The following is a 72,089-nucleotide window of genomic DNA, read 5'->3' on the forward strand; positions in this document are numbered from 1 at the left end:
TCGCCCGTTAAATATGGCTGTTGTCACCTACAATGGCATCAAATCGTTGAACCAACAACTCATTATTGACCCTCCAGAGGTAATTCAATCACACAGGAGGAGATTGTCCATCTTTCTCCCATGGAACAACTGTTCAAATTGCATGCTTTTGGGCTGGTAATGCAACTTCTTACCACTAAGCCACTGGAGCTAAAGGTTAAGATCATTATTGGACCACCTAGAAAGAAAAAGTAGCACCAAGTAAAATATGACTCAACTTCAATTTAAAGATGTATGCTAACAGGAAACCCGTTTGCTCTATAAACTTGCACTCAAATCGTAATAAAAATAAAATTATTTTAAAACTAAAGATGCATACTAATTTGTTGTTGTTGTTGTTGTTGTTGTTGTTATATGCCATCGAGTTGCTTCTAAAGGGCCCTAAGCCCTGCTCTATCCTGTGCCAACCTCACTGTTTCTGACACACCATTTCCCATTACCCCAATCACTTGAATTGATCCATCTCATCAAGGGTCTTCCTCTCTTGCGCTGTCTCTCCACACTCTCAAACATGATGTCCCTCTCCGAGGACTGGTCCCTCCTTGCAACATGTCCAAAGTGTGTCAGATGAGGCTTCAGAATCCTTGCCACCAAGGAGCAGCCCCGTTTCACCCTTTCCAGGACAAACCTGTTTGTTCTCCTAGCAGTCCGTGGTATATTCAACACTCTTCTCCAGCACCACAGCTTAAAGGCATAAATTATCTTTCATTGTTGTCCTACATTACTCTGAAGAAGTCTCTGACAGCTGCCTTTCCCAGTGCAATTTGTCTCTTGATTTCCTGGCTGCTGGTAGCAAGAGTGTTGATTGTGGAGCCAAGCAAACTAAAATTTTTAACAATCTCAATCTCTCCACCATCCATCATTATGCTACCAATTAGCCCAGTGGTGAGAATCTTTGTTTTCTTGATGTTAAGCTTCAATCAATATTGAAGGCTGCAGTCCTTGACCTTCTGCAGCAAATGCCTCAGTTTTGGCAAGCAAGATGTGTCATTTGCATAATGCACATTGTTGATGAATCCTCCTCCAATCCTGATGCCACATTTCTCCTCATAGAGCACAGCCTCCCGGATGGTCGATACAGTATATAGATTGAAAAGATATGGAAATAGGACAGATCCCGGGCATACACCCTTCCCAATTTTGAACCATGCAGTATTTCCTTGCTCTATACTGCTCTATACGGCTGCTTCCTGGTCCACGTATAGATTTCGCATAAGCACAATCAAGTGTTCTGGGATTCCCATTCTTCTCAGAGTTAGCCACAGTGTGTTGTGATCCGCACAGTCAAATGCTTTTGCATAGTCAATGAAACACAGATAGATATTCTTCCGATACTCTCTGTTTTCAGTCAAGATCCATCTAACATTAACTATACTATCCCTAGTACCACAGCCTCTTCTAAATCCAGCCTGCACTTCTGGCAGTTCTCTCTCTGCTGATGTGCTGCTCCAGTCACTTTTGGATAATCTTCAGCAGAATCTTGCGTGCATGTGATATTAATGATATTGTTCAATAATTTCTGCGCTCTGTTGAGCCCTCTTTCTTTGGAATAGGAACAAATGTGGATCTCTTCCAGTCACGTTTGCCAGGTGGTTTTCTTCCAGATTTCTTGGCACAATTTACTGAGCACATCAAGGCAGCGTCTGTTTGATGAAATATGTCAATTGTTATACCATCAATTCCTGGGGTCTTATTTTTTGACAATTCTTTCAGAGCAGCTTGAACTTCTTCATCACCACAGGCTTTTGTTTATATGTTGTTTCATGAAATTCTTCTGTGTCCACCAATTCCTTTTGGTACAATGACTGTGTATACTCTTTCCATCTTCTTTTAATGCTTCCTGCATCATTTAATATTCTTCCCAAAGCATCCTTCAGTACTACAACAAAAGGCTTGAATTTGTTCTTCAGTTCCTTCCACTTAAGATATGCCAAGCTAGTTGGGCCCTTTTTATTTTCCAATTCCAGCTCTTTGCACATTTTGTTGTAATACTTTGCATTGTCTTCCCACGTTGCTCTTTGAAATCTATTCAGCTCCTTAATTTCTTGATTTCTTCCCTTTGCTTTGGCTTCTCGATGTTCTAGTGCAATATTCTGAGTCTCTTCTGACCACTGTCTTGGTCTTTTCTTCCTCTTCTGTCTTTGTAATAATATTTTTCAGTCTTCCTGCATGATTTTCTTGATATCTTCCCACAGCTCATCTGGTCTTCATTTATTAGTGTTCAAGGTCTCAAAACTGTTCCTGAGAGTGTTTTGAAATTCAGGTGGCATAGACTCAAGGTCAAATTTTGGTTCCCCATGAACTTGATTTAATTTTCCTCAGCTTCAGCTTGAACTTGTGTATTAGTAGGTGGTGGCCTGTTCTGCAATCAACACCTGGCCTAGTTTTCACAGCTCATATTGAGCTTCTCTAGCGATTCTTTCCACAGATGTAATTGATGTTATTCCTGTGCTTACCATCAAGTGAAATCCATGTGTACAGCCTGCGTTTATGTTTCTTATAAAATGCATTTACTTTCACGCCATATTCTTACAATTTCTCTTGCCTCCCCCATCAAATTGTCTAGTATAATAATATAAAAATTATTTGCAATGAATATGTCTGTATAAGTAAAGATAATTTTTTATTCACTTCATGTTCATAAGAAAATACTTTTATCTTCTCTTTTTTACAAAAGCAAATTTCTTTCTAGCTCTTATTTATAGGGACTTTCAACTAATTCTGATCATGAACTATAAATGAACAATAATTAAGAGTAAAAAAAAATTTAAAAAATTGGAAAATGCAATTACAATTCTTAATTTCCTTTTTTTCCCCCCTTATTGTCTTTGAAATGGGAAAATGTTTTCCTATTTACTATTTCTTAATATATATACTTTGTTAGGCTAACCCAAACAAAAATCTTACCAAGTTTAAATTAAAAATATCAGCCACATCTAATTAAATTAATATTTACCCATTTAGTAAGAGAAAAATAAGCAGCTTACATTTCGTCACGCATCCTATTTTATCTGAATATTCTAGGATAAGTACAATAGTATACAAATTTTTTTAAAAAAAATAGTTTCCTTGAAATTGTTTTTTCTAATTCAAATTATAGTCTCTAATGTCTTATCATGCTAATGCGAAACCTATACTTGAACCAAGAAGGAGCCGTCAGAACAGAGCATGGTTCAAAATTAGGAAGGGTGTATGCTAGGCAGGTGTCCTATCTCCATACCTTTTCAACCTGTATGCAGAGCAGATTATCCAAGAGGCTGGGCTCTATGAGGAGAAGTGTGGCGTCAGGATTGGTGGAAGATCTATTAACAATCTGTGTTATGCAGATGACACAACCATGCTTGCCGAAACTGAGGAGGACCTCATGCACTTGCTCCAGAGGGTCAAGAACTGCAGCCTTCAGTATGGACTGAGGCTCAATGTCGAGAAGACAAAGATTCTCACCACTGGACCAATTGGTAGCATCAGGATGGATGTGGTGAAGAGATTGAGATTGTTCACAGCTTCATTTTGCTCGGCTGCATGCTCAACACTCTTGGCACCAGCAACCAGGAAATAAAAAAACGTATTGCGATGGGAAAGTCTGCTCTTAGAGACCTCTCTAAAGTACTCAAGAGCAACGGTGTATCTCTGGAGACTAAGGTGCGCCTGATACAGGCCATGGTCTTTGCAATCACTTGTTATGCATCAGAGGGTTGACCAATGACTAGGGAGGATAAAAGGAGAATTAATGCCTTTGAGCTGTAGTGCTGGAGAAGAGTATTGAATGTACCATGATTCCGGGGCTTCGTCTGACATACTTTGGACATGTTGTAAGGAGGGACAGGTCCTTGGAAAGGGACATCATGCTTGGGATGGTGGAGGGACAGTGCAGAAGGTGAAGACCCTCTATGAGGTGGATTGATTCAGTGACTGGGGTAATCGTGATGGGTGTGTCAGAGGCAGTGCGATTGGCACAGGATAGAACAGGGTTTAGGGCTGTTGTACATAGGGTTGCTATGAGTCGCAAACAACTCGACAGCACATAACAACAACAGCAATGTCTTATCCTGTGCCATCCTCACAATTTCCACATTCTCAAGCCCATTATTACAGTTACTGTGTCAATCCATCTCATTGAGAGTCCTTTTGTCCCCTGACCCTCTTCCTTACCCAACATGACATCTTTTTTCCAAGGACTGGCCCCTTTGACAATATGCCCAAAATACATGAGATCAAATTTTACCATCGTTGCCTCTAATGAGTACCCTGATTACACTTCATCCAAGATAGATTTGTTTATTCATTTGGCAGTCCATGATATATTCAATAGTCTTCTTCCGTGCTACAGTTCAAAAGCACTTATTATTCTCAGTCATCCTTAATTATTTTCAACTTTCAGATGCATAGGAAGCAATCTGCAATTACCATGCCTTGGATAAGGCACACCTTGGTCTTTATAAACCGCTATCCTTGCCCTTTAGAACTTCAAAGAGGTCCCTAAAAGTAGAGTTTCCTGATGCAATCTTTTGACTTCTTGACTGCTCCTACCATAAGTGTTGTTTGTGAATTCAAGTAAAATTAAATCCTTGACAACCTCATTCTTTTCTCCATCTATCATGATATTGCCTGCTGGTCCAGTAATAAGGAATTTTGTTTTCTTGAGGTTAAGATGTAAGCTACATTGAAGGCTATAGTTCTTGATCTTCTTGTAGAAAATGCTTCAAGTCTTCTTCCATTTCTGTGGGCAAGATTGTATCATTTACACAATACATGCTGTTGATGAGTCTACCTTCTATTCTGATGCAACATTTGTCTTATATAGTTTAACTTCTAATGCCTCATTCATCTTCATATAGTCCAAAATCTAATGCCTTATTCGTCTTCATATAGCCCAATTTCTGGAATTATTTGCCTATTAGCATACAGATTAGATAGGTATGGAGAAAGTATCTAACCCTGACATAGGATACAGCCAGATTACATTCCATTTTTCATAGGCTTTCTGTAAGTCATAGTGGACTAGAAGGCATCTAAGAGCCAACCACAAGCCCTAGTGATAAGGCTTCCAAAGTCTGCTCCTCCATCCTTAGTGAATCTTTCCATGGAAACTGGTGAGTGAGGATGGGGAGCCAGGAAATAATTTTAAACTGATGAGTTTCCTACTAAACAAAGCAGAAACAAAATACATCCCTCTTTTCCTTTTTATAATATATAAATTATATTTATCTTTAAAAATAGATATATTAGAAGAAAAGTTATTCTAGATCAAAAGTGGATATTATTGTTGTTGCATTGTTGTTGTTGTTGTTAGGTGCCATTGAGTATGAATCATAGCGACTCGATGAACAAAAGATTTGAACCTTGTTCTATCCTGTGCCATCTTCACACTTCCTTACATACTTCCTGCCCATTGTGGCACTCACCACAACAATCCAAATAGTTGAGGGCCTTCCTCACCTTCATGGACCCTCCAACCTTCCTAGCATCCTCTCCAAGGAAGAGCCCCTCCTATCAATTTGCCCAAAGTATGTGAGACAAAGCCTCCAAAGAGTACTCTGGCTGCACCCTCTCCAGGACTATTTGTTTGTTCTTTTGGCCACCTATGGGATGTTCAGTGCTTTTCTCCAACACTACAGCTTAAAGGCAGCAATTCTTTTTCTGTCCTCCTTACTCAATATCCAGCTCTCAGATACAAGTGATTGAAAAGACCATGGCCTGAATCAGATTCACTTTAGTCCTCAAACTGCCATCATTACTCCACAATAATTTGGCTAGGTCCCTAACTGCAGATTTTTCTCAGTGTAATACGTCTCCTTATTTTTTGACTGCTGGTACTAAGGGTGTTAATTGTGGATACAAGCAACATAAGTTGTTGACAGTTTCAATCTTTTCTCTATTCATCATGTTGTGAGTGATAGGATAATATCCATACACATACAAGGAAAACTCATTAGCATGGCTATTATTCAAATATATGCTCCTGCATCTGGAGCCAAAGAGAAAGACATTGTGATTTATTTTTTTATTTTTTACCAAATCCTGTAGTCTGAAATTGACTGAACATACAGTCAAAATGTGTTAATGCTAACTGGTGACTGGAATGCAAAAATGGAAAACTGTGAAGAAGGGATAATAGTTAGAAAATATGGGCTTGATAATAGAAACGAGACTAGAATTAGAATGATTGAATTTTGTATTTACAATTCTTTCATTGCAAATAACTTTTTTAAAAGACATAAGTGACAACTTTACACATGGATCTCACTTGATAGGCTGCATAGGAATCAAATTGACTACACTTGTGGAAGAAATCATTGGAGAAGCTCAATATTGGCAGTTAAAACAAGACAGATTGTGAGTCGGACCATCAATTACTTACATGCAAGTTCAAACTGAGGCCGAAGAAAATGAAAATAAATCCAAAGGAACCAAGATAAGATCTTGAATCAATTCCATCTGAATTTCAAGATCATCTCAATAGTAGGTCTGAGGCATTGAACATCAATGATGAAAGTCTAGATGAGTTGCAGGATGATTATCATCCATGAAGAAAGCAAAACGTCATTTAAAAATCAGAGGATAAAGGGGAAAATTAAAATAGATGAAAGAAAAGACTCTGAAAATTGCACTGGACCATCGAGAAGCCAAAATAAAAGAAAAACATGCTGAAGTAAAAGAGCTGAACTCAAGATTTCGAAGGGCAGCTCGGGGTGAGGGTGGGGGGACAAAGCTAAGTATTATAATGGAATGTGCAGAGAGCTGGAATTGGAGAACACAAAGGGAAGAACTCACTCTGCATTTGTCAAGCTGAGAGAACTGAAATACAAATCTGAGCCTCAAGTCGCAATACTGATAGATGCTATGGGCAATGTATTAAATGACTCAGAAAGCATCAAAAGAAGATGAAAGGAATACACAGAATCACTATACCAGAAAGAACTTATTCACACTTAAAAATTTCAGGAAGTATCATATAAACAGGAGCCAATGGTGGTGAAAGAGGAAGTGGAATCTGCATTGAAGCCACTGGCAAGAAATAAGACCCCAAGAACTGATGGGATACTAAGTGACTTGTTTCCAATATGAGATGCAGCCTTGGGGGTGCTCATCAGTCTGTGCTAGGAAATTTGGAAGACAGCTGTCTGGCTAACAGATTGGAAGAGGTCCATTATTTGTTCCCATTCCCAAGAAAGGTGATCCAACTGAATGTGTATTACTGTTGTTAGATTATGCATTAATAATGTGAGTTCTGGGGACAGAGCAAGAATAGAATACCACTTACGTGTCAGATTATCATTGCTTCAAGATTCATTTGTTCTAAAATAGAATTCTTTTTTTACTATTGGCTAGTATGTGTGATATTTGGGCACTGTAATATATTAATTAAAAAACTCTCAAAGAATTAAAGTTGTATAGAAGTCACAGATACTTAGAAAATTGTTATAGTACGGTATACCAACTATAATAACAAAAGTACTGACTTCTATTTCTGAGAAAAAACCTGGCACAATATTTTCCAAGTGCTGGAAAGCAAAACAACTCTTCAAAGTCTTAACACCAATATCAGTCAATACCTTTTGGAAAGGAAAAGAAATAAGTGTATTCTCAGTTGAAAGAAAACTCAGAGGATTTGCATCTAGCAGACCTAACCTTTTAAAGATACCTATAGGAATTTCATTAAATAAAAAGAAAATTTTCAAAGAACCTTGAAATATCGGGAAGATATTTCAATAACAGATATAGTACAAATATGGGAATATAAAATGCATTTTCCTCCTTCTGAGTTACATAAATTGTGATAGACAACTGATGCAACTGTCTGGTGTGATTTTAACTGTGTATATAGAATAAATATTTAAGACAATTATAAATGGGGAGGGCAAACTTACATAAAAGTAAAAGAGGTTTCCACCCTGGAATTATTGGGATGACACTAGGAAACTGTAGCAACTTATGTATATATAATGTATTCCCTAAAGCAAATATTGTTAAAAGTTATACAAAAAGATCGCCTCATAAAACACCATAAAAATGAGTATTTTGTTAAATAAATATTTTATAACCATTTTTAATATTCCTCTTTCCTAAGACAGTCAATTATCTACAGGAAAATGAAACATCCATTTCAGATAAATTATCTGTGGCAAATGTATATGAAACAAGCTCACAATAGAGTTGCAAGTGTAAATTATCTGTTATCTCTACACTTCCTCAAAGCATAGCATGTTTATATAATCAGTTTGTCTTTGATAATATTTTGATAATACTTCACCACATATGTGTTCATGACTCAACTTCATTTCTTGTTTCCAAATCCCATTTTCTCCTTTACAAATTTTAAATATTATATATGCATATATACTACTATATATGATTAAATATATGTGACTATATATACATATAGTCACATATATATCACAACACAGAGCAATTTAGCTCTAATTTTAAATCTAATCTAAATTTAGTCTAATTTAAGTCTATTAAACTACTGGTCAATTGGAGAATCTCACTAACCAGGATTCTATACTATTGTCATAGGTAGATTTGTTATCTTTCTAAATTAGTTATCTGTTACATTGTTTTTCAGTCAGAACAGAGAGGTTTTCTATCTGTTTGTTTTCAATAGCTCTGTATCTCTTCTACAAACTTTTGAGAGGAACTAAATGATTGCCTGCCAACTGAAGCAGCCAGATCTGCAATAATTCACCAACCTGGTCTAACCATAGTTGTCTGCCTTTGTTTGGGGATTAAACCTGCTGATTATCTGTCTTCTCAAAAAAGGTCTGATCTTGTCTCTTATTCAGTGTGCTATTTCCCACACAGAAGTGCTTATTTTTACTGACAACGATGTAGAAACATACAAGAAAAGCTACTCTTTCTGAGCAATCTCTTCACTAGTAACATGTCCTTGTAACAGTTGCTGAGTTTATTGCTTAATTACTATCATTTGCTATGTCCTGTTTTCACCTACTGAATTGAGCTAAAGAGCTGCATATATAGCACATGTAAAAAGTTATTTATCCTTAAAACATGAACATGCCACAGTAACAACATGAACTGTGAACCTGATAGGGGTCTGTCTGTTGTAAACAAATACCAAGTAGGTGGTGAGCAGTGTTGGGCCGACAACAGCCAGGGGCTCACTGTATTTCCTCATTAGGAAAGAGACCAGAGAACTAGTAAACGGGGAAGTAGATTCACTCATTCCCCCACGCATTCTCATTCTGGCATTCCAAACCAGAGAAAAACAAAGCCAATTTGAAGTTTTCACCTTTTAGCTTCTAAGCAGTCTTTACCAATGTTGTTTTCAGAGTTCCTCCAGGTGTTGTAAGTTCCTGCGAGCCAGAAGCACCTGACTCTAAAAGGGCAGTCTAGGCTGTAGCCATCCATTTCTGTGCTGTTCAATGCACTCATCTATTCAATGAACTGTTTCATGTATACTACGTGCTAGGTGCTACATAAGACATTGAACATGTGGTTAGTTGCTATTGAGTCAGCTCTGCCTCAGGGTGCCTCTCTGTGTAACAGAACAGAATGATACCAGGTCCTATGCCCTAGTCCTGATTAGAATGTTGGGTCCATTGTTGTGGCTGTTGTGTCACTCCATCTTGTTGTGAGATCAGGCTGTTTATTGGAGGCAATGATTCTGAAGGTTTGTCTGACATATTTTGGGCATGTTTCCAGGAGAGACCAGTCCTTGGAGAGGGACATCATACATAGAAGGGTGGAGGGACAGCATAAGAGAGGAAGACCCTCAATGGGGTGGATTGATTCAGTGGCTGGAGTAATGGGGTAAGTGTGTCAGAGACAACAAGGGTGGCACAGGATAGAGCAGGATTCAGAGCTGTTGCACATAGGGTTGCTATGAGTGGCAAGTGATCGACGGCACCTAACAACAACCAACCACATGAGTTACAACCGTTGTTTCTATTATGTGCTATTGAGTTGAGTATGACTCACAGCTACCCTAAGCGACTCTATGAGTAACAGATCTGAACCTTGGCCCATCCTGTGTCTTCCTCATGATCTCCAGCATGCTCAAGCCCATGGTGACAGTCCTATCAAGACCAAATGATAGGATGATGAGAGTATGAGTGGCAAAGCTAAATAAAACCAGGACCACTGCTGTTAAGTAGATTACGGCTCATAGCAACCCTCCATCAGGTCCCTAGGTCGTAAATTTTTATGAGAGGAGATTACTCATATTTTTCCACAGAACAGGGAGTGGATTCAGACTATTGACCTTTCTGTTAGCTGCGCAACACTCAGTGCATTACACATCAGAATTCCTGAAAACTAAATAGTAAAAAATCCCCCCTGAATAGTAACCTAAAGTAATATTACAGTCCTTTCTCTGTGTGTGTGTGTGTGTGTGTGTGTGTGCATGCATGTTTTTATACACATGTGTTTTATGTATGTTGTTGTTGTTAAATTTCATCTAGTCGAGGGCAACTCATAATGATCCTATGAACAAAAGACTTGAATCCTGTTCTGTAACTATTGTTGTTTCTCTAAGTTCATAGATTTGCCGGAGGCGTGTTTGATTGATAGATACAATGATAGATAGATATAGATAGATAGATGATTATGATAGATAGATAGATAGATAGATAGATAGATAGATAGATGATAGATAGATAGATAGATAGAAAGATATATATAGTCAGCATTTTCAAATGACTGGTGAAAAGGAATTTAAAAGTAGAACAGAATTGCAATATGAACACAAGGCATATTCTAATATTATCAACTAATAAAAGGATTTATTACTCATTGTTTCTGAATAGATTGTTTTTGTTATTTATCTTCATTTAACAGCAATCATCCTTCATTTGGGATAAACAAGGTCATTAGAGCTGGTGTTCTCAAGGTCATCTTGGCAAGTACTACTCTGGGATGGACAGGAAATGATTTGTGGGTCATAACATTTTATTAACATCTTTGATCTGTTAAGTAATGGTGTGTATCAAGCACATGATGAAGTTGAGGGTGGAAAGCAGACAGCTATCATGGTGAAGATGATTTGAAGGAGAGAAGTCTATGAGTTACAGGTGTAGGGTTTTAGGAAAAGCATGATCATTATCTCAGAAAACTTCCACATGTTTTTCAGGAAACAAAACCCACATTTGCTCCGATAGTTCTAAACTTCTTTGTGAGGGATGGTGGTGGGGGAAGCCGATCTTCCAGCAATCTGATAAAAATACTGACTTCCTTCCCAGAAAAAGACACAAAAGTTTTTCCAATTTCAGAAGAGTCACAGACTTGAATGAGCCCACGCATAGATCTCCTAGCTGTCCTTAGGAAAATCATAGCCTCGCTATTGTACATTAAAGGAAATTATTTCCCTAATTTAAACCTTAGGAAGCTCTGGCGGCCTAAGCTCTGGTGGGTAAGAGTTGCACTGCCAACCCAGAGACAAGCGGTTTGAATCCACTGGCTGCTCTTTGGAAGAGAGAGATGGGCCATCTCCTTTCATCTGATTCACACCCTCTGAAAGCCCGCTGGAGGATCTCTGGAGAGTCAGTTCCTACTGGACAGCACGTAGCAACAACCGCAACAACTTAAACCTTACAGAAGAAATAAAAAATGAATGCTAGGTAAAAACTTCTGTAACCGACAGGAGTATTGTGAGAGAGGAGGATGATGCAGTAAAAGAACAGATTGTGGCAGTGATAAATGACAACTCAGTATGGACTACAGAGCCAGGAGGCAAGGGACAGAGAAGCGGGGAACCTACTGGAGAAAGAATGCAAGAAGACCAAATTTGGGCTCAATTATTTGGTAATATCATTAAAAATCACCCCTCTATGAAATCTTCCAAACAAAGATAACTGCAATAAACTAGTTAGCTATAGACACAATTGAATTCACTGAAGATTTGAGGCCTTTGTCTTATAATTATGCTTCTAGTAAAAAATTTTCTGAACTTTATATTTACTTTAAAATCCTGTCTTTTGAGCACTCAGTACTGATTGAGGAGCAAAAGCGAACCCCACTACGGGTGTAGCCATCTTATGGGAGAGAGAAGAGCTGCCCCATAGGATTTTTAAGACTGTCAATATTTACATAAGTAGATGGTGACATCCTTCACCTGAAAACCAGCTGAGAGTTTCAAACAGCTGATGTTGAGTTAGCTACCAAATACTTATATCACTATACCACCAGGTTTTCTCAATGTTTATTAAATTACATTAACAAATATTTTTATATCTTTAAGTGAATGAGAATAGCAACCACTCTTAAAAATAGTGATCTTTTCTAGTGAGTACTGTAGCTTGAGCATGCTGGACTCCGTATGAGTTTCCTTGTACGTTTTTAAAAACCAAACTATGAGATGCACAAAGAAGAATAAAACCTTATCTCGACATTCAAAAATCTTTGATAAAGCTGAAGAGGTCATAGTACATGAAAAATCAGAAAATCATAAAACTATTAAATAAACACGTAAGACAATGGTACAAGAGATGCCAGTTGGAAATATCTACCAATGGGTCCATTGCTCAGTCCTTGGTGTTGGTTTTGAGGGTATGCTATTTCCTGTAATGACCCCTTAATAAGGGGAAAGCAGAACACCACAGAGAAAAAGACATTCAAATTTATTGTTGATCAAATAAAATTTAGTTGTGGTTTATGTCCTGATTACCTACCTGTTTTAGCTAAATATGTTTTTGTTTTGGCAGCTTTGGGTTGGGAAAAGGGAGGGGAACTGAAGAATGACGGTATGGGATGATGAACTTGATTTCTTAAGTTTTGTTGATTTTCCCCCAGGCTGTAGATGTTGGCATGTACCTTCATAATGTTGGTGTTGGTTTCTTCTTTTATTCCAGAGTAAGCTTTCTCCCAGTTCTGACAGACTGGCTCTGTGTGTGGACAGAACAGTCAACTGCCTGCATAGATTGAAAAGGTCAATCTGCGTGGTTAAAAGGGACAACATGAGTCCCTGCCATGCTGTGTACCTCCCCCAAGCCCTCTTGCAGAGACATGAAATACTAGTGTTTTGAATTTACTCCTTTAATCTAAAAAAAATTGTTTTAAAAATTTCATTGAAATGTGGAAAACATTGAAAACAATTTTGTGGTATCATTATCAGCCACAAAATGTAATACAAAAGTACAAAAGAAGGTTGTGGAGCTGGGTAGGGTGAATGGAAAACTGAGAAATGAGGAGGAAAAAGCAGCAGTCAAGAAAGTAAAAGAAGTGTTTGCCTGGAAAATCTGCTGTCAAGGACTTCTTTAAAGTACCAAAGAGCAAGTACGTCAGTTTAAAGACTAAGGGGCTCCTGATCCCAGCCATGGTATTTTCTATTACTTCCTATGCATATGAAATTTGGATAATGAATAAGGATGACATAAAAATAGTTTATGCTTTTGAATTTTGATGTTAGAGAAGAGTACTGACATGGACTCTTGGACTCCCCCAAGAATAAACAAGTCTGTCTTGAAGGAAGTGTAACCAGGGTGCTTCTTAAAGATGAGGATGGTGAAACTTTGTCTCATGTCCCTTAAATATGTTATCAGGAGAGACTAGTCCTGGCAAAAAAAGTGTTAGGTTGGAAAAAGTGGAGTGTCAGAGGAAAAGAGGAAGACCTTGAACGACAGTTGGTGGCCTTGAGAATATCAGAAATCATGAGGATGGCACAGGACAGGGCAAGGTTCTTGTCTGTTCATATAGTTCCCATGAGTGGTAGTCAATTTGGCAGCTCTTAATGAAAAAAGAAAAGCTAAAAAGATGTCAAAGCTTATTGATTTGAGAATTTCAGTGGCACTGTATTATATGCCTTTAGTCTTTGTGTACTATTTGTAGCCTGATCTCAATTTCACTGTTGCCTTCCATCATGTTGTTATTATGTGCTGTTGAGTCAAAACTGACCCATAGCTGACACTCCAGGGGGTTTTCAGAGGCACTAAATCACATGGGAAGAGACTGCCCATCCTTCTCCCACAGAGCAGAGCAGTGGTGGATTTGAACTGCATGCCTTTGGAATTGTAGAGCAACTTTCTTACCATGATAGGCTTGGCAATTCCATATTTTGTGCTACAAATGAGTAATGTTAAAATAAAGCACCTTTTTACAAAAGGTAATCCAAGCAATAATAATTTCTCTTCATTTGTCTGGAATGGCATGGGAAGGAGGAAAGTTGAAAACTGGAAAATGAAATGGAGTACCTGCCTGGTCATCCCATAAAGAGCTGTTTCCTGTGCCATGAGACCAAAAGAATTGAATAGTGACTGACTATCATTACTGAAAATTCTGATCAAAGATGCGAAAGAATCCTTGATCAAAAATGGGAAAATACAGGATAAAATCTCACCTTTTCAATGGAATCTAAACTTTCTGAGGAGCCAGTGAGACTGGATGAAACACTAAAATGATAAACTTCAACTAAACTAGCCCCTAAAGGCATCTTTGAGCCAAATAAGAGTACAGCTTAATTAGTAAAATATATCTGCCTAGAGCATTGTGCTGCTTTAAAGAATCATTTATATATAGTCAAACTGACAGAAACTTATGAGGTTAGAAGAGGTACTAAAGAGGCAGTTAAGTCTGTGTTGAGGGTGATGGAATCCTTTTGAAAAGAATAGTGAAAAGGGTTGTACAAATTGAAGAACATAATCAGTATCATCGTATGTGTGTGTAGAAATTATTTCAATGGCATCTCTTGTGGTGCATATTTTCACAGTAATAGTAATAAAAATAACATGCACACACAAAGAACAAAGCACCTTTAGGCATTGGTTATGTTTGTTTTCTAAAGTGGGAAGATTTTCCCAAGCCATTTCTTCATAAAAATCCTACATTTTGCATCAGAAGGGATGTCAACAGTATTCAAAGCCCTCAGAATATCCAAGAGAAATGTCACACTGTTTCTAATTCATGTCCTTCTCATCTCTCAGCACTAACCGGATATTTCTGCTATCACACACACATCTCCACATTATTCAGCGTCAGTCTGGTATGTTCACACTGGTGAAAAAACTGTTTTGACTGTCATCAAGCATCTGAATATTCAGTGTTTTTGACCTTTGGCACTGCCCTATACCTTGCACGGTGTTTACAGGTGAAATAGGAACCATGTGAGCACTCCGTGAGCTTAATGTTTCCTAAGAACTCCCATGAAGTGGGCAAATGAGACAGAAATATGGCATTATTGATTATACTGATTACCTGTTTTGTGATTATTCTTTCCCAGACTTGCCAGACCCCTGACGACTTTGTGGCTGCTACTTCTCCAGGACATATCATGATTGGAGGCTTGTTTGCCATTCATGAAAAAATGTTGCCTTCAGAAGAATATCCTAGACGACCAGAAATCCGGAAATGTGTTGGGTAAGTAAATCCTCAGAGAACACGTTTAGATTTCAAGATTATGCCAGAGGAATAGGACTTGTAAAATGTTTGCTTATATTAGCATCTAAAATGTTTTCATGTACAAGTGTTAACTCTCTAAGATGCATAATATTTATTCATCATAGGACAGCTAGTTATTAAATGCCTACCTTGCTGAGGCCCTATTCTAAGCACTAGGGCTGCTGCAGAGAGTACTACTCTAAACAGGTCCTAACTCTCAGGGGCTTGCATGTCAAGGGCTCTGAACATAACTCTCCCTCTTCTTGGTTTCCTTTTCTAAACTGTCAAATGGTTTTATTACTACATTTACTACAAATGGTCTTATTTAATATGTTCTTGCTATCAGTGAACTAAAACAAAATTTTGACTATTGAAGTCTCATCAGTAATAAAAAGCAAAAAAAAGCCACTTTCTTTTTCCACTTTCACTTTAAGAGTATTTCTTGAGAGAGGAACTGCTGCTGTGGATTAAGCAATATTTGTAATCCTTTTTTTACAGGGAGCAATAAGGCTCAGGAGAGGGCAGTGTTCAGAGACATTGTGCCGAGGGTCACTATGAGTTGTAATTGACTCAGCAACACATAACAACAATAACAACAAAGAGTAAATCACTACTCAGCCAAATGCTCTAGAAAAATCACAAAGAAGAAGCAACTTGGAGAAGTTCTCAACATGTGGAACTAGCTTTGATTTTAAATGAAAATAACACTTTATCTAGGAAAAGGTTATTAGGCTTTTACCTAGAGACTATTTTACCTGTAATGCTTTAGAGCCTTATTTATCTGGTTTCCAGCTACAACAGAATCAGAATCAGAAAATTAAAATAATAACTTCCAAGTACAAAATGTCACCATGTATGAACAATAAAACCCTTGACATCTAGCAGCCCAAAGAGTAAAAAAAAAAAAGTCCATATACTGCAAAATACAAAATTAATTGATTGTTCAAAATTATTCCAAAGCTCAAGAAAAGGTTTTACTCTGTCCCATATACTATTTTTAAAAGAGTAGGTTTCTATGTTACCTTTTTCAGATGTTTCTGTCAAAAATTATTTTATATTTTAAAATGTCTTGAAGAAATTATTTTTTATTACTCAAATGTAAAAATCTGTATCATTAACAGAATTTTAAATGTACAAATATTTTTCTTCTGAAAATATGTATTATTTTGAAAGATAGAGAATGGCAGGACTACTGCCTTCATTAAAACACCTAATCTATTCTTTAAAAAAATATTATAAAATACATAGTTCTCAAATGAGCTTCCCTTATTTGTAATTATAAGCAAAGATGTGAATAAAATGAAGCATCAACATGTGTGTAGAAGAGTTCTATTTGCAAAAGTGTTCTGATTTTAAGAATTTCTTATTTTTCAACAGCTTTGAAATATCAATATTTCTTCAAACTCTTGCTATGATACACAGCATTGAGATGATCAATAACTCAACACTACTATCTGGAGTCAAACTGGGGTATGAAATCTACGACACTTGTACCGAAGTCACAGTGGCAATGGCAGCCACCCTCCGGTTTCTTTCTAAACTTAACTTCTCTGGAGAATTTGTGGAATTTAAGTGTAACTATTCCAGGTATATGCCAAGGGTTAAGGCCGTCATAGGTGCTGGCTATTCAGAAATAACTATGGCCGTCTCTAGGATGTTGAGTTTACAGCTCATGCCACAGGTAAGTTTTGTTCTGTACATGGATCTTGAACATAGTGCTATTTTGCAAGGATCAGGGTAACCCTAGAAAACTAGTTAGGGAGTTACTTTTAGTTTAATCTTTCTTCTCATCATTGAAACAGATGCCTTATTATGAATAAGATTTTTTTTCAAAAATAAAGAAAAAATTAGATAGTAGTTAGCTCCCTCAGTGTCTCAGGTATAATTTCTAACAACTTTAAGCATGATTTCTATGAGAAATAAGAATCTGAGAGTCTTTATACATTATGCCAAGATTGTATCAATTGGATGATAAGAAAATTGAAGAGAGTAAGGGCCAAAGAGGTATGGTGGTCAAGGCAGATCCCTTAAGGAATTGATTTTGAGCTTATAACTTGAATGAGAAAGAAAGTCAAGTAAAAACGCAGAATAGAGGAGGCATCAAGTGCAAAGTTTGAGATGTTGTTGATTGCCTTCAAGTCAAGCACAACTCATAGAGACCTTGTGAACAAAAGGTCTGAAACCTTTCTATAACTATCATCATTTATCAAAGGTCATAGAGTTTCCAGAGGCATGTTGTTTAGGAGGTGGATGCCACTCTTGCTTCCAAGTTTAAGATGGCCAATGAATCATTTTAAAGGTCAGAGTCACTATAAATCATATTTGACTGGACAGCATATAACAACAATAATGTGGCTAAATCAGAGGTCACTATGACTATATCGAACACACTCTGGTGGCCTAGTGGTAAGAGGCTGTGCTGTAATCCCAAAAGCATAGGATTAGAATCCACACACTGCTTCACTGGAGAAGAATGAACAATCTCCTCCCTATGCCATTAACTGCCTCTCAAACCCTACTATGTGTCAGCTATGAGTCAGTTCCACCTTGACAGCAAACAGCAAAAAACAACATGACTAGGTCAGGGAGCCATGGTGGCTTAGTGGTAAAGTATTGCACTGCCAATGTAAATATATATGGTTCGACTCCACCAGCTGCTCTACCAGAAAAAGATGAAAAATCTCCTCCTGTGCAATTATTACCTCTGGAAACTCACTGGAGGATCAGCCATGGCTTGGTTATAACTTGATGGTATATAACAATGACTAAGTTTGGACAGCAAAATGCTTGATAAAAAATGAACTCATAGAGACAGGCAGAGTGACGTCATGGAACATCTTGAAAACCATGCTTTAAACTTCTTCTGAGTGTGAAGGAAATACTTTCACCATCTCCATGACACAAAGGAAAAGCAAAAAAACAAAGGAATTTGCAAACTCTCTAACTCAAATCACTAAGTCAGAATAACTCATAATTAACCCTCCACGCGGTAATAAGAAGTGATAAATAACAGGATAAGAAATTATCCATCTTTCTCCCATGGAGTAGCTGATGGATTCACAACTCTCTATAGACGAGGTCACCAGAGCACTGATCTCCATGACCAGTGCAAGTCAATTTTCAAAACGTAAGTCAAAAGACCTCTAACAAAGCAAAATATACATCAGCATGTACTAAGTTCTTGAACATTATTGAGAGTCAATTAAGCCATTTTAGCTTTCTGGTAGCTTAATGCCAGTAAATTTGGAGAACAGCTTTCTGGCTGATTGGCCAGAAGAAATGCCTACCCATTCCCAAGAAAGGTGATCCAACAGAATGTGGAAATTATTAAACAAAACCATTAATACCACATGCAAGCAAAATAATTCTGTAAATGACTAAAAAACAATCAATATAGTACCTAGAAAACTGTCAGAAGTTGAAGCTGGATTTAGAAGAGGCTGTGGAACTACAGATATTATTGCAGATGGATTTTGACTGAAAGCAAAGAATATCAGAAAAATGCCTATTGGCACTTTATTGACTATGCAAAGGCATTTGACTGTGTATATCATTACAAATAGTGGTTAACATTGATAAGAATGAGAATCCCAGAACACTTAATTGTGCTCAAATGAAATCAATACCTAGACCAAGAAAGAGGCAGTTGTGTGTACAGAGAAAGGAAACACTGCATGGTTTAGAATTAGGAATGATGTGATTCAGGGTTGTATCCTCTCTCCGTTCCTATTTATCTTATATGCTGAGCAAATTATTTGAGAAGCTGGACTCTATAAAGAAGATGTGGCATCAGAATCAGAGCAGGAGTCATCAGTAAGCTGTGTTATGCAGATGATACAACCTTCTTGTTGAAAGTGAGGAGGACTTAAAGGGTTTGCTGAAGAAGATCAAAGACTACAGCCTTCAATATGGATTGCATCTTAATGTCAAGAAAACAAAAATTCTCACCATTAGACCTATAAACAAGATTATGATAGATGAATTAGAGATTGAAACTGTCAACAACTTCATCTACTTAGATCCACAATCAATACACTTGATACCAGCAGTCAGGAGATGTATTGCACTGGAAAAATCTACAGTCAAGGCACTCTCCAAATTATAGAGGAGGATTGATGTTAGTTTGAGGACTAACATGTTCTTTATGAAGGACATAGTCTTGCAAAGCACTTGCTATACATCTGAGAGCTGGACTGTGACAAAAAAATAATTGATGCCTTTGAACTATGGTGTTGGAGAAAAGTACTGGATATTCCATGTACTAACAAGAGAACCTCTCAAAGACAGCTAACCTTGAGAAGAATCCCAGAACACTTAATTTTTGTGTTCATGTGAAACCTGTACTTGAACCATGAAACAGTAGTTAGAACAGAGCAAGTAAACACTACGTGGTTCAGGATCAGGAAAGATGTGTGTCAAGGATGCATCTTATCTCCATACCTTTTCAATCTATATACAGACCAGATCTTTCAGGGGGCTGGACTCTATGAGGAGATATGTGACAACAAGATTGGAGGAAGACTCATTAACAATCTGCATTATGAAGATGATACAACTTTTTTTGCTGAAGCTGAAGAGGACATGAGGCATTTAATGCAGAAGGTAAAGGACTGTTTTCTTCAATATGGATTGAAGCTCAACATCAAGAAAACAAAGATTCTCACCACTGGAACAATCATCAGTTTCATGATGGATAGAAAAGAAATGGAGGTTATTATTGATTTCATCTTGCTTGGTTCCACAATCAACACTCTTGGTACCAGCAGTCAGAAACCAAAAGATAAATTCCACTGGAAAAATCTGCTATCGGGGACCTCTTTAGAGTACTGAAGAGCAATGATGTCAGTCTGGAGACTAGTTGTACCCCATCCAGGCCATACTCTTCACAATTACTTGCTATGAATCCAAGAGACAGACAATAAGAATTTTAGAAGAAGGATTGATGCTTTTGAGGTGTGATGCTGGAAAAGAGTGTTGAACATAGTATGGGCTGCCGGGAGAACAAATAGATCTGTCTTGGAAAGGGTGAAAACTAGCTGCTTCCTATAGACAAGGATTTTGAGGCTCCATCTCACATACTTTGGGCACATGGCCAGAAGGAACCAGTCCTTGGAGAGGGACATCATGGTTGGAAGAGTGAAAGGATAGTGCAGGACAGTAAGACACAGAATGAGATGGATTGACTCAGTAATTGGAGTAATGGAATTAGGGCTGTTGGAGACAATGAAACTGGCTCAGGATAGGGCAGATTTCAGAGCTAATGTACATATGATCACTATGAGTTGCAGGTGACTTGATGGCACATAACAACACAACAACAACAATAACAAAAAAAACAAACATATGTGTCTTGGAGAAGGTGAAGTCAGACCACTCCTTGGAGGCAAAGATAATTTAACTATGCTTCACATACTTTGGGCATGTTGCGAGGAGACACTATTCATTGAAGGGAGACTTAATGCTTGAGAAGGTGGAGATGTGGCGAATGAGAGGAAGACCCTCAAACCCTCGACCAGGTGGATTGACACAACAACTGTGGCAATGGGCTCAAGTGTCAGAGATCATGAGGGTGGTACAGGACGGGACAGGCTTCAGAACTGTTGTTCATAGAGTCACTATGCATTGTACTTAACTTGATGGTACCTAACAACAATACCAACAGTAGTGCTAAGGAGTTGTGCTGCCATCCCGAAGTGGCTTGGATCCACCAGCTTCTCTGAGGGAGACAGACAGTCGCCTCTCATGTGGTTTATTGACTCTGAAAATCTGTTGGAGGGTCAGCAATGACTTGTTTCCAACTCACCATTACAACATCACATATCACTCCATTCTGTAACTTGTTCGGAGTCCTTCTTTCTAAGTTCAAGGTAAGATTAGAAGCCAAAATGTTGTCATACTATCAAGAAATAATCAATGGATAAAAATGAGCAAATAGGACAAATATATAAAACATAATAATAAATGTGTATGTTGTTGTTGTGTGCTACAAAGTTAGAACTGACCCATGACTGACCCTCCAGTGGTTTTCTGTGGCAGTGAATCGCGTAAGAGGAGGTTATCAATCCTTCTCCATCAGAGCAGCTGGTGGATTCTAACTCTGTGCCTTTGGGATAACAGCACAGCTTCTTATCCCTAGGCAACCAGAGCTCCCTACAAAGGTGTACATGAACTAATAATATTTAATTTTCTGGAGCTCAAATAAATGAATCATACAACCATAAACACCCTGGCAGTCCTATTATAGCCTTGTGAAGTTTTATTGTAAAATTCTAAATTTTTAAAAATATAGTTAGCAATTTCAACTTAGAAGTGGGTAAGAAAATTATCTTTTAAAAGAATCAAAGCTATGTATAGGCAAAAAGTAATATCATAGTGCTTTTTAATTATAAAATGAAGCAGCACAGGAGACAAAATGATAAAACCATCAAAATGTTGATACTACAAAGATAGGGTGTTTTGTTTGGTTTTTACATTTTCTAAGAATTATAAAATGAAAATAACACAAAGATTAATATAGAATCACATGTGACACCTCCCTCTGCAAGCCTAAATATTTCCCATCTAGCTTTAGAAGAAAAGTTTCTTGAACCTGGATTAGATAATAGTTTGACTGGATGATTTATTTTACTTAGAATAAAATCACCAAAATTCTATATTAGATAAAATTTTCAACATGTTGTTGTGTACCATAGAATCAGAACTGACCCATCGCTGACCTTCCAGCAGGTTTTCAGAAGGAGTAATCACATAGGCTGGAAGCAGGAGCGGCATCCACTTCTGAAATGGCTTGCCTCCGGAAACTCTATGTACAAACAGTGCTCAGGCTGTTCATTCATAGGGTCGCTATGAGTCGTCTACGACTTGACGGCATTAAACAACAACAACAACAACAATCAAATAGGAGGAAATTGCCCATCCTCCTTTCATGGAGCAGCAGGGTAGATGCAAACTGCATGCCTTCTGGATTGCAGCACAGATTCTTACCACTAAGCCACTAAGAGCTCAACATATTAGATGTCCCAAAATAGACTTTGGCTATTTGTCTCACACACACACACACACACACACACACACACACACACACACACACGCGTGCACACCCCCTATTTACTTTTAAATATTTAAATAGTATTTGCTATTGCTTCTGTCCTGTGATAGAAAATATATACATATGGCTATACAGATACATATAAAATATATGGATAGGTATAAAATAAAACCTGGATCATCAAGGGCTTATGTTATACACAAAATGAAATTATTAAAACCCAATGACCCTAAATCCATGATAAGGTGATAAGTTTATGACTTGAGCTGTTTGAAAAATAGAATTGCATTAAAAGAGAAGGATGAAAACTACCAGAAAATTTAGGGAAGACTATAGAGCTGGCCCTTGGACAAAGATGTGGTTAGTGTCACAGTGTTGTAAGCAGAAGCACAGAACACATGAACTCATTGCAATAGAAGCAAGAAAAATATTCTACATATAAGCGGTTCTGCACAGTTTTAGAGTAAATGTAATCATACCTGGATTTTCAACTTCGCAGGAGAGTCATTCCCCAAACCGCGTTATTGTTCAAGGGTCAGCTGTAGATAATTCTAGAAATGAGAAAAAACATCTATTTCAGTCACTTGGCATTTCTCAATATTATAACTAAAAGCTTCTATCAATTTCCAGGTGAGTTATGAATCAACTGCCGAAATCCTAAGTGACAAAATTCGCTTTCCTTCATTCTTACGGACTGTGCCCAGTGACTTCTATCAAACTAAAGCAATGGCTCATCTGATTCAGAAATCTGGATGGAACTGGATTGGCACAATAACCACAGATGATGACTATGGGCGTTTGGCTCTCAACACCTTTGCAATTCAGGCTGCTGCAAATAATGTGTGCATTGCCTTCAAAGAGATTTTCCCAGCCTTCTTTTCAGATAATACCATCGAAGTCAGGATCAATCAGACACTCGAGAAAATTATTGCCGAAGCCCAAGTTAATGTCATTGTGGTATTCCTGAGACAATTCCATGTTTTCAATCTCTTCAATAAAGCAATTGAGAGGAATATAAATAAGGTCTGGATTGCAAGTGATAACTGGTCAACTTCTATCAAGATTGCTACCATTCCTAATGTTAAAAAGATTGGAAAAGTTGTAGGGTTTACCTTTAAAAGAGGGAATGTGTCCTCATTCCACTCCTTTCTTCAAAATCTGCATTTATTACCCAGGCACAATAACAAACCCTTAAATGAATATGCCATGCTCTTGTCTGCCTGTGCACATGCCAACGACAGTGATTTAAGTCAATGTATTTTCAACCATTCTCTGGGGACTTTGGCCAACACAACTGCAGAAAGGAACTTCTCTCTGAGGAATGACTTTCTGTGGGATTATACTGAGCCAGGAGCGGTTCACAGTATTCAGCTTGCAGTGTCGGCCCTTGCTTACGCCATTCGGGATCTTTGCCAAACTCGAGACTGTCAGGACGCCAACGCCTTTCAGCCATGGGAGGTATTAACTCACACATCCAAGAAAATTTCCTTAGCATCATTTCCCCCATTCCCATCCCTTCCTTAATTTGCAATAGGTTTACATTAACTGCTGTGTGTTTGTGAGGATGAATGAGCTGTTTTACGTTCACCTTTATCCTGACTCATCGAAGTTGTGTATTTTTCTTTTCCAAGATTGATAGAGCTATTTCTCTTGCATTTATGCATTTGTATTAGACTTTGCAATTTTTCCAATACTTCATGTGATTTATCCCATTTAAGGCTCCTACTATTATATAATCACATATGGATGGTGTGTATGCATGGATGTGTGTATGCATGTGTACACTACTTTTAAAAATACTCTTTAGTATAGCATTTTAAAAAAAGAAGACTTCCTATTTCTTAAGTCACTGTGCTTCACTATCCTATACATCCAAGCAGAACTTTTCTGTTTCCTGCAGTAGTTTTGTTCTGGTGTATTGCAGAAAAGCATGGTTGATTTTAGAACTGGACTATTATAATGAAATCACTACATGGAATTTAGGGAATAAGTGCTTAAGAGGAATGGGATGATGGAAAAAAATAAGTCCTAGAAGAGACTTGTAAAGGGGAGAGAATATAACAATGGTCCTAAGGTAAGAAAAATGCTAATGGGGAGAGAGTTTTCTTTACTCTCTTAAAGATCTGGAGAAGTATGCCAGGATCAATTTCAAACCTGAGGAAAAGACTTAGCAGGAGTTTAATCTAAGTGAAATCTACAAAAAGAAAAAAAATGTTTTCTTTAAACACCAGAAGTCTGAGACCACTCCTTCCTAATGTCCCGAAAGCTGATTTATCTAGAAACAAACAGAAACAGATTGAAAAGGAGACTGTGGGTGACTTGTGCCTTTGATCACAATGTGCACAAGTCACATTTGGGTCAGATACAGTGGGGCAAAAAAAGCAAACTAGAGTTTATGGAAAAGCCTGCAGAGACATTAAATGTCAAAGATCATCAACTGGACAGCAATAGATTTGGTTTCTGTCTTTCATCAAAGATAACCTTTTTTAAGGATTAAATTTTTCCACTGTAAACTTCACTTATATTTAACTGACATTTTCAACAGTTATTTTGAGTCAAATAATTTTAAAGGGGTTATTTTTTCCCAGTGCTTGAGGGTAATACTGACTTTGGTTGGCGATGTGAACGTTATCAGGGATAGTACAATCACATTTGTTTCCCATCAACATATTTTTACTATTCCCCAGTTGGTGTCACCTCTGAGTTTGGTTTTATCTTTAACCCTTCACTTCTCATCTTTAGGTAAAAAACAATATACGTAATATAAGAGAATATGACATTTTTTGTTCATGTAATTTTTTAGCAAATACATGTTGGATGTTTAATGTTCCAAGCTCTGTTTAGAGTATAAAAATTATTATAGGGAACAACAAAGAATCTCCTTCTAAATGGAGTCTTCTTTGTCCTGGGGGATGCAATCAAATGATTAAAGGACTGGTTACATTGCAGGATGATGCATTACAACGCTTTATATAAACACAAGATGGCAGAGAAGCACATAATTGAAACTGCTAATCCAGAATTCGTGGTTCAGGAAACATTTTCTAAAGAACATAGCAACAATGATGAATGTGATGAGCTAGTTAGAGTCTAGCAAAGTCCCAGAGAGAAGAGAAAGTGTGCCATTTTTAAGGCCAGAAAATGACACCAGAGGCCTGGAATCTTATGTGGAAGCTGTGGGTGAATGAAATCAGAGGGGTTAGCGAAGGATCTATCATTTGAGTATTACCATCCATAGTGTCTCAGACGTTGAGCATTAAAGTGATTAAAGTTCCATTGCTTGGGAATCTTAAGAGAACACAGATGGAGGTTCAGTAGAGTTCTTACCTGAACTTCTCGTAAGTTCCCAATATTGATCCTAATACTGATATTGCTTATAGAAGAACTAGCCTTTAAACAGAAAGGTTTTAAACTGTCTTTAAAACCATGGATTTAATAGAACAACAGAATCTGGTGAAGGTTCTTTTTAAACAGAAGAGTGATGTTTTATTTTTAAAAACAGAGGTCAGACTGTGGTGTGACTTGATAAAAAGGATACGACTAGGAAGGAAAAGACTGATTTGGTAATTCAGGCAGAAAAGAAGGGTCACTTGTACTTACAGTGTGACAAAAAGGAAGTGAGATGGCTTAAAGGACCTTAAGGGGAAGAATGAAGAGATTGGCTTTAAAGGATGATAGAGAGTAACAAAAATACTGAAAATTCTATCATCTGAACAACTATATAATTTTGAGATGGAAGTAAAAATAAGTGGAGATCTGGTGGAGAGAAGAAATATTAAGAATTCCATTTTGGATGTAATGGAGTTTAAGGACTCATAAGACATTTAAGTGTAGCAATCTAACTAGTAATTGAATATTCAGAAGTCAGGAGATATATGTACAGAGCAAAAATTATTTTAGTTAGAATAATGATTGTTATGTGCCATCGGGTCGACTCCAACTCATAGTGACCCTATGTGCAACAGCTGCTCAATTTTAAGCCAATTTCATTGTCTCTGACACAACTACCCTCATTATCCCAGTCACTGAATCAATACATCTCATCCCGGGTCTTCCTTTCCTGGGCTGTCCCTCCATCTTTTCAAGCATGATGTCCTTCTCCAAGGACTGTTCTCTCCTTTCACCATGCCCAAATTATGTCAGGCAGAACTTCAAAATCCTTGCCTCCAAGCACCAGGACAGGCAACTAAGAATGTTTGAGACCTGCTGTACTATAGAGTTAGCTGTAGTGGCATAATCTTAGGGAGTTGTCCTCTACTCAAAGTCGAAGCCTCTCTGACAGTTTGAATCTGCCAACAGCTTTTCCAGAGAAATATGAACAATCTCCCCCCTTTCAAGTTATAGCCTCTGAAAACCTGCTAAAGGGTCAGCTATGGGTTGATTCCACCTTGATGTCTCCTGAACGGCACTACCAGTAAATGGAGCCCAAGGGTGGCAGTTTAGATCGCCAGCAGTTCCTCCAGAGGAAGATGGCTAGTCTCCTCCTGGAAAGCTCTGTGTATCCACAGAAATCCTAGGGAGAAGTATTATGAGTAGGATTCCACTCAACAAAAGTGGCCTTAGTTTTTTTCTTTGGCTGCTCTCATAGGAGATGCTGTCAGAGTTTGTCAGAGCAGGGCTGTGCTCCATTGGGTTTTCTTGGGTGATTGTGGGGAAGTAGAGCACCAAACCCTTCTTCAGGAGAAAGAATAGGAGCCACTTGGAAGACCTGAACCTCTTACTTTTCAGTGAGAAGTTGATCATGTTCATGCTTTGCATTACACTTTCAATCTTTAAAATATTATGATCGGTCCACAGGACTCTTGTTCCTAAAGAAGTGAAAAGAGGAAGTGCTGATGATGACCAGACTTGACAACAGTTTGGAAATAAATGGATGGGGGAAATGTTATCCAGGAAGGATCTAGGCCATGTTTGCTCACATGCTGTTATTGTTGTTGTGGGCCATCGGGTCAGCACCGACCCATGACTGACCCTCCAGTGGATTTTCAGAGACATTAAATCATGTGAGAGTTGATTCCCCATCCTCTCAGGGAGCAAACCTCAAACTTTTGGGATTGCAGCCCAGCTTCTTACCACCAAGCCATCAGAGCTTCCTTTTGCTCATATAGTAGTGAAGTTCTTGTAGGTGTAGTCTAGTGTGCTTTCAACTACCCCATAAAAAGCTTCACTAAAGAAGCAAATATAGACTGGACACCAGGACAGAGACGTAAGACAACGCTTTCTTCTATTCTCTATTTCATTGGCATTGTTACAGTTGTTAGACACTGTCTAGTTGGTTGTTAGGGACCCTATAGACAACAAAGCACTGCCCGGTCCTGCAGGCATTGCTATGCTTGAGCCCATTGTGCCAGCCTTGTGCTATTCACTAACATAAATGCCTCTTTCCACAAACACAGCTCATTTGATAAGACAGAGTGAATGCCAGTAAAGTTAAGAAAATGGGAAATAACATCAACTGCAGCAACGACTCAACAACACATAACAACAACAACAGCAACTTAGCTCTGTGACCTCATGAGTAAGGAATTGTGCTGCCAACCCAAAGACACGTGGTTCAAATCCACCAGCTGCTCCATGGTTGAAAGATGTGCAGTTTCCTACTGTGTGATTTACTGCCTCTGAAAACCCACTGAAGGGTCAGCTATGAGGGAATTTTAACTTGAGGGTACATAACAACAATAACAATTTAATTGATGTGGCTTCCTGGCCATGCATTCTTAGAAACAAGGCATTGCCACATGGAGAACTATCTAATAAAGGAAATGTGGAGGAGGGAAAAAGAATGGCAATGCAAATATTCTTCTTTTTCTACATGTAAAACTGATCATGAATTTCAGTCTCTGTAAAGAGGTAAAATAATAAATGATCAGTAGTAAAAGCACTTAACAGTTTAAGAACTACAATGTTAATGCTCAAAATTTAACACAAAGCAACTGTTCTATCATAGTCAACGGATAAAGAAGGTTCTGCTTTACTTCCCTCTACCTTCTTTCCTGTTAGAACAAGCTTAGAATTGCTTGAGTTTATTTACATTATCCAGTGTTATCACTGTGTACAGAATGTGTATGTGTCAGAACTTTACCCTGTAGAACCTAATTAAATGCAGGAAAAAACAGATGGAAATTATAGTTCAAACACAAGAATGGAAGAGGATATACCCCATAAAGACGGGCGTTACTGGGGCTTACACATGTGTGGTGTTTACGGAAGGCTCAGAAGAAAAACCAGTATGCAGGTAGAAGTGGCAGTAATAAAGGCAGGCACTCGTTTTTGTTGTTGTTTAAATCCTTCCATTTTTGTACCTCCAGACAATTGCTAGGATGAAGTTTGTTGTTTAATTTTATCTGACATGTTATGTTTTACTTCTTTAAAGCAATACTAATTAATTTGGTACGAGCACATTTGTTAGAACTGCTTTGGGCTTATTGTCAGAAGGGGCCAGTCCTTGGAAAAGGACATCTAGCCTGGAAAGGTGGAGGGTCAGAAGAGGAAAGAATGACCCTCAGCAGAGTGACTGCAGCAACAGGCTTGAGCATAGTGGAGATTGTGAAGATGGTGCGGGATCGGGCGGTGATTATTTCTATTATACATAAGGTTACTAACAAATCGCAGTCAACTCAATACCACCTGACGGCAAGAACTCCTAAAATGATTAGACTCACTTGGACATTTATGAGAATGAACTCCAGCATTGATATAACTATTACAGCTAATAGAGTTACCATAAAATATCCTTTCACCGTCTTATATTCTACACTCTTAAAAAAAATTAAGAGAGGGAATAAACTCCTCAAATAGTATCTGCGAAGAAAGCCACGTTAGAACACTCTCTGCCTCATTCCATTTAAGCTCAACAAAAGTCACACAGAACTGCAGATTTGAATATTCTGTGGTCCAATACATTCAGAGAAGGCATTTACATAGTCATAATTGTATTCAAGTTAATGGCAGTGCTCAAAGGAACTGAAACTTCTTTTCCTACTGGTGGTTCACGACAGTTCAGACAGAGGTCCCTCACTTGTAAAGCTACCTCATTTGTAAGAAAAACTTTTCCTGTCATTGCTGTATTCCATGAAAGTTCTCTCTCTAGAAATTGGGTGGTCAGACACAGAAACTTCATCATCTTTTTTGCCTTTCAAGTTAAAAAATTGTGAATTAAAGTAGAGATAAAATTTAGAGACTGCTTACTATGTTGTTGTTGTTGTTGTTAAGTGTCATCATGTCCTAGACAACTCCTAGTGACCCTACGAATGAAAGACCTGAACACTTGTATAACTTTCACCGTTTCTCCACATTCATAGGGTTTCTGAAGGCAAGCTATTTTGGAAGTGGATGCCACTCCTGCTTCCAAGCTTGTTTCAATCGGAGAGCTCCACCAAACACTGTCCATCATGGATAACTATTCTCACATTTGACTCAGTGTCACAGTGTTCAGCTTCACAGCAACCACGAGTTACCTCTGTACAGCAAATGAACAAACCAGGGCTACACAACCTATACAAATGTTTGACCCAAAACAATTAAAACCAGGCATGAGGGCCGTCAGCTGGTCAAACATTCTTCTAAGTGGTATAGCCCTGGTGTGTCCATTTGCTATACAGAGGTAACTCATGGTTACTGAGATGCTAAACACTGTGACACTGATGTGTCAAATGTGATAATAGTTACTCATGGTGGACAGTGTTTGGTGGAGCTCCCCTATTAAAACAAGCTTGGAAGCAGGAGTGGCATCCACTTCCAAAGTAGCTTGCCTCTGGAAACCCTATGAACCTGGAGAACTTGCCTCTGGAAACCCTATGAACCTGGAGAAACGATGAAAGTTATACAAGTGTTCAGGTCTTTTGTTCGTAGGGTCATTATGAGTCATCTCCGACTCGACGGCACTTAACAACAATAACAACGATGAGAGAGCTCTGCTGGTCTAGTGGATGGATAGAAAGTGATGCTAACCAAGCCAAAGGTGGGTGATTTAAAAAAAAATATTTTAATCTGCTTTACACAGTAGAAATCCCTGAGTGGTTTGAATGATTAAGCATTTTCATTAACTTTAAGGTTTGGCTGTTCAACACCAAAATTGGAATTTACTCAAAAACTACTGTTTGATCTTAGTTTTTACAATGCATTCAATCATTCAAACATACTTGAGATACATTGAAGATAATAAGGCTCTGTCTCTCAGCAAATGAATAACAAACTATAGTCCTAAAGGGTAAGCTCCAGGGTTACCTTTTCTCTGGCAGAACATTCTGCCGAGCTGCCCCAAGAGCGGGGGGCTGGGTGTAGCTCAGTCTCCTCTGCCTTTATGTTGGAGATGGTGATCATAATCACCAGCTCAAAGTCAATTGGGATACTAGAAGGAAAGGAAGCGTTTTCCTGCTTTCCTTTACGCCAGAAGGTACACTGGTGAATACTTTGGAATCAGAAAGAAAAAACAACAATGAAAAAGATTTTGAATTAATGTAAATGGATAGCAGTGATATCTTTAGGGGGTAGAAGGGTATGAACTACACCAAGTGACATTATCAGAAGGGTTGGCATCAAAATAACTGTCTATAAATGTATTTGTGCAGTGTTTCAGAAGAAATTGATTATTAAAATATCCATTTGGGTAAGACAACAAAAATATTTTTGTCAGCCCATCTTATTTGTACATATATACGTATACCAACAAAGCTAAAATGCTGTTAATTTACTTTTCACATTTTTAATGTGCTTCTGTTAGAGCTGTCATTATTGCCCAATTATAGTAATGCCTCAAATCAGGTGGTTTTTGTCTCCACTGCTCATGTTTCTATAGTCACTGATTTTGTTAAATTTTCTGATGTTTTATCTACAATATTATTCATTAGAATCTATTTCTTTGATATCACTAATAATATTAATTCATATTAAAAGTATTATCAGTTGAATAAAATAACATCATTAATATCATTACCAATAGTATTATATATCCTATGTTTATCTAGGATATATCTATATCTTAATAGAATGAATAAATATTATTCATTTATATCTGTGATCCTATACAAGGATCCCATATTACATTTTTGAAAATGAAGTAGTAATTTCAGGAAAGGGAGAAATAAAATGCTTTTGCTCAGTTACTAATATTTTTCTACCTAAAGTGTTATGATTCAATGTACAAAGGTTTTATAAGCCAATTTTACTGATAGTACTAATATAATTTAGTAAATATTTCGCTTAAGGCAGTTTATAGCTATATCCCTAACACATTCTATTATTAATTCTGACGATAAATATTGCTAAAGATTGTGAATGGCCCACTAGGAGAAGAAGGGGAATAATTCAGAGAAGGACATTATGAGTTACTGCACTGGTTGGCACCAACACTGATGATCGTACTTACAGAAAGATCCTAGAAATAAAGTTGAGATGTGTGTCCTGAGATGATTCCCTTCACTTCTCGGTACCTGGGCCATCTACTCTAAGAAAATGGTAGAATAGCTCCTAAATACCCCCTTCACTGGACTGTCTGAAATTGAAAACCATTTGTTGTTGTTGTTGTTATGTGCCATCGAGTCTTTTGCGACTCATAGCGACCCTATGTACAACAGCCCTAAACCCTGCTCTATCCTGTGCCAATCGCATGGCCTCTGACACACCCATCCCAGTTACCCCGGTCACTGAATCAATCCACCTCATAGAGGGTCTTCCCCTGCTGCGCTATCTCTCCACCCTACCAAGCATGACGTCCCTCTCCAAGGACCTGTCCCTCCTTACAACATGTCCAAAGTATGTCAGACGAAGCCCCAGAATCCTTGCTTCCAAGGAGTAGCCTAGCCTGGTTTAACCCTCTCCAGGATGAATCTGTTTGTTTTCTTGGGAGTCCAGGGTACATTCAATACTCTTCTCCAGCACCACGGCTCAAAGGCATCAACTCTCCTTCTATCTTCCCTAGTCATTGTCCAACTCTCTGATGCATAACAAGTGATTGCAAAGACCATGGCCTGTATAAAGTATTAATAAGCAAGAGGTTCATTTTCTTTCTTTCTTTTCACAATGTTCCTATCAGATAATTATTCCTAACAGTGCCTGACTTTTAATCTGTTGTAGATACTGGCCTTAACATTACATATGTAATTATATTTAATCTTCACAATAGTCCTTTGGAGTGATTTCAATTATCCTCTTTTTACAGATGATGAAGCTGAAGCCTAGAAAGAAATTATGACTGCCAATGGTCATATTATGAGACATAGAACTAAGATTGAGAAATAAGAGACCAGGATTTTTCCTTACAGGGTATATTCTGAGTTTCTGAGATGCAAATAAACAGAGATCCTCAAATGTCAATATTGCAGGCTTAAAATGCTATCTTACATTGAAAGAAACTTGCTTTTTCCAATTCTCGTAGCAATATTTTGGCAGAAATGAAGCTAGAATTCAAGTGGAGTTCACTTTTCAATTGTTACCATATTATTAAGAACTACTCTTAACCAGTTAGCATACTCCCTCTTCCAAACTTTTTCTTTACTTCTAATTTTTAAATGATATGTATTGCTAAGACTCATAATTTGGGTAGTGAATGAATTTATGGTGTGTTTGTTTCTGGTTTGTTGTTTGTTTTTTAATAGTTGCTTGATGTCCTGAAAAATATGACATTCACTGATGAAAATAATTCATTCCATTTTGATGCGAATGGGGATTTGAATATCGGATATGATGTTTTGCTCTGGAAGGAGATCAACGGTCACATGACTATCACCATGCTCGCAGAATACGACCTTCAGAATGATGTCTTCATCTTTACAGACCAAGGCACAAAAAATGAGTTCAGGAACCTTAAGGTAACATTATGATTACGGTAGATTGCTGTAAAACATTGTAATTGTTGCCACTGTTGTTGTTGTTAGTTGCTGTCAAGTAGATTACAACTCATAGTGACACTGTGAACAACAAATCTGAACCCTGTCCTGTCATGTGCCAACCTCTCAACCTCTGATACAGTCGAGCCAATTTCTACAGTCACTATGTCAGTCCACCTGGAGGAGGATCCTTTTCCCCTTCACTGTCCTCCACCTTTCCAAGCAAGCTGTCCTTCCCCAATGAAGAGCCTTACCTAGCAACATTCCCAACCAAAGTCTGCAAGGTGAAGCTTCACCATCTTTGCCTCCACCTAGCACTCCAACTTTACCTCCTCCAAGACACATCTGTTTGTTCTTTTGGCTCTATAGCACTATTGTTGTGTGCCATCTAGTCAGCTATGATTCATAATGATGCTACAAACAGTGGAGAGCCATTACCCTTAACCTTACCCTATCCTGAGCTAATGTCACTCTCTCTGACACACCTGCCCCTATTAGCCTAGTTACTGTGTCAATCCATCTCATCTAGGGTCTTCCACTCTGTGCCAACCCTTCAAAACATGAAATCCTTCTCCAGTGACTAGTCCTTCCTGGCAACAGGCCCAAAGTATGTGAGAAAGAGCTTTAAAATCCTTGCCTCTAAGAAACAACCTGGTTTCACCCTCACCAAGATATACCTGTCTGTTGTCTTGACAGTTGATAGTATGTTCAATACTCTTTGCCAGCATCACAACTCATAGGTATCAGATCTTCTCCGGTCATCCTTACTCACTGTCCAACTCTCTGATCCATAGCAAGTAATTGTGAAGACTATGGCCTGGATTAGGGACATCTTAGTCTTTAGACTGATATTTTTGCTCTCAGCACTCTGGAGAGGTCCCTGACAGCAGCTCATCTTTTTATTTCCTGACTGCTGGTGCCAAAAGTGTTGATTGTGGAACCACATAAACTGAAATTGTTATCTCAATCTCTTCTCCGTCTATCATAATGCTGCCGATTGGCACAGTGCTGAGAATCCTTGTCTTCTTGATGTTGAGCTGCAATCCATATTGAAGGCTGTAGTCCTTGACTTTCTGCAGCAAGTGCTTCAGGTCCTCCTCAGTTTCAGCAAGTAAGATTGTGCCATCTACATAATGCATGTTGTTGATTTTTCCTCCAATCCTGATGCCACCCACATTCCTCCTCATAGAGTCCTGCCTTTCAAATTATCTAATCTGCATATAGATTGAAAAGTTCTAGAGAAAGACAAATCTTTGACACACTTTTTTCTTTATTTTGAATCATGCAGTGTTTCCTTGCTCTGTTGTGATGACTGCTTCCTCATCCAAGTATAGCTTCTGCATGAGCACAATCAAGTGCTTTGGGATTTCCATTCTTCTCAAGGTCAGCCACAATTTGTCATGATCCACACAATCAAATACCTTCACATAGTCAATAAAACACAGATAGACATCCCTCTGGTATTCTGCTTTCTGATAAGATCTATCCGACATTGGCAATGTCCCTAGTATCCCTACCTCTTCTAAACCCAGCTTATATTTCTATCCGTTTGCTGTTGATGTACTATTCCAGTAATTTTTGGACCATCTTCAGCAGAACTTTTCTTGCATGTGATATTAGTATTTGCCAAACAATTTCAATGCTCAATTGAATTTCTTTTTTTTTTTAATGGGAATAAATATGGATCTCTTCTAGTCAGCTGGCCAGGTACATGTCCTCCAGGTTTCTTGGCACAAGCTGATGAGCACATGCAGCTTTGCATCTGTTGGTTGGAATATGTCAGTTGATATTCCATCAACTCTTGGGGCCTTGGTTTTTTCCAGTTCCTTCAGAGAAACTTGTATTTCCTCCTTTGTCACCTTTGCCACTTGATCACATGTTTCATTAAATTCCTCTATGTCAGCCAATTGTTTTGGTACAGGGTCTCTAGTTCTCCTTCCACTTTTTGATGCTTCCTGGATCATTAATGGCAACTATACACATGGACCTCATCTGATGAACTATATGGTACTGATTACATCTGAGGAAAGAATCATTGGAGAAACTCAAACTAGGCCAGGTAGTAACTGTGGAACAGATTATCATTCATGTGCAAGTTCAAAATGAAGCTAAAAAAATTAAAATAAATTCACAAGAACCAAAATTTGACCTTGAGTTTATTCCACTTGAATTTAAAAGCCATCTCAAGTGCGGCTTTGAGGCATTGAACACTAATAAACAAAGACCACACGAACTGTGGGAGGGTATCAAGATTATCATCCATGAACAATGCAAAAAATCATTACAAAGACGGAGGAGGGAAAAAAGATTGCGATGACTGTCAGAAGCTCTGAATATTGCACTAGAGTACAAAGAAGCCAAAGCAACAAGAAGAAAGCAGGAAGTTGATGAGCTGAAACCAAAACAAGGTATTATAATGAAATGTGTAAAGAGCTGGAGTTAGAAAATAAAAAAGGATAAACTCCCTATACCATTAAGCTTCATTAATTAAAAATCAATTGGTCCTTCAACTACAAAAGTATTTGACTTCATCAGGACCCTGCCAGGATCTTCAATAATTCTCCAGTCTCTTCACTGTACAGTTTATACATTAGATGACATCCACAAGCATAAAAATAGTATTCTAACACATTTTTTATAGGGACACTAGTCAATCCATAATATAATTTTATTTAATTTATCAGATAATCACCCTCCTCCCATGAAATGTATTGCTTGCTCCTTTAACACCATGTACCATCAATTCCTCTTTACACACACTGTTGCTAAATATTGAGTTTCTTATCACTCAGAACTGTGCCTCTTCCTATCTGCATTTTTCCTTCAAGATCACATAATGTCTCAAGGCTTTAAATGTTGATGACCCTCAACTTTCTGTCTCTTGAAATCAAACCCAAATAAATATACAATTGCCTGTTTGACATCTCTGCTTGGAGGTCTAAGAGCCATTTTAACTTAGTATAATCTAAATCAGAATTTCTGCTATCTTCTACAAGACTTACCACATCTCAATAAATGGCAAATGTTTTCAAGTTGCTCATGCATAAGATTGGTAAGGTTCTGGCCTCCTTTTTCCTGTCACATCCAGAGCCACTCTAGGCTATACTTTCAAAGCACACCCAAAATCGGACCACTTTTTACTCATTGCTGTTACCCCACCACAAACTACAATCATCTCTCATAATACTTTTTAACTGTTCTGTTTACTCTTACTCCCTTCAATCTATAGACTATTCTTCAGAATAGAAGCCCAGATAATCCTGTAAACTGTAGTATTTTCTCTAATCTCTTCTATCCCTATTTCCTATTTGGCTAAAATGCAATGTTTTTAAAGTCTAACAAGTCCTACATGGCCTGCCCTTCAAATGTCTCACCTCACTCATCTCCCACTCCTCCACTTCACTCTTCCCCATCTTCTGCTGCCCCACAGGCCTTTCTGCTGTTACATACACACCTTCCTTGCTCCTAGCTCAAGACCTTTGCACTTGCTGGTTCCTTTGCCTCTAATAATCTGCAATGCTCCAAAGCAATTCACTTTCTTCTCGCTCTTTCTAAAATGTCATCTTCTTGGTGAAGTCTTCTCTGGCCACCCTAATTCAAACCACAACACCTTTTTGATCATTTCTTACACTTTGTACTGTCTTTATTATTATCTTCACAACTTATCACTCTCTGACATTCTGTATATTTTGCTTAATTTTACCTTGTTATTATTAGCTGGTCTAATGGGAAGACACTGCGCTGCAATCCCGAAGGCATGCAGTTCAAATCCAACAGCTGCTCTTTGGGAGAAAGATGGATGATTCCCTCCCATATGATTAACTGCCTCTGAAAACCCACTGCATGGTTAGCTCTGGGTCAGTTCTGAGTCAATAGAATTCAGCAAAACAACAACAACAATTAGAAATTAAAGTCTCTGAAAGCAGGTACTTTTGTGCTTCATTCCCTGTTGTAGTCCTCCGGCTACAACGTTGCTTGTTGCCATGGAATTGTTTCTGATTTATGGTATCCTTGTCGCTGTTGGCATCTTCATGTACAATCTAACAAAGCCTTGACTACTTCCTTTTCCTTCTTCATGATCACTCTTCATGATCGCTGGCATATTTGAGTCCAATGTTGTGACCACTGTGGAGTGCCTTCCAACCTAGGATGTTCATCTTTTAGCACTTATGGGAGAATATCTTGATATTTCCTTAGGCTGTCATTCACTAACTTTCAAAAGTCAATCTCCAGCCCTTTCTTCTTAGTTGTATTAGTCTAGCAGCTTCTCTGCTCATGTTTTAACATCAATAACATAGCGTCCAGCATTTCAACGAATATGTAGTGAATGAAAGAATTGACAGTGGTATACACCACTGTCATCCATCTAATAATTTCCTGTTAGAATTTTTAGTAAAACAAGATACTTTAGTAAACAGAAATTTGGCTTTCCATTTGTGTTCTTAAAGTTTCTTCATTTGTGTTACTGTCATTATCACAACTATCTTATGAACCCAGCAGACTGTTAATCACCTTAGTTTACAGAGAATTTTTTAGGCTATTCTGTAACTTATTATATTACTAAATACAAAGAGGATTCTCCGCTGTTTTTATCTAGAAAGAGTTGTTTTATATTATTACTCGAACTTATCCCCAGACTGCAGAGGAAATATTCACCAAGGAAGATGTAACAAAATTACAACTGAATCTGTTTTTCAATGACAAAATTGAACGAATTGGCCACAATGAAAGGGAAATAAGTCCTCCTATTTATTGGGAATACACATAAATATTTCAAGAATGCAGTCAAAGTCAACAATAAAAATCACAAATTGACATCCCATTGCCACAGAGTCAATTTTTACTCATAGCATCTCTATAAGACAGAACAGAACTGCCCTGTAGGGTCTCCAAGGCTATAAATATTTTACAGGAACAGACAGCCATATCTTTCTCCCATGAAGCAACTGGTTACTCAGATGACCCACCTCTGATCAGTTAGGTGAGAGTTCAAAATCTTCCTGTCAATCTAGAAGCTACTAATCTGCATTTCTGGCGGATCATCAAAGCCCATAGTTCAAAACATCTGATAGCCCTAAGTCTGTTGATGTCTCAAAGTTATCAGAAAGCGTTTACTGTCTCTTGCTATCAGAATGTGTTTACTGTCTCTTGGTGTGAGTAAAGAAGAACTCAGCGTTGCTGGGAAAGAAGTTTTTGCACATTTATCCCTGGTGATGTCTTGATTTATCTGTTAAAGCCTCTTGTGTCCTCGGAGCACCCTTCAAGAGAAGGGATACTTCATAGTAGAATTTTGCCACAGGGAATCCGCAAGGAACACATTCTGTTTACTGGAAACCCTGTGACTGGGTAATTGTACTGAAAAGAAGAAAACAAGAGTTTGCAGACACAGGCCACATACATGGTCTTGGCTACTTTCTCTCTCAGCCAGATCTTTTTTTTTCATCTCTCAGAGTAAAGATAGAGAGTTTAGAGCTTTGATTGTGTTTCATTCTCAAGCATTAGTAGAAATTTGAGAGTTGAGAAAGACTCAATTGAACATTCTGCTCTGGCTTCCTAATGGTAGGAGTGAAACAATAACAGTGAATCATTTCGCCATATGTTATGAGGAAAGTAATTAAGAGTGGAAAACAGTAACATGGCCGCAGTGCTGAAAATTATTAGCTAAATAGCAACCATGTAGCTGTCTCTACAAACTGCCCAGCTTCTCTCCTGAGGTAGCTGGTGGATTTGAACTGCATGCCTTTGGGTTGACAGATCAGCTCCTTACCACTAGGCCACCAGAGCTCCCTAAATATTGCTGTGTTTTTGTTATGTGTCATTGAGTTGGAACCAGTCCAATGGGTTTTCAGAGTCAGTAAATCTCATGGGAATAGATTGCCTGTCCTTCTCCTGTAGAACAGCTGGTGGATTTGAACCACATGCCTTTGGATTGGTAATGCAGCACCTTACCACTCGGCCACCAGAGCTACCAAATAGGAAGCCTGTTGTTGCTGTTTTTCGGTTATGCAGAGTATGACTCATTGTGAACCTATAAACAGCCATGGGTCGATTCCGACTGAATGGTACACAACTACAGATTGAATAGGTATGTAGAAATGATACAGCCCTGACACAAACCCTTTCTTATTTTAAACCAATCAGTGTTCCCCTGCTTTGTTTGTACAATAGCTTCTTGGTCTAGGTATAGATTCCATATGCACACGAATAAGTGTTCTGAGATTCCCATTCTTCTCAATGTAAACCATAATTTGTTATGATCCATACAGTCAAATGCTTTTGCACAGTCAGTAGGACACAAATATATATTCTTCTGGTATTCTCTACTTTCAGCCAGGATCCATCTGACATCACCAACAATATCCCTGGTGCCCCGGCCTCCTCTAAGTCAGCTTATACTTCAGACAGTTCCCTGTCACTCTACTGTTCTGGCCGATTTTAAGTGGTCTTCAACAATATTTTGCTTGCATGAGATATTAATGATATTGTCCAATAGTTCCTACATTCTGTTGGTTCAAGTGTCTTGGGAATGGGGACAAATAGGGATCTCTTCCAGTCAGTCAGCCAGGTAGCTGTCCTCCGATTCCTGGGCCTCCATTTTTTTTTCCAATGTCTTCAGTGCTACTTGAACTTCATCTTTCATTACCACTGGCTCTTGTTCATATGAAACTTCCTGAAATGTTTCAGTGTCAACAAATTATTTTTGGTACATTAATTCTGTGTATTTCTTCCATTCTTCTTTTGATGCTTCCTGAATCCATCAAGATTGTGCCCATAGTATCTTTCAGTATTACAGCTCAAGTCTGACATTGTTCTTCATTTCCTTCACCTTGAGAAATGCTGAGAGAGTTCTTATTTTCTGACTCTAGCGCTTTGCAAATTTCATTATTATAGTTTGCTTTATCTTCTCGAGCTGCCCTTCGAAATCTTCTGTTTAGTTCTTTTACTTCACCATCTCTTTCTTTTGTTTTGGCTTCTCAAAATCCTAACGTAATTTTCAATATTTTCTGACATTATTTTGGTTATTTTCTTTTTCCTCCTTCTTTATTATCTTCTGTTATCTTCATGGATAAAAGTAGAACGGCACTGCATGTGGTTCACAATGTGGCATGGAGAATTCAAACTTCAAATAATGGGAGGATTTAATTATTATTTCTATCTCCAACATAGTCTTGGTGACAGAAATGAAACTGGAGATAGAATGATAGAATTTTGCACAATCAATGATTTATTCCTTGCAAATATGTTTTATAAGAAACATAAACACAGGCTATACACATGGATTTCACCAGATAGTATGCATAGGAATGAGATCAATTATATCTGTGCAAAGAACAACTGGAAAAGCTTAATATCAGCTGTGAAAACTAGGTTAGGTGCTGCTTGTGGAACAGACCACCAACTACTCATACGCAAGTTCAAGCTAAAGCTAAGGAAAATGAAATCAAATCCATGGGAACCAAAATATGATTTGAGTATATCCTACCTGAATTTCAAAACCATCACAGGAACAGGTTTGAGGCCTTGAAAACTAATGAGCGAAGACCAGATGAGTTATGGGAGGATGTCATCCATGGAGAGTGCAGAAGGTCAGAAAAGAACAAATGGATGTCAAAAGGGACTCTGGATATTGCACTAGAGCACCAAGAAGCCAAAGCAGAAGGAAGAAATCAGGATATTAAGGGGCTAAACAGATGATTTCAAGAGTCAGTGTGGGAAGACAAAATATTACAATGAAATGTGCAAAGAGCTGGAGTCAGAAAATCAAAGGAGTTGAACTCAGCATTTCTTAAGCTCAAGGAACTGAAGAACAAATTCAAGCCTTGAGTTGCAATATTTAAGGATGCTTTGAGCAGAATATTAAATTACCCAGGAAGTAGTAAAAGAAGATGGAAAGAGTATACAGAGTCCTTGTACCAAAAGTAATTAACAGAAGAATTTCATAAAACAATTTATGGTGATGAAGGAAGAAGTTCAAGCTGCTCTGAAGGAATCGGTAAAAAAACAAGGCCCTAGGATTTGATGATATACCAATTGATATATTTCAACAAACAGATGCTCACCAAGTTGTGCAAAGATATCTGGAAGACAACCACCTGGTCAACTGACTGAAAGAGATCTATATTTGTTCCCATTCCAAAGAAAGTTGATACGACAAAGCATGGGAATTATTGAACAATATAATTAATATCAAATGCAAGCAAGATTCTGTTGAAGATTATCCAAAAATGACTGAAACAACACATCAACAGAGAACTGCCAGAAGTGCAGTCTGGGTTTAGAAGGGGTTGTGGTACTAAGGATATTGTAGCTAATGTTAGAAGAATCTTGGCTGAAAGCAGGGAATACCAGAGGAATGTCTATCTGTGTTTCATTGACAATGCAAAGTTTTTTGACTGTGTGGATCACAAGCTGTGGCTAACTCTGAGAAGAACGGGAATCCCAGAATACTTGATTGTGCTAATGTGAAACCTATACTTGGACCAAGAGGCAGTGGTCAGAACAGAGCAAGGAAGCACTACATGGTTCAAAATTGGAAAGGATGTATGCCAGGGATGTGTCCTATCCCCATACCTTTTCAATCTGTAGGCAGAACAGAACATCTGGGAGGCTGAGCTCAATGAGGAGAAATGTGGCATCAGGATTGGAGGAAGACTCATCAACAATCTCCATTATGCAGATGACACAACCCTCCTTACTGAACTGAGGAGGACATGAAGTGCTTGCTGCAGAAGGTCAAGGATTGTAGCCTTCAATATGGATTAAAATTCAGTATCAAGAAACCAAAGATTCTTACCACTGGGCTGATTGGCAGCATTGTGATGGATGGTGAATATATTGAGATTGTAAAGAGCTTTAGTTTGCTTGGCTCCACAATCAACACTCTTGGCACAAACAGCCAGGAAATTAAAAGATGAACTGCATTGGGAAAGTCAGCTGTCAGAGAACTCTCTAACGTATCGAAGAGCAGTGATGTTAGTCTGGAGACTAAGGTGTGCCTGATCCAGGCCATGGTCTTTGCACTCGCTATGTATCAGAGAGCTGGACAATGACTAGGGATAATAAAAGGAAAATTGATGCTTTAAAGCATGGTGTTGGAGAAGAGTATTGAATATACCATGGGCTTCCAAGAGAACGAACAGGTTCATCCTGCATAGGGTGAAACCAGGCTGATCCTTGGAGGCAAGGATTCTGAAACTCTGTCTGACGTAATTTGGACATGTTGCAAGGAGGGACCTGTCCTTGGAGAGGGATGTCATGCTTGGGAGGGTAGAGGGACAGCACAGGTGAGGAAGACCCCTGATAAGATAGATTGATTCAGTGACTGGGGTGTAATGGGAGTAGGTGTGTCAGAGACAATAAGACTGGCACAGGATAAAGCAGGGTTTAGGGCTGTTGTACATACGGTCGCTATGAGTCGCAGGCGACTCAACGGCACATAACAACAACACATCTCTAAAGTTGTCTTGTTAAACTTTTTAGGGTTTAATTTAACCTTACCTTCTTTCACCCTAAAAGCAGCTGGTAGATTTGAACTCTCTGCCTTTGGATTGTCAGCACAAGTCCTTAACCACTAGACCACCAGAGCTTCTAATATAAAAACCAAATAATTACATTTTCATATATCCTGGAACTCTTTATAAAGAACAGAATTGAAAATATGTAGATCATCATTCCTTTCTTTCATTTTACCTCTAATATTATCTCTGTGTTGGGTATTTCTTAAAGAACTAATATCCATAATTAAGAGTGGATAAAAACTATGATCTGCCTAGAGCAGTTACTGTATGTGAAACATTTTCTATTTCTTAAAATGTTCATATGCCTCAAGATAACAAAAATTCTGTCCTATGAAAAAAGTCCAAAATGTTGTTTGATAAATATGCCTTTGTTGTCGCTATGACTACAGCATAGAGTCGACTCGGTTCATCGTGACCCTCTGACCCTTGCTCTGTCTTGTACCACCTGCTCGATCTCCACCATGCTCACGATTGCTTGTTGCAATCGCTCTGTGAATCCATCTCATTGAAGGTCTTTCTCTCTTTGTCTGACCTTCTACCTATAAATACATTTTTAAACTATGTCAAAATTTATTGACTTTTAAAAAAACATCTATTTGAGATTTCTTCCCACTTTTAATACAGAAAATTGAATCTAAATGTTCTAAAGAATGCAGTCCTGGACAAATGAAGAAAACTACGAAGAGTCAACATACTTGCTGCTATGAATGTGTGAACTGCCCTGAAAATCATTACACTAATCAGACAGGTAAGTACAGTCACTACAACACTTAGTAACGCAACTGGCCACTTATCATTGGCTGACTTTTTTTACTTGAGTCCTATTTTGATTTATTGTTTTTGTTTATAAAAAAGCTACTCATATTTTGGAAAGCTTATTTTCTAATGAGATTAATTTGATCATGATAGTTGCTTTATTATATGAATAGCACACAGCCAGTAAATAAGAGGATTGTAAAGGTAACTTCACTTCTGAAAGGAAGTGTCATTCTCCCACCATCCTCTCACAAACAACTCTTACAATACTGTAAATAAGGTGTCAGTATTTTCTGTGCATCTCCAGACATAGATAGACATCTTGGTTGTACTTGAGGCACAATACATATAAATCAATATAATGCTGAATTACATAAAGAGAATAATAGATACCCAGAGGTGCCTGGTGTTAAGAAACTAGTGTGCATACCCTGGAGATCTTACTATTCCTATCAAAATCCAAAAGTTAAGCCTGAAAAGAAAGAACTCCCTTTGAGACAGAGGAGTAACCATTGACAATGAGGTGCTAGTAACTGATTGTTTGCCTACCCTATCTTTCTCAATTTTACCACATCAGAGCAAAATACACAAATTACAAAGCAAGAGTGAAATCAGCAGCCTTACAGGTCCTAACAGGCACCAGCAGTACTTTCCCTAGAGTTAAAGCTACTTTAAAAGCATTCCTATTCTTATTCTACAAAAGCTGAGTATCCTAGGGCCAGAATAACCCACATATGGTTATTTTTGCATATGCTCCAATAATGCAGAATTATGCTAATATAAATATTCCAATATTCATGTCCTGTCACTGTCTCACAAATTGCCACCCTGAAATGGACTGTGTTGCCTAAAAAATTAGACGATTAATGGGGAGTGAGGATCAGAGCATTTCCATACAATATAGTAGAATATCCTAGTATACTTTGTCAAGTAGAATAAATTAAAATCAGTAGGAAGTATGTGCCATTTTCCCCCACACAAAGATATACAGTGATCTTCCAAATTCAGAACTGGGTTCTCTTTTATGATTGAGAAAAAATGCTTCTTTAAGCAAATATAGAAAACTAAGGACAAAAGCACACTTAGGATAATCTCTTGTCTTATTTTTTAGAAGTCCAACATTAAACCATATACATAGGGTCGCTATGAGTCGCAGGCGACTCGATGGCACATAACAACAACAACAACAACAACATCTAGTACATAGAAAAGGCTAGTGACTATTCACTGAGTAAGTAAAATGGATGACGCTGGCAGCAGCAATTGGGAAATACAAGGGCAGGGAAATAGCTCTTGGTAAAGGAGTCTCTGTTAGAGAAATGTCCCTTGATAGGTTGAATACTTGACTACTAACAGAATGATCTGCAGGTCTAACCCACCCAAAAGTGCCCTGAGGAAAAAGCCAAGAATTTGATTTCGAAAGATCACAGTCATCGGAAATACTATGGAGTTCAGTTCTATTCTGATATGCATGAGGTTGTCATCACCAGAGTTGATTCATTGGTAATGGACTAATTGGTTGGAAGACAAGTATACTAGAAAGATGATGCGGTTTGTAAACAGAAAGACAACTTAATTATAAAGTTAAGAGAGAAAGCATGGAAATTTTAAAATGTTAAATGGGCACCAAGTATTTTAATCACCTAGACCATAACAAACTGTGGCTGACTCTGAGAAGAATGGGAATCCCAGAACACTTGATTGTGCTAATGAGAAACTTATACTTGGACCAAGAGGCAGTCACCAGAACAAAGCAGGGAAACACTGTATGGTTCAAAATTGGGAAGGGCGTACGCCAGGGATGCATCCTATCTCCATACCTTTTCAACCTATATACAGAACAGATCATCCAGGAGGCTGGACTCTATGAGGAGAAATGTGGCATGAGGATTGGTGGAAGATCCATCAACAATCTGTGTTATGCAGATGACCCAACCCTGCTTGATGAAACTGAGGAGGACCTGAAGCGCTTGCTGCAGAGGGTCAAGGACTGTAGCCTTCAATATGAATTGAGGTTCAATGTCAAGAAGACAAAGATTCTCACCACTGGATCAATTGGCAGCATCAAGGTGGATGGTGAAGAGATTGAGATTGTTCACAGCTTTAGTCTTCTTGGCTCCACAATCAACACTCTTGGCACCAGCAGCTAGGAAATTAAAAGACTTATTGGGATGGGTAAGTCTGCTGTTAGGGACCTCTCCAAAGTACTGGAGAGCAATGATGTCTCTTTGGACACTAAGGTGCATCTGGTACAGGCCATAGTCTTTGCAATCACTTGTTATGCATCAGAGAGCTGGACAATGACCAGGGAGGACAGAAGGAGAATTGATGCTTTTGAGCTTTGGTGTTGGAGAAGAGTGGCAAGGGTACCATGGACTGCTAAGAAAACAAACAGATTCATCCTGGAGAGGGTTAAACCGGGCTGCTTGTTGGAGGCAAGGATTCTGAGACTTCGTCTGACATACTTTGGTCATGTTGTAAGGAGAGACCGGTCCTTGGAGAAAGACATCATGCTTGGGAGGGTGGAGGGCAGGCGCAGGAGGGGAAGGCCCTCTGGGAGATGGATCGATTCAGTGACTGGGGCTATTGGGATGTGTGTGTCGGAGACAGTGAGATTGGCACAGGACAGAGCAAAGTTTAGAGCTGTTATACATAGGGTCACTATGAGTTGCAATTGACTCAACAGCACATAACAACAACAGAGCTCCTGAGTTAGGCTTTTTGGGAGCAGTGGAAAGCCTACTCCCCAGAGGATAGAAATTGGCTGGGGGTGGGGGGAGGGGATGCAATTGCATCCACCAATATTCTATTGCAATATCAACTTGTCATGCTATACTTACTTGGAGGCAAAATCAATATCATTTTTTAGTGTATCAGTATTAGCATGAGAGATATAATTCTACAAACTCCCTAGAGGAATATAAACTTGAATTCTTCATTGACTGGCCTTGATTATAATCTTGTGTTCTCTCCTTGTTAGGAAGAGATATCAAGCTTTCAGGGTAGTCTAGCCATATTGGCTCTTGATTTGAAAGAACTACAGTCTTATTCATAATTAACAGCTCCCACATATCTAGTGCCTACTGTTTGCCATGCACTATGTGAACCTTGTATTTGCATTATTTCTTTGAAATCAAATAGGATCTGGTTGTGTTTCTCTTAAGAGACTTGGAAAGAGGTTCAGGAATGTAAACTACCTTGTTCAAGATGACAAAAAGTGGAAGCAGGAAAAGGATTGAGATCCATCTCATTACATAGCTCATGCTCTTATCAGAGCCAGCAGCAATGTATTTCTAAGAGGCTGGCTTATCTTGAGCATACTGATTTCCTAGTGGCCAGCAGGGAGCTCTGGTGGCCTAGTGGTAAAAAGCTGTGCTGCAATCACAAAAGCACACAGTTTGAGTCCACCTACTGTTCCAGGGGAGAAAGATTTGCAATCACCATAGGTGTGATTTACTGCCTCAAAAAACCCATTGGAGGGTCAGCTATGAGTCACTTCCGACTCCACGGCACACACCAACAACAACTCGGCAGCCCAGCTAGCACTTGCTTTTGCTCTTTCTCACTCTTCCCTTCTCCTTTTCTTATCTTTGTTCCTCTCCTCTCACATTCTTTGAGTTTTGTACAGGCTTTTCTTTAACACATAATCAACGTGACAATAATCTGTATCTCTTTGAAGAGTGAGTCTCATTTGTAGTGTTGTGGACTGCCACTTAGGTTTAGATGTCACAAAGTAACTAACTCTTCTGTTTCTAGATATGGATCGCTGTCTTTTATGCAACAACGAGACGCACTGGGCCCCTGTCAGGAGCACCACATGCTACGAGAAGGAAGTCGAATTTCTCAGCTGGGATGACTCCCTGGCCATCCTGCTCCTTGGCCTCTCCCTGCTTGGAATCCTGTTTGTTCTGGCCATTGGCATAATATTTACAAGAAATCTGAACACACCCATAGTAAAATCATCAGGAGGGTTGACCGTCTGCTATGTCATCCTCCTCTGTCATTTTCTCAACTTTGCCAGCACTGGCTTTTTCGTCGGGGAACCACAAAACTTCACATGTCAAACCAGGCAGACTCTGTTTGGAGTTAGCTTCACCCTCTGCATCTCCTGCATTTTGATGAAGTCCCTGAAAATTTTGCTAGCCTTCAGCTTTGACCCCAAGTTGCAGAACTTCCTGAAGTGTCTCTACAAGCCTGTCCCCATTATCCTCACTTGTACAGGTGTCCAGGTTGTCATCTGCACACTCTGGCTAATTTATGCTGCACCCGTGGTGGAGGAGAATGTCTCTCTGCCCAGAGTCATAATCCTGGAATGTGAGGAAGGGTCCATACTTGCTTTTGGCACCATGCTGGGCTATATTGCCATCCTCGCCTTCACTTGCTTCATATTTGCCTTCAAAGGCAGGAAATTGCCTGAGAATTATAATGAGGCCAAGTTCATAACATTTGGCATGCTCATTTACTTCATAGCTTGGATCACATTCATCCCTGTTTATGCTAACACATTTGGCAAGTACCTCCCAGCAGTGGAGATCATTGTCATCTTGATATCAAATTATGGGATCTTGTGCTGCACATTCTTCCCCAAATGTTATGTTATTCTTTGGAAGCAAGAGACCAACACGAAATCTGCCTTCCTCCAGATGATCTACAGTTACTCTTCCCACAGTGCAGGCGTCCTTGCCATGAGCCAAGCTTCACTGGATTCTGCCACCAGCAGCATCATGAGAGTCAACTCCAGTACTGGTGGCAAGCCTGCAGCCTCACAGAAAAGCAAAGACTTGCAGACACAAGCATTTGAACACATGCACAGAGAAAATAGTCTGAGAATATATAAAACTTTGCCTAGAAAAAGAATTTCAAGCATATGACCTGCAAAGTCCCTGAATAAAATGTTTCTGCATCTGCAAGCTGGACAATGAATGAGGATGACAGAAAAAGAATTGATGCCTTTGAGTTGTGGTGTTGGAGAAGAGCACTGAACATCTCATGGATGGCCAAGAGAGCAAACAAATGTGGCTCAGAGAGGGTGCAGCCAGAATGCTCTTTGGAGGCAAGAATGATGTGACTTCACCTCACATACTTAGGACATCTTGCTAGAAGGGGCTACTCCTAGGAGAGAGACATGACACTGGGAAGGGTGGAGGCTCGGCGAAGGAGAGGAAGACCCTCAACCAGGTGGATTGACACAGTGATTGCTGCAATGGGCTCTTGTGTGTCAGGACATGAGAGGATGGCACAGGATAGGCATGGTTCAGATCTTCTGTTCATAGGGTCACTATGAGTCATACTCAACTTGATGGCATCTAACAACAACAACAACAACATTCCAGATCTCCTTTTCCAGCAAGTATGCCCTATGTGTTTCTTCAGTTGCCACTATATTCTCCAAATTTGATTGAACTCACATGGCTCAATCACCTGTTTAACAAAGAAAAGGAAGCCCTCATCTGAAACTTTCTTCATCTCCTACCACCTATATCTACTTACCTGCTCCCTCTTACTGTCCTCAGTTAACAAAATCTCTTCTATCCAAGACTAATCAAGACTAAAATATGATCTCTTTTTTACTCTGTCCCTTACTGCCTCTTCTCCAGCCTCTTTGCATGTTCTCTTCTCTCCTGGGTCTCCTTGCTCTTCTCATTTCTCAGTTTAGCAAGCTTTGGAGCAACTGCTATGTGCCAGATAAACATGTTAAATATGAAGGTGTAAGAAGAAGCAAGGGGGAAAAAATCAAACCTCAAGAAGCTCAAAATCTGGAGAGAGAGAGAGTCACATGCAAAAATTTGTAATTATTGTGGTGAACTCTATGACAGTAATACACACAGCCTACCATAGTAAAAGTGGCTCTTAATCAACCTCATATATGAGGAAGGACTTAAGGCTAAGTAAAAAACATATGCTTCTAGTTGGATGGTGTCCTCAAGTTGACCTCTACTCATAACAGCTCTATGAAAAACAGATCAAAACTTTGTCATATCCTGTACCATCCTCATGGTCTCCTCCATAATCAAGCCCATTGTTGCAGTCACTGTGTTAATCAATCTTCTCGAGGGTCTTACTGTCTTTCACTGTCCCTCTACTTTTCCAAGAATGTTGTGTTTTGTCAAGGAATGACACCTTCTCACAATATGCCTAAAATATGTAAGATAGTTTCATCATCCTTCTCTGTAAGGAGCATCCTGGCTGACCTTATTATAAAACAAATTTGTTCTGTTAAATTTTGCTATTTTGACTCAACCCATGGGATATTCACTCCTCTTCACCAATAACAGCACAATTCAAAGCCATCAATTATTCTTCAACCACCCTTTATTCGTTATCCCACTCTCAAATACATATGATTCACTGAAGTCAGAACATACTCATAGCTGATCCTCTCCTGGGTTTTCTGAGGTTGTAAATTGTGCCTCTCTTTCTTCCAGGAAGCTACTGGTGAATTCAAACTACCAGGAAACTGTAGCCTTTGAATTAGCAACATAACTCTCAATGGACAAGGCCACCAGAGCTTCCTCTACAAGCATATTAAGAAACTGAAAATACCATAATGGGGGTCAGACCCACCTCGGTCTTTAAATATATTACATTGCTCTTTAAGAATATTCTTAAGTGATGTGTATTTGAATGTTTGGTTGTCTGTACAGTGGCCTCCAAGATGACCAGCTCCATGGAATATATTAATATAACTTTATATAACAAAATAAACTTTACAACCATGATTAAGTTGAAGATGTTGAGGTGGGAAAATTAGCCTGAACTATCTGGGTGAGCCCTATATACAATCACAAGTGTCTATCTAAAAGGATTGCAGAAGGAGACTTCACAGAGAAGCATGCAATGTGCTGATAGAAGCAAGATGCTTTGAAGGTGGAGAGAGGGGCTATGAGCTAAGAGATGCCACTCTAGAAACTGGGAAAGGCAAAGAAATGGGTTCCTCCCAGAGCCTAGCACAGTGAATCTGATTCTAGCTTTCTAGTCTCTAGAATTGTAAGTTAATAAAATGCACTGTTTTAAGCCACTAAATTTGTTATAATTTGTTATGACACCCTCTGAGTCTCAGGCGACTTGATGGCACAAAACAAGAAAAACATGTAGAGGTTCTGATCTGAATGAAAGATGAGAAAGACTTAACCAAAGTCATGGGTTCCAGATGAAGTAGAAAGCAGAAACAGTAGCAGAAAGTGTTAAGAGCTGTGTGCATGAAACTGCAATCACATTGACATTGCTAAGAAGTCATTTTTTGGAGTGATAAATTAAGTAAAAAAATTATGACACAAATTAGACAGTCTTGTTTAGGAACTCATATCTTTATCTTGTATTCAAGATAATTCTCTTGTATTCAAAAATCATTATCAAGGGAGTGATAATTTGAGATAGGCTCCCTTGATTGTATTAAGAGATTGATCAATCATCTGCGATGGAAAGGTGACAGCCTCATAGTCCCATTTTAAAGAGAATGTTCTAAGGCAGATCAGATGAAGACCACTCAAGAAGGGATTTGGATCTGTACTTAAGAAAGGAAGATATGGATGTTATTTCAACTGTGTAAGAGATGACCACTTATCTGAAGTAGCTGATGAAAGATGAGTGTAGTCTTCTAGTTTGACTTTGGGAAAATTATATGGAACACAAAAAAACACAGAAGGGATTAGGATGATCAGGTATGCATTTGGGTTGTCTGTACTTTAAGATATGTTAAGCAATTGTGTGGATGTAGACTCAGATCAAGAGGTAAAAGTCAAGGTTAGTGATATGGATTTGAGTGTCATTGTTTCCATCCTTGTAAAACAGAAAAACACACAATATAACATTGCTCCCAGTTTTTACTTTCTCTTTAGCTACTATTATATTTCTCTCTGCTGTTAGAAACTGAGTACTTGAAGAAATAATGTATTTATGACTTGTGACCCACTAGTTCTAGGCCTGTTGAAATCTAGCTTCCAGTGCATCATACTACTCTGTAAACATGTTGTTTTTGTTGTGTGCTGTGGAGTCGGAACAAATGCATAGTCCCTCCAGAGGGTTTTCAGAGGCAATAAATCACACTCTGCTAAACATAGTTCACAGGAGTCACCTGTGACCTCTTTCTATAAAGAGCACTCTCCAAAGAGCACTCTGGCTACACCCTTTCCATGATATATTTGTTCTTTCGGCTGTCCATGGAATGTCAGTGCTCTTCTCCAAAACCACAGCTCAAAGGCATCAGTTCTTCTGTCATCCTTATTCACTGTCCAGCTCTCAGATTCCTGGACCTTTCCAGGAACTTGAACCATGATAATAACCTGTATGTACCAGGTTACTATCCACAAATCACTCTTCTATTCCACTGACATTTCAAGGTCAATATGCCTAAATTAAATTCACTATTTCCTCTATCCAGCTTCCTCTTAGCAGCCCTGATGGCCCAATGGTTAAGCGTTTGACTTCTAATTGAAAGACAAGTAGTCTGAAACCATCAGTCATCCAAAGAATAGTCATCTGCTCCTATAAAGATTTAATTTCTTGGAAACTCTACGGGACAGCTCTGATCTGTCCTGTAAGGCCTCTATGAGTTGAAATCTGCTCGGTTGCAATTAGATTGGTTTGGCTTGGGTAACTTCTTTGCATGGAATCTTGGTGGCTCAATGGTTATATGCTCAACTGATGACAAAAAAGCCTATTTATTCCATGGGACTACCAGCCCTTGCACAAGACAAATTATATTTCAATTTGTTTCTGCACAAGTACAGCCTTAGAAAATACTGTAGCTCAACAGCTCCACCCTGTCACATAAAGGCGGGAACAGACTCAGTAACAAGAATAGACAAGATAACAAGAACTTTGTCTTCCTCTTCTGTTTTGTTTTGCAACATGCTCTATCCTTTGGACAAATCAGAAGTCATTGGTTTCACTGTCTGCTTTACCATTATTTTCTCTAAGCCATGCCATGGTCTCAATCCCTGCCACCACTTTCTTAATCTGAGCCTTCATCACCTTCTTCATCAATTTTTCCATTACCCCCAGAGTTGATTCTGGCCCCTTGATACTTTCTCTACAGCTTGTGCTCATTGCCGCTTGATAGACTTCTATATTTTTAAAAGTCTGCTCTTGTTATTCAATTATTATAAAACTCCTTTAATTAATACACCACCAGACCCTCCCATTTGATGGTTTGTTTACTACCCCTGCCATAGCACCTAGTATGCTTGACCACATTTATTGGCTTTTATCTTATTTTCCCCAGGAGTACTGAGTACCTGCTATATACCAGATATGAATGAACAGAGAATAGAAAATAAAACACAAGATCTCTGTTTTCACAGAGCCAGCATTCTAATAATTTTTGGCCATTTGCAGCAGCAGTCAATTGTTCATTATTAACAATCTTTCCTCTGTTCATTACTATCAATTCAGCTTACTTTCAATTCTCACTTTGTAGTTGAAAAACTCTAAACTTGTTACCTATCCCAGGATTCCCCTTTGAATATGTATAATACATCATCACAGATCAAACTTTCTGAAATAAGTTGCCATATTGTGATTCTCCTTTATGGATAGTTTAATAGTCTCTCATTACCTTCGTAATTATGTTCAATTTTCTTATCTTGTTAATCAAAGCCTTCCACAGTCTTGTCTAAACAAGGCCTAGATACTTTTTAAAAGAAAATATTAATCCTATTTTAATCTCTGGGCCTAAATTCATTCACATAGAATAAAGTGATAATCCCTCTCAAAATTTGTTGTGGGGATAAAAATATTTTGGCATATACGACTATATAGAGAAACTAGTATTGTTTATTATTTCACTGACTCATTGTTCTGTTGATATGAAACCATTTCTCCTATTGACAGGTGAACTTCTAAGCCCTAGAGTGTGGTCATGCAAAACAAAAATATCAGCACTGTTGTGTCAATAGAACAATAAAAGAAATATTGTTTCATGAGAGTTGCTAGTTTCACTGTACAGTAGTTGCATGGCTTTCAAGAAATTATTCCAGAGAGGAAAAAATACTATTAAATGAAACAAATTAAATTCTGAATTCCTCCAAGCACAGCTACCTTCCTACTAAGATAGAAAAGAAACAAGGGCAATGACTTCCACTTTCTTAACTTTTTTTTTTTTTTAACAAAACCAGGCAGCAAAGTTTATTAATGCAATAAGAGGCATGACTAGGGTAAGATGGGCCATGCGAACATGTTAAGGGAAAAAAAGGAAGAGAAGGATCCCTAGAAAAATGAAACAGACCTTACAGCACGCCACCAGCAGGAAAGGAGAGTAAGAGAGCCCATTATCTTAACTTTTGAAGCTCTTAAATTAAAATGAGTGTAAAATAGATTACTCTTTCACATTTTCTTGGAATAAATGTGCCCTCTTTTAAAAAAAACAACATGAAGGCAACTAACAAATAGTAAAAAAAAAAAGTAATAAATAAATAAATAAAAACTGTCTTAATTCCACCATTATCTGCATATTCAACTCTTTTCAGGATGTCTTGGAAAAGATTTAATCATTATTCCGACAAAAGCTTTCTCATTAGTCAAGATAAACGTACCTAATGGGAGGGGGAAAAACTACTAGGGTCAAATTGATTCACATGTAGCTATCCTCTTAATCAATCCCCAGAGAAAGAAGTACGAAGTCTCAGAATCCTTGCCTCCAAGGAGCAGTCCGCTTTAACCCTCTCAAGGATGAATCTGTTTGTTCTCTTAGCAGTCCATGGCACCCGCAGCACTCTTCTCCAACACCAAAGCTCAAAAGCATCAATTCTCCTTCTGTCCTACCTGGTCATTGCCCAGCTCTCTGATGGATAACAAGTAATTGCAAAGACCATGGCCTGTATCAGACGCACCTTAGTCTCCAGAGACACATCGTTGCTCTTGAGTACTTTAGAGAGGTCCCTAACCGCAGACTTTCCCATTGCAATACATCTTTTAATTTCCTAGCTGCTGGTGCCAAGAATGTTGATTGTGGAGCCAAGCAGACTAAAGCTGTGAACAATCTCTTCACCATCCATCCTGATGCTGCCAATTGGTCCAGTGGTGAGAATTTTTGTTTTCTTGACATTGAGTCTCAATCCACATTGAAGGCTACAGTCCTTGACCCTCTGCAGCAAGCGCCACAGGTCCTCCTCAGTTTCAGCAAGCAGGGTTGGGTCATCTGCATAACACAGACTGTTGATGGATCTTCCACCAATCCTGATGCTGCATTTCTTCTCATAGAGTCCAGCCTCCCAGATAATCTGTTCTGCATACAGGTTGAAAGGGTATGGAGACAGGACACATCCCTGGGGTACACCCTTCCCAATTTTGAACCATGCAGTGTTTTCCTGCTGTGTTCTAACGACTGCCTCTTGGTCCAAGTATAAGTTTCACATTAACACGAGTCAGCCACAGTTTGTTATGGTCCACACAGTCAAACGCCTTTGCATAATCAATGAAGCACAGATAGACATTCCTCTGGTACTCCCTGCTTTCAGCCAATATCCATCTGACATTAGCTACAATATCCCTAGTACCACGACCCCTTCTAAACCCAGCCTGGAATTCCGGCAGTTCTCTGCTGATGTGCTGTTCCAGTAATTTTTGGATAATCTTCAGCACAATCTTGCTTGCATGTGAAATCAACGATATTGTTCTATAGTTTCCACACTCTGTTGGGTCACCTTTATTTGGAATGGAAACAAATATAGATCTTTTCCAGTCAGTTGACCAAGTGGTTGTTCTCCAGATTTCTTGACACAACTTGGTGAGCACGTCCAGGGCAGCATCTATTAGCTGAAATATGTCAATTGGTATACCATCTATTCCTGGGGCCTTATTTTTTGCTATTTCTTTCAAAGCAGCTTGAACTTCTTCCTTCATCACCATAGGCTCTTGCTCATATGTTGTTTCATTCAATTCTTCTGTGTCTACCAATTCCTTTCGATACAATCAGTATATTCCTTCCCTATTCTCTTTATACCTCCTGGATCATTTAGTACTCTGCCTAAAGCATCCTTGATTATAGCAACTTGAGGTTTGAATTTGTTCTTCAGTTCCTTGAGCTTAAGAAATGCTGAGTGAGTTTGACCCTTTTGGTTTTCTGACTCCAACTCCTTGCATATTTCATTGTAATATTTTACTTTGTCATCCCGCGCTGCCTTTTGAAATCTTCTGCTCAGCTCTTTAGTATCTTGAATTCTTCCTTGTGCTTTGGCTTCTCTGCACTCCAGTGCAATATTCAGAGTTTCTTCTGACATCCATTTTGGTCTTTTCTTCCTCTTCTGTCTTTGTAAAGAACATTTGCACTCTCCTTGCATAACACCCATAATATCCCACAACTCATCTGGTCTTCACTCATTCATGTTCAAGGCCTCAAACCTGTTCTTGAGATGGTTCTGAAATTCAGGTGGGATAGACTCAAAGTTATATTTTGGTTCCCGTGGATTCGGTTTAATTTTCCTCAGCTTCAGCTTGAACTTGCTTATGAGTAGTTGGTGGTCTGTTCCACAATCAGCTCCTGGCCTAGTTTTCACAGCTGATATTGAGCTTCTCTTGTGGTTCCTTCCACAGATGTAATCGATATGATTTCTATGCATACCATCAGGTGAGATCCATGTGTATAACCTGCATTTATGACTCTCAAAAAATGTGTTTGCAATGAATAAGTCATTGGTTGTGCAAAATTCAATCATTCTATCTCCAGCTCCATTTCTGTCAAAACTAATGGTTAATTCCACAATAAAGCATATATTCCCACTTTTTCTATAAAAGATCTGAACATTCAGATTGACATACACTAGGAAGAAGGATTGGCCATCCACTTCCAAAATAGCAGGCCTCTGAAAACCCTATGTACAACAGAACACACGTAGAATGACAGAAAGGGCAACTGAGTATGGAAATACAATGGAAGAGGAACAGTTGTAAGCAGACACTAGTGATTGGAACATGGAATGTGAGAACCCTGAATGTGGGAAAATTAGATATTGTTAAGGAGGAAATGGAACGTATAAATACTGACATACTAGGCATTAGTGAGATGAGATGGACCAGCATGGGGCATTTTTAATCAGATGATCATATGATATACTACTCCAGAGATGAAAAGGTGAGGAAAAATGGGGTTGCTTTCATAGTTAGAAAAGCCATTTCTAGATCCGTCTTGAAGTACAATATTGTGAGTGACAGGATAATATCCATATGCATACAAGGAAGTCCAGTGAATACCACTATCATTCAGGTATATGCACCAACAACCAGAGCCAAAGAAGGGGAAATAGAAGATTTCTACAAACTTTTACAGTCGGAGATCAATTGAACATGCAATCAAGATGCATTGATAATAATGGATGACTGGAATGCAAAAGTTGGGAACAGAAAAGAAGAATCAGTAGTCGGAAAATATGGACTCAGAGACAGAAATGGAGCTGGAGATAGAAAGTATAGAAGAAGAACAAACAGTCTGATGATCTCATGTAGGGGCTGCCAGTCTCCTGTAATGTGTGACCAGCTCACTCATTCACAAAAATAATGTGAAGAACTGGAAGATTGAAACCTCAGGTGCCTTCCTTCTCTTACCTTCCTCACTCACATAGTTTTCCTGGTAACCTGATATTCTATTTCTAACCTAAATCAAATGACCAGAAAATGAACTTTTTAAGAATTCCAAACCTAGCATGTTAATCTAGACCTAAAAACATTTTTATGTAAATAATAAGCAATCTTTTGAATTCATAATTATTATGTAAGTTTGCTCTCTCTCATTCATGTCAGAAATAGAAAGATGTGTCTAGAAAACATATAAACCTGAAGTATGAAGTCAATTCTTGAAGAAATGGGTCTACACTAGAATTTTAATCATCTAAAGAGCAACCCATTGTGAAAGTTAAAATTCATTACCAAAAAAACAAAACAAACAAACAAATAAAAACGCTCATTACCATGGAGTCAGAACTGACTCATAGTTGAACCTTCACTGGTTTTCCAAAGCTGGGAATCACACAGAATAAGACTGCCCATCTTTCTCCCCTCAAGACGATAGTGGATTCAAATCCCCAGGGAGGTCCAGCCCATGGCCTAGCTGCACAACCCCCTGAGGACCGTGCTGCCAGAGCTCCCAACCACTGCAAACATTCAGACAAGTGGAAAAGGCGGGAAAGCCAAGCCCTGGGAGTTACCAGTGCAAACCCAGTGGATTACAACACGTGAGAGAGATTGTTAACTCCTTTTACGATATTTAAAAGAAGTGACAGTTCTGAACATGGACCTAAATGCTTATAAAACATAAAGGAAATTGAAATGCTAATGTGTTCAGCTTATTTTGTATAACTATTTGCAAAAGTAATCTGAAGTGAATTTTACAAAACAGGACTATATTTTCCTGCAGGGACTTTAAATAACATGTTGTTGTTGATTGTTGATAGCCTTCGAGTTGACCACAACAAATAGCGACCCAAAGAACAAAAGGCCTGAAGCCCCTCTACAACTATTGACATTTCTCAAAATTCATAGGTTTCCAGAGGCATGTAGTTTAAGAAGTGGATTCCACTCCTGCTTCCAAACCTGTCTTAAACTGAACGCTCCACCAAACATTGTCCACCAGGAGTAATCATTATGGCATTTGGCACCCCAATGGCGCAAGGTTCACCATCACAGCAAACCCAGGTTATTGCAATACAGGAAATTGATAGAAGTGTGCTGTACCACTTAAAAGAATGTTCCTCCAAAATATAATAATGACCAACTTTTAAGTATAATGGTCCTCTACGATGTCCTGAATAAAAAACAACCAATGTAATATTTTGTTGTTATGGGCCATCGAGTTGCCTGCAACACATAGTGACCCTATGTATAGCAGCTCTGAACCCTTTCCTGTCCTGAGCCAGTCTCACTAATTTCAACACACCAACTCACATTCTTTAATTCCTTCAGGTTAGGGAGTGAATAATTTAAAAGAGATGTATGATAGGGTATTATGGTTACCACAAGAGTCCACAATTAAGGTTGCATAGTGGAATGTACTTGGAGTAGTGGGAGGGATTCGGGGGGATTGTGTAACAGGGAAGGAGTGTTTGTTTCTTTTACTTTTGAAAGAGAGGAGCGAACTGGGGCGGGAGGGGGGTGAGGGCTGGGTGGGGAGAGAAGTGCAGCAATGAATGAATGGAAATCCCAAATCTCTGTAAATGCTCATTAAAATTATTTTTAAAAAAAGACTAAAGGAAAGTGAAGGAGGAAAAAAAGAAATGCTGAGCAAGTTCAGCCCTTTTGAATTTCCAATTCCAGCTCTGTGCACATTTCATTATAGTACTTTGCTTTGTCTTCCCAAACTTCTCTTTGAAATCACAGTGTTATCTAGAGGAGACGTAACCCTCACTTTGACAAGTATCCCTACTGTGACAGCAGTGTGGTGAAAATTTAAGAGCAGAGACACTAAGACACAACAGTCTTGGAGCAGAAGCTCAGAAGCAAGAACCTTTCCCCAGAACTGCTTCAGACAAAAATCCTTCCCTAAAGCTGGTACATGAGATTTGGACTTAAAGTGTCCTAAACTCGGGATAGGCAGCAGCAGGAGAGACCAGCTGCAGCAAGAGGCACGAGGCATCACTGAAGTGAATGAGGCCTGAGCCATTATATCAAAGTTTGGATGAGCGGAGGGAGGTGTTAGACGGGGTGGGTAGGAGTGCAAGGCCTATGGAGAGAGTCCTCCCTCACTCTATATGCCATTAAAAGGGCAAACATGGAGTACCAGATAGATGTAAAGGAGACTCAGACTCAGGCAGAAGAGTCCTCCTGAGTCTTCCGGCCACTGGTCATACAGGGAACTATTCCACCTGATTTTGCTGTGTGGATAATGAAAACCAATCCCACGACCATTGATATCAACTAATAGCAAGACACCACCAGCTTCTTTAAGGAAGAAGATTGCCCATCTTTCTTCCATGAAGTAACTGGTAGGTTAAAATCATCAGCCTCTCTGTTCGAAGTCTCTAATAGGCACTACACTGTTGCTCCTTTTGTGAACAATGGGGTTATAAAGTTCAGGCTTCATATTACCATCTTCTCTGTCATATGAAGGATATCCGTTGAAGCAAGAGGTAGTAAGGGTAAAATATCAAGTGAAGCAGAGACAGGCAGTTGTAGAATGATAGAAAAAAAAATCATTCACATACCTTGACCCAGTTAAGCCTCTGACTGATGTCTCCCTAGACTTCTCAACTGTATGAGTTAATGTTTTCCTCCTTTTTTTCTTTAAGCTTGCATTTCTATGATTTGAAATTGAATGACTATGATTAAAACACTTGTAACTCAAGAATTTCATCTGTAAAATAAAGAACATGAACCAAGTTATCATAAATTTTTTCCTTCCTCACCAGTCAGATTGTTCCTCTCACACACTTTGACATGTTATCAGGAGAAGCTAGTCCCTACAGAAAGACTACAAGCTTGTTAAATTAGTTGTTGTTATGACATCATCTCACACACTTTGACATGTTATCAGGAGAAGCTAGTCCTTAGAGAAAGACTACAAGCTTGTTAAATTAGTTGTTGTTATGTGCTGTTGAATTGAGACCTATTCATAGCTGAGCCTTCAGTGAGTATTCAGAGGCTGTAAGTCACATGGGAAGAGGTTTCGTATTTTTTTTCTTTACAGAACAACTAGTGGATTCAAGCCACAGGTCTTTGGGTTGGCAACACAACTACTTACCCACTAGGCCACCAGAGATCCCTTGTTAAAGTAGTTATTGTGTTGGTGGTGGTAGTGTGTGCCATCAATTTGGAACCAACTCATAGCTGACCCTCCGTGTCTTTTCAGAGGCAGTAAATCACACAGGAGATTGGCCATCCTTTCCCACAAAGCATCTGGTGAATGAAAATCACATGCCTTTGGGATTGCAGCACAGCATTTTACAACTAGGCCAGTAGATCTCCTTTGTTAAAGCAGAGAGCTGCTCAAACAACCTCTAGGGAACTCTAGTGGCCTAGTGGTAAGAAGCTGCACTGCAATATCAAAGGCACATTGTTCAAATCCCTCAGCTGTTCCGTGTGGAAAGGATGGACAATTTCCTCCCACGCAATTTACTACCTCTGGAAACCCAATGGAGGGCCTGCTATGATTTGGTTCTGACTCTATGGTACACAACTACAATAAGGAGGCAAGAATGATGAAGCTTCGCCTCACATACTTTGGGCATGTTGCTAGGAGGTGCTATTCCTTGGAGAGGGACATGATGCTCGGAAGGATGAAGGGCCGGCAAAGGAGAGGAAGACCCTCAACCAGGTGGATTGACACGGTGACTGTCTCAATGGGCTCTAGTGTGTCAGGAAGTATGAGCATGGCACAGGACAGGACTGGGTTCAGATCCTTTGTTCACAGAGTTGCTATGAGTCATACTGGACTCAATGGCACCTAACAACAACAACAATTGGTGGTAAGATACAAAGGAAAATATGATATTTCAAGGATTATTTCTTAATTGAGAAAAAAATATTAGTTACTCTAATGGCATCCACTTCCTAAATAACATTCCTTCAGAAACTGTATGAACTTGGATAAATGTCGATAGTTGTAGAGAGGTTTCAGGCCTTTTGTTCATAGGGTCCCTATGAGTAGTACTTGACTTGAAGACAATCAATAAAAACAACATTATTTATAGTAAGCCCCCTTGGGCCTAGTCCATAGGGAGTTGACTGCTAACTCAAAAGTGATGTCTCTCTGATAGTTCAAATCCACCAACCACTATACAGGAGAGGGATGGACAGTCCCCTCCTGTGTGATTTTCAGCCTCTGAAAACTCACTGGTGGGTCAGCCATGAGCCAGTTCCAACTTGACAGCAATGAGTTTCCATTAATAATAAATATTATTCTACTGGGGTTTTTTCTGGTAGAAAATAACAGAGTTAAAAAAGACAACTGTGAGATATCATCTCACCCAAGTAAGACTAGCAAAATTTAACAGAACAGCAAGCAACAAATGCTGGTGAGGTTGTGGAGAGACTGGAACCCTTATTCACTGTTGGTGGAAGTGTAAAATGGTACAACCACTGTGGAAGGCAGTGTGGCGCGTTCTCAAAAAGTTGCAGATACAGATACCATTGACCCAGCAATTCCACTATATACCCCGAAGAGACCATAAATGACATCCAAGCAGATATATGCACACCCATGTTTATTGCGGCTTTGTTCACAATAGCAAGGAGTTGGAAATAACCTAAGTGCCCATCAACAAATGAATGGATAGAGAAGCCATGGTATATTCACACAATGGAATAGTATGCTGCATTGAAAAACAAGGAACTCATGCAATATTATTCAAAATGGGTGACCCTGGAGGACATTATGCTGAGTGAAATATCTCAGTCACAAAAGGACAAATACTACATGGTGCCACTGTTGTAGAATGAGGCTGACATCAGGGTGGGGGTAAGACTGAGAAAAACTGGATAAATTATGTTTACTGCATTGAAGCCGATGAGGGAGAGAATAGTTTAAAAGTAATATATTTTAAGGCATTATGATTATCATAAGAGTCCAGAATGAGGGTTGCAGAGTGGAGTATACTCGGGGTGGGGATTGGGGTGGGGGTGTGCGGGGGCATTGTGTACCAATGAAGGTGTTTTCCTTTTGCATTTCAAGGAGAGGAGCGAACTGGGGTGGGGGTGGGGGGTAGGTGGCAAGAAAAGTGCAACAATGAATGAATGGAAGTCCAAAGTCTCTGTAGATGTTCATTGAAATTAATAAAAAATAAAAAGACACAGAAGATTAGTAGCTAAACATATATATAGTCAAGATTTCTGTTAATTTCAAGATTTTGGGTTTTGGTTTGTTTGGCCTTTTTTACACCCCCCTTTTAAAAGGGGCAAACAGATACCTTGGGTCCTCTAGAGCAGAGGATGCAAAACCAAGCCAGTTTGCATGGCTCACGAGAAGGAATCCTTGTCCTATTTCCTTTGAACTCTGCTCCAGAGTCCATTCTAAGAACTTATCTGCAACTTAAGTGAAGTGGCTCTTGGAAGGTCATAAATCAGTGGTTGCAGTCAAGTTTTGGGGTCTTTACACAGTGCAAACATTTAACATGTTTTGATGCTAACTAGAAATTTGGAAGTTCAAGTTCACATAGGGGCACCTCAGAAGAAAGAGTTGGTAATCTACTTCCAAAAAACTTAGTCGCTGAAAACTATACAGTTCTCTGATGCACATAGGGTTACATAGAATCAGCCTCACATCTGCTTGATGGTAATTGGTAATGATATTCTGGCAGAACATGAGAAGACAAAAGTCATGTTAGATGTAAAATTAAAGCTTGTAGTTTATAGTATAATATGGTATTGTATAGTAGTATAGTATAGTACAGTATAGTATAATAGCACTCCTATTTCCCGTGAGCATGAGTGAGGCGAATTACAATACAATGATTGTCCTAGAATATTCAGTATTCACAAACCCTTATAAATCAGAAACACTCATTTTTATGACTTCTGATAATTAAACTTTTTTTTCCTATAAACTTATAGAAGAATTTCTATAGAGAAAATAGGAAAGAGGAAAAATTCCTTAGAAGCACAGGCAAATGAAATACCACACACGCCCCATGTCCTGAAGTTCTCAGCAAAGTTTATGTATTTCTCGGTCCTTGGTGTTATACTTTCGTAGTACTTTCAACTTAAGTCTTCTTATGTGAAAAATTATGATAAAAATGTCTATCCTACCTACTATCCTAACTGAAGTTATTAAAAAGATCAAAAGCAAATGCACAGTAAGATACTTTGAAAGCTATAAATTACTATTCAAAATATTATTATTATCCTCATCAGTGTCATTATTTGTTTTCACAACAATATTGCAAGGTTATTAGTAAGGAAGAAATTAATATGAGTCAGCTTAAGTGCCTTGTCTAAATCACACACCTATTTAATGGCCAACTTGATGTAAATTCAGACACCTGGATATGCTATTGGACCTCATCACCTTGTTTATACTATAAATAATAAGACAGGATGTCTAAAATTTTATATGAACACTTTTCTCAGAAGTTTAGCCTAAGATGTTGACAGAGAAAGGGAGAAATTAAATAACCTTACAGGAAACCAGGTCAAAACATCAGGTTAGATTTACAAACCTATTTATCCAGTTTATCAACCAAAACTAGATATGGAACAAGAGAAAAAGTTGTGCTCCACAGATTGTCCATTTGGCAATGAATAGGAGACAGATATTTTCAGATCTTTAAAATATGCACAAGTTGTCACTTTGAAAATAAAAATTATTATATACTGTAGAAAGACGAGAGCTTTGGTAGCCTATGAGTAAGGTGCTGCAAATCTGAAAGAACACAGTTCAAATCTACCAGCTGCTCTACAGGAGAAAGATGGATAGTCTCCTTCCATATGATTTACTGCCTCTGAAAATCTGCTCGAGGGTCAGCTATGAGTTGATTCTGACTCAACAGTACTTAACAATAATACAGAAGGGAGTTTCAGTGGTTTAGTGGTAAGGAGTTCTACTGCTAACCCAAAGGTATGCGGTTCAAATCCACAGACTGCTGCTCTGTAGTACAATCTCCCTCCAATGTGATATAAGTCTCTGAAAACCTACTGGAGGGTCAGCTATGAGTCAGTTCCAGTTTAACACTACATAGTAACAGTAACAGTATGTACTATAGATGCAAGCATATTTTTGGAGACCCAATTATCAGTATCTATCACAATACAGATTTAGTAATTCTTCTGTATCTGAGAATTGACAGTGACTGAAAATGACAGAAGAAGAATGGTGCCTTTAAGTCTGGAGTTAGAGAAGAATATGGAAGATCAAAAGAACAAACAAATATGTCTTGGAGAAAGAGTACTCCTTAGAGGCAATGATGGCGAAACTTTGTGTGGTATACTTTGGCCATGTTGTTATTAGAAGCCAGTCCCTGAAAAGAGATATTGTACTTGGAAAGGTCAGTGAAAGGGAGAAAAACCCTCAACAAGATGAACTGACACAGTGACTGCAGCAATGAGCCTAACCCGTCAGAGATGATGAAGACGCCGCAGGAGAACACACATCCATTGTTCATAGGATCGTATTCAGCTGGGTGGCACTTAACAACAACACTGCTTGAAATCTGGATCTACTAAATAATTTCTCAAACACATAGAGATCTATTGACTTACAGAATGTACTTTGCAGTATTACTTATAAAAATAAACATTTGTTTAAGCTGGAAAAAAAAAAGGAAATGTCTTTTAAGAATTGTTGTTCCGTGCTACTCAGGGTCAAATTGAGCCTCCAGCAGGATTTAGAGGCTGTGAATCACACAGGAGGAGGTTGCTTATCTTTCTCCCAAGGAGCAGTTATTGGTGGATATGAGCTGCCTGTCTTTGAATCAACAGCGCATTCAACTAAGCTCCCAAAGTATTATAACAAAATGTGCAGAAAATTAGAATTGGAGAATATAAAGTGAAGTACTACTCACTGGGAATTTCTCAAGTTGAAAGATTTGAAGGACAAATTCAAGTTTTAAGTTGCAATACTTAGAGATGCTTTGGGAAAAATCTTTAATGACCCAAGGAGCATCAAAAGAAGATGGAGAGAATACATTGTACCAAAAAGAATGGAATCATTGTACCAAAAAGAATTGGCTGACACTGAAGTATTTCAGAAAGTGCTATGATCAAAAGCCAGTAGTAATGAAGGAAGATGATCAAGCTGCACTGAAAACATTGGCTAATAATAATAATAATAATAATACCCCAGGGATAAATGCAATACTATTTGACATTTTTTTTTCCTGGAAAGGTTTTTATTGCGATTTGGTCCACAATCAAGATTTCACATTAGCTTGTGATCAGGGTCCTGGTGGGAGCAGAGCCCAAGGAGGTCTGTCGGGTGGGGGGTGGGAGACCTCTGTGCAGTTCTAAGGCAGCGAGGTGGGGGGCGCTTAGGAAGGTACCAGAGGTGGGGGTGGGGTCAGGCCTTGCTCAGTCACTGGAAACTCAGTGGCCATGACTGGGCCTCAGTCTCCCCACTTTGGGGGTCAGATCCAGATCCTCAGGGGGTGGAGAGGACTTTGGGGTGGCCATTTCCCAGTACCCCTTCCCATCATCCCCCTAGAGGGAAAAAAAAGTGTTTTCTCTTGTTTTGTAATGGGCATTGTGGTCACAGAAACCAGAAACTGACCTGGCAGGTACCAGGGGAGGGAGACAAAGCCGGAAACTGCAGGGGGAGGGGGGAGACGGACTTCCCCTCCCTGTGCGGTCCCCTCCCCCATACAGCGCAGACACCATCGCCGTCCATCCTCCAGTCCCCTTACCCACTCTGGTGGCTCAGTCCAGGCGAGAAAACGGAGAAGGGATCATCCCCGCCTTTCCCCAGCCACCCCCAGACTCCCAGCTGCCATAATTCAACTTGTACAAAACCCCGAAACCCATGGTGTGAGGAGATGCCCCGTGGCCCCTCAGTAGTTGGCCTCCTCCTGGCAATAGTGGGGGAACTCAGGGGTGTCCCCAGGGCCCGTGCAGTTATCCACACTGGTTGAGGCCGCATCCACAGCAAGGCCTTGTGGACAGTACTTGGGATCGTAGATCTGCCGGCCCAGGCCAAACACCTGACCGCTCTGGTTGGCGCCCTGCGTGTAGCCCATCTGCAGGGACATGGAGGAGTTATCACACTTGTCCGTTCTCAGCTTGGTGTCGTAGATGTGCCGCCGAGTCCCAGGGGCAGTCATGCCCACCTGGCTGGCACACTTGTTGGTGCCCATCTGCAGGCTGATGGTGGAGTGGTCCATGGGAGGCAAGATGTGGTTCTTGGGGGCCATAGAGGTGCCGTCTCATGCCATAGGCTGTCATGCCTGACTGGCTGGCACATTTATTGGTGCCCATCTGGAGTCCGATGACACACTGGCCCGCCTTCATGGTGGCATCATCGAAGTTCCGCTCCTGCTTCTCGGAGTATTTCACACCGATGTCCATGCCGCTCTGCAGACCCTTTTTCTTGGCCTTCCCGGCCAGGGCAAGCAGAGACACCTGCACCTGAGTCATGTTCCCACTCTCAAACAGGTCGTTGGCCTCAAACAGGTCCACGGGTTTCATGCCGTAGCTGACCATGGCCTTGATGAAGTGGGACAGGTTTTCTAGCTGGTGCCAGTTCTGCATGGAGCGGTTGATCTTGGGGATCGAGCTTGGCTGCAACTTGTGCATAAGTGTGCACAGGATGACACCGTCCTTCAAGCTCTTCTGGAAGTCGGGGCCGATCTGAAGCCTGGTGAGCTCCTCCATCCAGCTGCAGAGCTCCACCTCCTTCTGAGGATCATACTTGGACAGGAGCCGGTTCTTGACCTCGGCCGAGAGCCCGTACGACGGGCCCTTGTTGAACTGCGTGGAGTTCATGGTGGCGGCGCGCACTGGATGCGGGACCCGCAGGGCGCCGGCCCTGTGCCACGCCCCTATTTGACATTTTTAAGATGCATGACAGGTGAAGTCCTGGACATGCTCATAAGTCTATTCCAGGAAATTTGGAGGGCAGCTGCCTGGCTGTCTGACTAGAAGAGATCCATATCTGTTTCCATTCCCAAGAAAAGTAACACAACAGAATGTGGAGGTCATGAAAAAGCATTATTAATATCACACGCAAACAATATACCACTGAAGACGATTCAAAAACAATGAAGTCAAAGATGAATTCTCATCTCACATACTTTGGGCATGTTGCTAAGATAGGCTATTCCCTGGAGAGGGATATCATGCTTGGAAAGGTAGAGGAATGGCAAAAGAGAGGAAGACCCTCAACCAGGTAGACTGACAGACTGACTGCAACAATGGCTTGAGCATGTCAGTGATTATAAGGATTGCACAGGACAGGACAAGGTTCAGATCTATTGATCATAGGGTTGCCATGAGTTCTACTCAACTCAACAGCATGTAACAACAATATGTTCAAAGAATGTAAAATGAAGCATCAGCATCCCTGCCTCTAAGGAGTTCTCTGGCTGTGCTTTCTCCAAGATTGAGTAGCAATAATTAAAAATTCAAGATTTGTGTAAAAATTAAAAACAAGTAATTAAGCACTTTAAAAACCTAAATAAACCATGTATGTTTACGTAAGAATTGCAAAATTCCTGGAAAATGAGCATTATTTCATAAACAAAAAAGGATTGACTATATAATATTATTCAGAGAAATATATTTTTATCTAAAATGGTTCTTAACTATTAAATGAGTTCCAGGTCAGTTATTTAGCCATAAGAATTCTGAAGAGATAAAAATAATAAATTATTAGTTTCATAAAGTAAAAATATGGGAAATTCTCAATATTTAAATAAAGTATGAAGAAATGTTTAATTACTCAGTTTTGCTTTTCTTGTAAACTATCACTTAAAATTAGCAATCTCTCTCTCTCTCTCTTTCACACACACACACACACACACACACACACACATATTTACATGGCTCCCAACAGATGTTGGGAATCAAAAAGAAGACACATGTTTTAACAAATATGACAGTGTTTACAAAGAGACTTTAAATATCTGAACTCAATTCCATCCAGAACATCAAGCATCCTGTAATTAATTACAATAGACAAAATTGGAAGCCTTAAGCATCCACTGACCATGGAAAGAAAGTAAATAATAATGTATCTTCTTGGTTAACTATTAAGATGATATTGAAACTATATAGATTACCCTGGAAAATGAATTGTTTCTTAAGTAATAAATGAAGCTTTAAAAATATTCTGGATACTCCTATATCAAGGAGAATGCAAAATGACATTACAAAGGGAGAGAAGGAAGAAAAAACCAAGATGGATGTCAGAAGAAACTCTAAATATTGCTGTGGAGCATAGAGAAACCAAAGCAAAGGGAAGAAATCAAGATATTAAGGAGCTGAACAGAAGATTTCAGAGGGCAGCAAGGGAAGACAAAGAAAAATATTACAATAAATCGTGCAAGGAGCTGGAGTCAGAAAATCAAAAGGGCCGAACTTGCTCAGCATTTCTTAAGCTGAAGGAACTGAAGAACTTTGAGTTGCAATATTTAAGGATGCTTTGGGCAAAATTTTAAATGATGCAGGAAGCATTAAAAGAAGATAAAAAGAGTAATTGTACCTGGTACAGTCATTGTACCAAAAGAAATTGGTAGACACAGAAGAATTTCTTGAAACAACTTATAAACAAGAGCCTGTGGTGATAAAGGAGAAAGATCAAGCTGCTCTGAAAGAATTGGCAAAGAACAAGTCCCCAGGAATTGATGGCATTGATATCGATTGACTTATTTCAACAAGTAGATGCTGCTCTGGATGTGCTCACCAAGTTGTTCCAAGAAATCTGGAGGACAACCACCTGGCCAACTGACTGGAAGAAATCTATCTTTGTTCCCATTCCAAAGAAAGGTGATCCAACAGAGTGTGGAAATTATCAAACAATATCATTGATATCACATGCAAGCAAGATTCTGCTGAAGATCATTAAAAAACGATTGAAACAGCACATCAACAGAGAACTGCCTGAAGTGCAAGCTGGATTTAGAAGAGGCCTTGGCACTATGGATATTATAGCTAATGTCAGATGGATCTTGGCTGAAAGCAAAGAATACCAGAGGAATGTTGATCTGTGTTTCATTGCCTATGCAAAGGCATTTGACTGTGTGGATCACAACAAACTGTGACTGACTTTGAGAAGAATGAGAATCCCAGAACACTTGATCGTGCTTATGCAAAACTGATACTTAGACCAGGAGGCAGTCATCAGAACAGAGCAAGGAATCACTGTGTGGTTCAAACTCGGGAAGGCTGCGCATCAAGGATGTGTCCTATCTCCATATCTTTTCAATCTATATGTAGATTATCTGAGAGGCTGGGGTCTGTGAGGAGAAGTGTGGCATCGGGATTGGAAGTAGACTCATCAACAATGTACATTATGCAGATGACACAACGCTGCTTGCTGTAACTAAGGAGGACCTGAAGTGCTTGCTGCAGAAGGTCAAAGACTGCAGCCTTCAATATGGATTGAAGCTCAACATCAAGAAAACAAAGATTCTCACCATTGAGCCGACTGGCAGCATTGTGACACATGGTAAGAGACTGAGATAGTTGACATCTTCAGTTTGTTTGGCTCTACAATCAACACTCTTATTACCAGCAGCCAGGAAATTAAAAGATGAATTGCACTTGGAAAGCCTGCTATCTGAGACTTCTCCAAGGTACTGAGGAGCTATGATGTCAGTCTGGAGACTAAGGTGTGCCTGATACAGCCAATGGTCTTTGCCATTACTTTCTATGCATCAGAGAGCTGGACAATGACTAGGGATGATAGAAGGAGAATTGATGCCTTTGAACTTTGATGCTGGGAAAGAGTATTGAGAACAAACAAGTTTGTCCTGGAGAGGGTGAAGCCAAGTTGCTCCTTGGAGGCAAGGATTCTGAAGCTCCATCTGACATATTTTGGGTATGTTGCAAGGTGGGACCAGTCCTTTGAGAGGGACGTTATGTTTGAGAGGGTAGAGGGACAGTGCAAGAGAGAAGACCCTCGATGAGATGTATTGATTCCATCACTGGGGTGATGGGGAAATGTGTTTCAGAGACAGTAAGGTTGGCAAGAGATAGAGCAGGGTTTAGAGCTGTTGTATATAGGGTCGCTATGAGTCACAAGCGACTCGATGGCACATAACAACAACAACAACAACAACTCCTATACATAGCTCTAATAATGTGGATAAACATTTTAAAGAAGCTGAGAAATAATATTTGTGCTCAGTAAACATGAGATACTTTTTATTAATTTGATGTTACTTTAATGATTTTAATATATTTAAATGACATAATGGGGCACATTTAAAAATATAAACATTATTGAGATAATTTCATCCCATTAGCTTTTACTTCTATTATCACTGACTACAAGGGAAGTAGACTAATAAAGAACTTGTTAATTGTGATGTGTGTGCTCTAAAAACATAATCACTTTCCAGTTAAAAATGTGAAAAAAAAAAACCATACCACCTTAACTTACAATGTTAGGAAAATCTGTGGCAGACTGAGCATTAGAATGAATCAGCAGGAAGTAAGGGTTGGAGATGGATGTACCCCAATGACCCACCATTTGACTCCCAGTAGGTCATAGAACCATTTACCTCAGGCTCCACTAGAGCAAACTGTAGCCTCATTTCTTCTAACACATGAGAATTTACTTTTAGAATTTTTCACTAAGAAATAATTGAAAAAGAACAGTGTATATATAGATACACTGCATGCATGTGCATGTGCGTGTGTGCTTGTATACACTGTAGATAGATAGATATAAATGTATATTGATACTTAAATATTCATATCTATCTATCATGTCGCTATGAGTCATATATGACTCGATGGCATGTAGCAACATAGAGAGAGCTCTGTGAGCCTGGTGGATAGAAAATTATGGTACCAAATCAAAGGTGGGGGATGTTAATCTGCGGCCCTCAGGCCTGGTTTTAATTAGTTTTGGTCAAACATTCTTCTAGGTTGTGTAGCCCTGGTCTGTCCACTTGCCATACAGAGGTTACTCGTGGTTGCTGTGAAGCTGAACGCTGTGACACTGATATGTCAAATGTGAGAATGGTTACCCATGACGGACAGGGTTTGGTGGAGCTTTCTGATTAAAACAAGCTTGGAAGCAGGAGTGGCATCCACTTCTGAAATAGCTTGCCTCTAGAAACTCTATGAACCTGGAAAAAGGATGAAAGTTATACAAGTGTCCAGGTCTTTTGTTCATAGGGTCACTATGAGTCGCCTATGACTTGACAGAACTTAACAACAACAACAACATATGGAAGCTAGACAATAAATAAAGATGACAGACAAATTTATACTTTTGAGTTGTAGTGTTAGAGAAGAGAGCTGAATATCCCATAGACTGTCCAAAGAACAAATATGTCTTGGGAAAAGTACAGGCTGAATAGAATGCTCCTTGGAGACAAGGTTGATGAAGCTTCATCTCTCATACTTTGGACATGTTGCTAGGAGACACTACTTCTTGGAAATAGATATCATGGTTGAAAAGGTAGAGGGTCAATTAAAGAGAGGAAGACCCCCCAGTGAGGTGGATTGGCTTAATGACTGCAGCAACTGGGCGCAAGTCTATCAGAGGTGATGAGAATGACACTGGATAGGACAGGACTCAGGTTTGTTGTCCATAGGGTTGCTATAAATCACACTCTACTCAACAGCATACAACAACTGCAGAATAACGACTATGAGTTTGTTGAAGACAAGGACAGAAAACTAATTTTTACATCCCTGTCCTCAATACAAAGACCTTAGCTCTGTTGTTGGTGTTTGCAAGCAGTTTGAAGACACTGCTGCCACCTGGTGGACATATATTTTCACTTCTTATTATCCGAGATCTCCTAGTTTTCAATACAGATTGAAACTCAACATCAAGAAGACAAAAGATTCTCATCATTGGGCCAATCAGCATCATGACAGAGGGAGAAAAGTTTGAGAGTGTTAATAATTTCAGCTTAGTCAGTTCCACAAACAACAATCTTGGCACTGGAAGTCTGGAAAACACGACTATTGGAAAAATCTGCTGTCAGAGAATTCTCCAGAGTATTGAAGGGCAAGGAAGTCAGTCTAGAGACTAAGGTGCACCTG

The 72,089-nt window shown here is 39.1% G+C and overlaps 1 protein-coding gene and 1 pseudogene across 3 annotated transcripts; one reads left to right on the forward strand and one right to left on the reverse strand.

Moving 5' to 3' along the window:
• Positions 1–15,160: 15,160 nt before the first annotated feature.
• GPRC6A (G protein-coupled receptor, class C, group 6, member A) lies at positions 15,161–48,388 on the forward strand. Of its 3 annotated transcripts, none has more exons than XM_006879008.1 (6): positions 15,161–15,348; positions 16,747–17,050; positions 23,048–23,875; positions 33,013–33,225; positions 43,386–43,509; positions 47,274–48,388. In XM_006879008.1, the coding sequence occupies exons 1-6, from the start codon at positions 15,161–15,163 to the stop codon at positions 48,386–48,388; spliced, it is 2,772 nt and encodes a 923-aa protein (XP_006879070.1). The 3 variants fall into 3 exon arrangements, with proteins under 3 accessions (XP_006879070.1, XP_006879072.1, XP_006879071.1); XM_006879010.1 differs by having other exon boundaries at positions 23,048–23,359; XM_006879009.1 differs by lacking the exon at positions 33,013–33,225.
• A 17,529-nt stretch (positions 48,389–65,917) lies between these two features.
• LOC102868825 lies at positions 65,918–66,848 on the reverse strand (annotated as a pseudogene).
• Between the last annotated feature and the right edge of the window lie 5,241 nt (positions 66,849–72,089).

The sequence above is a fragment of the Elephantulus edwardii genome, unplaced genomic scaffold (genome assembly GCF_000299155.1).
Source record: "Elephantulus edwardii isolate Elephantulus edwardi_28Jun2011 unplaced genomic scaffold, EleEdw1.0 scaffold00002, whole genome shotgun sequence".
In the NCBI taxonomy this organism is placed as follows: Eukaryota; Metazoa; Chordata; class Mammalia; order Macroscelidea; family Macroscelididae; genus Elephantulus; species Elephantulus edwardii.

Bases quoted from the DNA above. Each gene is read 5' to 3' on its own strand.
- GPRC6A (XM_006879008.1), top strand. From the start codon at position 15,161: ATGGCATTATTGATTATACTGATTACCTGTTTTGTGATTATTCTTTCC. The intron at 15,349-16,746 runs GTAAGTAAATCC...ATTTTTCAACAG, and splicing joins GAAATCCGGAAATGTGTTGG to CTTTGAAATATCAATATTTC. The intron at 23,876-33,012 runs GTATTAACTCAC...GTTTTTTAATAG, and splicing joins ACGCCTTTCAGCCATGGGAG to TTGCTTGATGTCCTGAAAAA.